A 70852-nucleotide genomic window follows, 5' to 3' on the forward strand; every position below is an offset into this window, starting at 1 on the left:
TTAATTTTTTTTTTTTTATCTTTCAAACTGGATTTTCTTTTTTCAAATGCACTTCAAAGTATAACACTTTTCACGATTTTGTTTAAAAATGCTCGCTTAAGCTACAAAAATTGCAAGGTTAAACGTACTCTCAATTGAACACAATAATTTTTTATTTTTTTCTGAAAGTATCAAATTATCATATTTTGCATGAAATTTTTAATGATTTAATCATGGGTAGATGCAGAGACGGACCAAGAGGGGGACTCCTAACAAAAAAAATCACTTTTTATGCACTAAATATTATGAGAAACCACGCAACATATACTTCTAGGAGCTAGGAGGAGAATGTGGGGTGGTGTATATCATTACTCATTCAATTATATATATATATTTTCTCAAGTCTCATTCATTATTTTCAAATTTGATGGATGGGATTTAATGAATGACACTCGTGATCTCTCTTTATAATACCTATTCCCGACCGACTGTTAGTTGTGTCAACCGCAGCATTTAAATTTATCTTTTGCATGCCTACTGCAAGAGCTTTCCATTTGAGTAGAATCTTTTCATACATCCATCACAAATGGGTAGCTCCAAATAATATATAGTAGACTTTGGCCATGGATTCCACAATTAGGACAAGAGGGTTCCTTAATTATTCATCTTCTTCAGTAATTTCTCTTTGGTTGGCAATATATTATGACATGCTCTCCACAAAAACATATTGATTGCATTAGACAGATTCAAGCTCCAGGTGATCGGTCACTTCTTTTTTAGATGAGCTAAGAATTCACTTTGCACAGTACTTATCATCTAGATTTGATTAATTTTAAACTACACAAATGAAAGATAAATATTGATCTAATAAATACTAAGTAATAAAAAAAATACTGATATAATAATACATAGATATGAATAAAATATTTCAAGAATCCTAAAAATTGATAAGCCATTCAACAGGTGAAATGAAAAGAATTAATTTTGTGGACCAAATTAAATTTTACAAAATTAATAGTGTTATATATTATAATATAATAAATATTTTTATCATATTATTTTTAAAAAAAAATTAAATAAGTGCAACATTATATATAATTATATATAGCAAAATAAAATCTTAATCATAAAATTCCATAAAGAATTTGGTAAGCAATGAAAAATATTTGAGTAATATTACACATACTCTCATTTTCTCACACCCTTTTTCACACTCCTTCATGTAAGTTTTAAAGCCACCATTAGATTTTAATATAATAGAGATTTTAAAAGGTGCGTAAAATAGTAGAGAAGTGAAAGTATGTAGCATTCCTTAAATTTAATTGCCCCACTTAAAAAAAAAAAAAAATGTGTCCCTTTACATGTAAAAAATATATTATATATATATATATTAGGGAAATCAATCAAACGAGAGCTTATAATTGCAACAAGTGATGTCTTAAAATGCTTCTATGAGTCCATTTTAAGTTAAATGGTGATTTTAAGTTTGCCGATAAAAAAACACGTTTAAGTTAAACAATGCTTTTGCCAATCAAAAGACACGTTCTTTTTTATAGTTGAACCGGTTTAAGTGAAATAAGCTAAAATATGTGTTTTCAGAGAAAGCGTCAAATTAGCCTCTATGTTGTTATATTAATTCCCTCTAATTTCCACTTCTCTCTCTTTATGTTTAAGAATGAGCGTCGAAACATCATTCTACTTATCTCAAATCTCTCTCTCTCTCTCTTAGGTACGGTTCTTCTTATTCTTCGTCTTCGTCTTCAAATTCCATAGGTTTCGATTCAATTTCAAGTACCATTTTGATTTTCAATCGAAATTTGACTCTGGGTTTTCGCCCTAGATTTTGTTTCTCATTGAACAGTTTTTGTTTCTTATTATTATTATTATTATTAATTGCAAGAATAAAGTTAAAAGAATAAATGCATTTTTAATAAAAAAACTTCAATTTATATAATTGTAATTGAAAAAAAAAAAAACATATATTTCTCGCGAGATGACATATGACATTTTTATACACTAATACTAGGTTGAGAAAAACCGAAAACTTTTAAAAAAGAAAAAAGAAAAAAGAAAAAAGCGCCCACGGACCACGGCAAAACAACCGTCAAATCCCTATACGCTCTTTCTCTCTCTCTCTCTCTCTCGCTCGCATACACAGACCTCCCAGCGGCGAGAGAAGTGAAGTCCTTGTCTCTGTTTCCTTCTATTTGCCCGTGCGTTCAAATCGAGAGCAACAGAAGGTAAATTCTTTTGAATTAATTTCCTCTGCATCTGAGATTTACAAAATTCGTTGGTTTTATGCTATCTATGTATGAGCATTTCAATTGTGTCTCTTGGATTGCTGTTTTTCCGTTTTAGATCTTTTGCTTTTTTGGCAGATCCCCATGCGTTTTGGCGCTGATGTTGATGGGGTTTCTATAATGCGGTTTGTGCTTTGTGGTACTCTTTGGTTTTTGATTCATACCCGGATTAGGTTGAACGTGAAGTGATTAGGGATTGAAGCGTTTGTTATTTTGGGTACGAGACTGATATTTGTGCCGTGAATGTTGTGAATGAATTAGCTTGAGTGTTGGTCCTATCTGTATTGGTTTTGGCTTGTTTCCATTGCTGGTCTTATTGAAAAGTTACAATAACGATGGGATTTTGTGTTTTGTGCATGTTGGGTGTCTTTTTTAGTTGGTATTATATGAATTTGGGCTTCCATAGCTTTCTAGGCTTCATTTGGTGCGAAGATATGAAGAAAATGCTAGTATTTGAAAGTGTCAAAGCTTGTTTTATTCAGTAATTTGACCATAGTTTTAAGAACTTTGTCTACAAATAATATGGCTCAGTTTGGTTTAGTTATTTATTTGCTATGTTTAGAATAATCAAGTAGAGTGTTAGTTGGTGTGAAAATCAATGGATCTGTTTTTTGTGTTTTTAAGAGTATTTTGTGTTTGAGTTGTTTGTTAATGTCTTTGTTTCAAGAAGATAGAACAAAATTTTTGACAAATGGAGCCATGTTTTTGGAATAATATCTATCTTGTTGTGGTTTAGCAATGATATGTTTAGCTGGGTATTTGATTATTTATTGTTTTATTTGATTAGACTTAATTTGGGAAGTTGATGGCATCGAAGTTGCGGCAGTTGCAATCTAAGGCTTGTCAAGCGTCTCAGCTTGTCTCCAAGCATGGAGGTGCTTACTACAAGCAGTTGTTGGAGCAGAACAAGCAATACATTCAGGAGCCACCTACAGTGGAGAAATGCAACCTCTTGTCTAAGCAATTGTTTTACACTCGCCTTGCTAGGTTGTACTTCCTGTACCCCTGTTGTCTTGGCATTTGATATTACTTTTCATCTGGTTGGTTTTGGTGGGTTATTTTCACACTCCTTTGCAAGTTTGCGGGATGTATTGTGTGCCTTGGTATTATATCATAAGAACTATAGAAAGTTCAAGGGCATTTTTTATTTATTTATTATATATAAGTTAAGGGCATTTAAATATTAGGCACCAAGGATATTAGCATTCTAGCTCTAAAATGAATCAACTACTTGCAGATTTGTCAAACACAATGATAAAATACTACCAAAGAATGTTGTTAAAATGTCTTAACTTCAATCAAATTAGATTATGTAAAACTAGTAATTATTAAGCATATTCTAATGGTTTTAGTTGTGTAGAGCATATATGATGATATGCAGTATCAATAAGTGAAATAGGAGTTTGGTATGTTTCTTTGGAGGAGCATATTAATTCAGTCGTAACAAATGTATGGTGTCTATAGATTGCTCATGGTTGGTCCACGATAAGGTGCTTGTTTTTGGCTTTATCAGGCATTTGCTAACTTTAGATGGTAAGATGCTGTTTATGATGGGCACTATAATTGCATAGGATATGGTAAACATCTCAAGATATGCAATGTGTTTTTCTCTTGTTGTACACTTCTTGTGTACTTGGGTTGTGCTCCTTGCGCTTTTAATGAACTTCCTTTACATATATATATATATATATATGAATTGGTGACAAGTTTCAAACTTTATGCAAACTAGCCTGCAATGAGAGTATGGGGCAAAACTTAGTGGTTTTTAGGACCTTAAGTTAGCATCTCATACTCAGGTTGCCTTAGATTGTGCTTGGGAGGTCCAATCAATGACAATTTGTTTGATACAATTTTCCCTTCTTTTGAATGGAGTTGCAATTGCCCAGAAAAAAAATAGAGTTGCAATTTTGGTGAAAAATATGACTAACTTGTCCTCTCTTTTGGTGAAAAATGAACATTGTAAATGCATGTCATCTATAATCGTTAGTGAAATATCGTGTGGCTTTCCATAGGATTTATACATAGTCTGCAACTTTTTTGGACTTATTTTTTTTCTGTTCTGCACAGTATCCCTGGTCGATACGAGTCATTTGGGAAGGAACTTGATTACGTCAAGCATTTGTGGAAGAACAGGCAGGAGCTGAAGGTCGAAGATGCTGGCATTGCTGCTTTGTTTGGGCTGGAATGCTTCGCATGGTTTTGTGCTGGTGAGATTGTGGGAAGGGGTTTTACTTTCACTGGTTACCATGTCTGAGAATAACCACGGTTTAAGGGGTTTGTTTTTGTAAGCTTCTCTTGTTATTTTCGGGATCTGAATTGCAAGAACCCTGCGTCAAAATTTTTGTTCTGCTACAAAATTTTTGAAGCTGAGAAGTCAGTAGGAATCTGTGGTAGCATTAATAATCCATGCGTTTGAAGTTAATTCATATGCACCTTGCTGTTGTTTTGTTATCTTTGTTGGAAGCTATTGCTGCTGATGAATGAATGATAATACCGCACTTGTATTGATCTGCTGTTTTACTTCAACCTCAATACATTTCTCTGTTCAAGCATTTACTAGAACTTCTTTACTGTTTCTCCTAGGTGAATTTCCATCTCGGTAGGAGCATTTACTACAACTTATTTACAATTTCCCATCATGTTTTCCCCAAATCCCTATACCTGATATTTTTGCAGTGGTTTGTGGGGGATCTAAGGATTCTTCCAATCCCAACCGACCATTAGTTGTGTTAACCGCAACATCTCTCAGTTTACCTTTTGCATGCCTACTGCAGGAGCTTTCCATTTGAGTAAAGGCTTTTCATACATCCATCGCAGATCTGCAGTTCCAAATAATATATATTTGACTTTTGCCATCTATTCCACAAATAGGGGAAGAGGTTTCCTTAACTACGCATCTTTTCAGCAAGTTCTCTTTGGTTGGCAATATGTTATGACATGCTCTTCACAAAAACATCTTGGCTGCATTAGACAGATTCAAGCTCCATTAACTTCCATAATCCACTACACTCCTTGCTCGATGAGTCGATGATCCTTCTTTCTGCATGTGATCGGTCACTTTTTTCCAGATGAACTACAACTGGAGAATTCACTGTATGCAATGCTTATCATCTTGATTTGATCACTTTTAAACTACGCAAATGAAAGATAAATATTGAACTATTAAATACCAAGTAATAAAAACAAAAATAATACTGATATAATAATCCAACGATATGAATAAAATATTTCAAGAACCCTAAAATTCTTAACCATAAAATTCCACCAAGAATTTGGTAAGTTAGGATAAATATTTGAATAACATTACATACACACTCATTTTCTCAAACCCATTTTCACACTCCTTGTGAGTTTTAAATCCACCAGTAGACTTGTAATATATATTTATTGAATTTTAATCTAAAATTGATTTTAAAAGCTGCGTAAAAGAGTGCGGAGAAGTGAGAGTATTTAGCATTCCTTAAATTATTTTTCAGTAATTTTGAATTATTTTTCTGTAATTGCATTCCAAATTGCCCCACTGAAAAAAAAAAAAAGAAAAAAAAAGAAAAGAAAGAAAAAGAGAGATTCGTCCCTTTGTACATAAGAAGCACAATTTTTTTTTTTTTAATTGCAAGAACAAAGTTAAAAGAACAAATACATTTTTAATAATAAAAAATAAAAAAAAAAAAACAAAAACCAACTGCATCATTACAATTAAAAATGCATATATTTTTCACATCCAAAATGTGACATGATATTTTTAGACACTAATATTAGGTTGAAAAAAGAGGAACTCAGTAAAAAAAAAAAAAAAAAGAAATCGTACGTGTAGTTAAATTTTTATAAATGAAATTTTACAACATCAACACAATAAGAGCACAATACTCTCTCATATGAGGATGAGGTCCAATGTGTAGGGCTCATCCTCATGTGAGGGGGTGTTGTGCACTTGTTGTGATAGTGTAGTGCAGGAATCAAAATCCCTAAAAAAAAAATGAGAAATGATTCATACACTCATTTCTCACAACAGCCCCACAACAAGCTGGCGTGGCTGGTAATATTTTATTATTTTTTTTGTTTTGTTTTCTTTTCCTTTTGTAAAAAATATTAAAATATTACCAGTCACGTCAGCTTGTTGTGGGGCTGTTGTGAGAAATGAGTGTAAGGATCATTTCTAAAAAAAAAAAAAAAAAAAAAAAAAAAAAAAAAAAAAAAGCGTCCACGGTAAGATTTCCGTCGAATCCCTATACGTTCTCGCTCGCTCGCTCTCTCTCTCTCTCTCTCTCTCTATCTATCTCTCTCGCGCATACCCAGACCTCCCAGCGGCGAGAGGTGGAAGTCCTTGTCTCTGTTTCCTTGTATTTGCCCGTGCGTTCTAATCGAGAGCAACAGAAGGTAAATCCTTTTGAATTAATTCCCTCTGCACTTGAGATTTACAAACTTCGTTAATTTTATACTATCTATGTATGAGCATTTCAATTGTGTCTCTTGGATTGTTGTTTTTCCGTTTTAGATCTTTTGCTTTTTATCAGATCCCCATGTGTTTTGGCGCTTATGTTGATGGGGTTTCTATAATGCGGTTTGTGCTTTGTGGTACTCTGTGGTTTTTGATTCATACCCGGATTAGGTTGAACGTGAAGTAATTAGGGATTGAAGCGTTTGTTCTTATGGGTACGAGACTGATATTTGTGCCGTGAAAGGTTGTGACTGAATTAACTTGAGTGTTGGTCCTATCTGTATTGGTTTTGGCTTGTTTCCCTTGCTGGTCTTATTGAAAAGTTACAATAACGATGGGATTTTGTGTTTTGTGCATGTTGGGTGTCTTTTTTAGTTGGTATTATATGAATTTGGGCTTCCATAACTTTCTAGGCTTCAGTTGGTGCGAAGATATGAAGAAAATGCTAGTAATTGGAAGTGTCAAAGCTTGTTTTATTCCATAATTTGACCTTAGTTTTAAGAACTCTGTCTCCAAGTATATGGCTCAGTTTGGTGTAGTTATTTATTTGCTATGTTTAGAATAATCAAGTAGAGTGTTTAGTGGTGTGAAAATCAATGGCTGTTGATGCTTTTTGGTTTTTTGTTTTTTTGGAGTATTTTGTGTTTGAGTTGTTTGTTAATGTTTTTGTTTTGAGAAGAGAAAACAAAAATTTTAACAAATGGAGCCATGTTTTTGGAATAATATCTCTTTTTGTGGTTTAGTAATGATATGTTTGGCTGGGTATTTAATTATATATTGGTTTATTTGATTAGACTTAATTTGGGAAGTTGATGGCTTCGAAGTTGCGGCAGTTGCAATCTAAGGCTTGTCAAGCATCTCAGCTTGTCTCCAAGCATGGAGGTGCTTACTACAAGCAGTTGTTGGAGCAGAACAAGCAATACATTCAGGAGCCACCTACAGTGGAGAAATGCAACCTCTTGTCTAAGCAATTGTTTTACACTCGCCTTGCTAGGTTGTACTTCCTGTACCCCTGTTGTCTTGGCATTTGATATTATTTTTCATCTGGTTGGTTTTAGTGGGTTATTTTCACACTCCTTTGCGTGATGTAATGTGTGCCTTGGTATTATACCATAAGAACTATAGAAAGTTCAAGGGCATTTTTTATTTATTTATTATATATAAGTTAACGGCATTTAAATATTAGGCACCAAGGATATTAGCATTCTAGCTCTAAAATGAAACAACTACTTGCAGATTTGTCAAACACAATGATAAAATACTACCAAAGAATGTTGTTAGAAAGTCTAACTTCAATCCAATTAGATTATTTAAAACTAGTAATTATTAAGCATATTCTAATGGTTTTAGTTGTGTAGAGCATATATGATGATGTTATGCATGTATCAATAAGTGAAGTAGGAGTTTGGTATGTTTCTTTGGAGGATCATATTAATTCAGTCGTAACAAATGTATGGTGTCTATAGATTGCTCATGGTTGGTCTAAGATAAGGTGCTTGTTTTTGGCTTTATCAGGCATTTGCTAACTTTAGATTGTAAGATATTGTTTATGATGGGCACTATAGTTACATAGGACATGTTAAACATCTCAAGATATGCATTGTGTTTTGCTCTTGTATACTTCTCGTGTATTTGGGTTGTGCCCCTTGCACTTTTAATGAACTTCCTTTACTCATGGTGTCTATGGATTGCTCATGGTTGGTCTAAGATAAGGTGCTTGTTAATTGGCTTTATCAGGCATTTGCTAACTTTAGATGGTAAGATGCTGTTTATGATGGGCACTACTATAGTTACATAGGATATGGTAAACATCTCAAGATATGCAGTGTGTTTTTTCTCTTATATATTTCCCGTGTACTTGGGGTGTGCCCCTTGTGCTTTTAATGAACTTCCTTTACTTATATGTAAAAAAAAAAGATATACTCTTGACTTGTCCTCAAGAATTGGTGACAATTTTCAAACTTTATGCAAACTAGCCTGTAAGGAGAGTATGGGCTTTCACTTGGTGGTTTTTAGGACTTTAAGTTAGCATCTCATACTCAGGTTGCTTTAGATTGTGCTTGGGAGGACCAATCAATGACAATTTGTTTGCTACAATCTTCTTTTAAATGGAGTTGCAATTGCCCAGAAAAAAATAGAGTTGCAATTTTTCTTGCTATATTTTAATCCTGCCCCATGCAAAAAATATGACTAACTTATCCACTCTTTTGGCGAAAAATGAACATCGTAAATGCATGTCATCTATACTCGTTAGTGAAATATCATGTGTGGCTTTCCTTAGGATTTATACATGGTCTTCAACTTTATTTGACTTATTTTTTCAGTTCTGTACAGTATCCCTGGTCGTTACGAATCATTTTGGAAGGAACTTGATTACGTCAAGCATTTATGGAAGAACAGGCAGGAGCTGAAGGTCGAAGATGCTGGCATTGCTGCTCTGTTTGGGCTGGAATGCTTCGCATGGTTTTGTGCTGGTGAGATTGTGGGAAGGGGTTTTACTTTCACTGGTTACCACGTCTGAGAATCACCACCGTTTAAGGGGTTTGTATTTGTAAGCTTCTCTTGTTATTTTCGTGATCTAAATCACGGGAACCCTGCGTCAAAATTTTTGAAGCTGAGAAGTCAGTTGGAATCTGTGGTAGCATTAATAATCCATATGCTTTTGAAGTTAATTCATATGCACCTTGCTGTTTTATTGTTATCTTTGTTGGAAACTACTGCTGCTTCTGATGAAAGAACGATAATACTGCACTTGTATTGATCTGCTGTTTTACTTCAACCTTAATACAGTTCTCTGTTCTAGCATTTACAAAACCAAATTTCTATACCTGATGTTTTGCAGTGGTTTGTGGGGGATCTAAGGATTCTTTAGTTTACCTTCGGATAGCTTTCTTGAAGGCATGACAGTTGACTGTGTTCTTTGCGGAATACGATCTGTCCGTTTTACTAAAATGGAGAGAATTCATTTCATGGATTAGATTTTGTTTTGTTGCAGCTAATGATAATTAAAGGGATCTATAATTTTTTAGTCTGGCTCCGTATTACATCCTTTTGGAAGACAATACTTACCCTCTCATTGGAAGAACTTACAAAATCTCCCAATGAGTACGAAAGCAAAACAGAGCTACACAAAAAGAATAATCAAAAACGAATTCTTAAAACCATCTAAGCAACACTCTTTTAGAAAAGAGAAAAGCTACGTAAAAAAATTAAAACAAACATCCAAAACCCAACTATTAAAGTTTGACAAACATGTTTATATACCTTGAAAGCGTGAGTCACTACCAATGAAGTGTTCAAGCCAAGAAAATGTCTTTATTTTCTTCTTTTTTTAAGTAATTGATAATTATTATTAAAAGCATAAAAGCTTTCTTTAAGTACATTAATAGTATACAAGAGGAAAAACTCTTTAAAGTACGTTGAAATTATACTTTGGAAGCACCTAACTAAAATTAAAAATAATAAGGAAATCACTATAATTAATAAATAAAAGAGAAACACAAACAGTTGTCTAAAGATATAAAATTTGAAAAAAAAATGATTTAATCTCCTTTAATGTTTTCTCATGGTTCTCAAAACTCCAGTAATTTGTTTTCCTCCATAAAAACACCATAAAAGACACGTAGATATCATCTTCCACACAACTACACTCCACATACTTCTGGTAGTCTACCAATACATGTCAAGACATAACTGAAGACAAATCAATACAACTGAAAAAGGGCAATCCAAGATAATGTCTTTATATCTTATGTTTTAATAAAGGATATCTTTCGGCTTTTAATAACATTTGGGGCCAAAATTAATGTGGGTTATAGAAGTATGTCGCGCTTAAAATTTTGAGAAGGAAAAGGAAAAAAAAATATCAAATTCATGTGTGCGACATTCAATCCTTGTGCGCATGAGGAGAATTGCATTATAAAATGGACGGATTTCTTTAAATGGGGTTGGAATTTTTTTTTTTTTTTTTTTTAAATTCATTTTATTAAACTGGCATTTGGATCAGGCTTACATGCTGTTATTTTTTTAACAACATATATGCTCTTGGAATGTGTCCAACAGGGAGCGAAGAGTAAGTAAAAAGCATTCAGGATCATTAATGATTTTTCTTCTACATGAGGTGCTCCTTCTATTAATGCTTTTCACTTACTTTCCGCTCCCTGTTGAACACGTCACAACAGGATAGCCAGATCCTATTTTTAATAGATATCCTCCCACCTATTCCCAGGTGCATTTTAAAACTGAAATTTGATCATCCTATTAAAAGTGCACATGCTCATTGTCTTTATTGTTTGTTCATGTGTTAGGAATTTTTTTTTTGTTCTTTATTTGAAAACTAAGCTGATGTGATATAAAGATTTTTTTTTTTTTTTTTTTTTTTTTTTTTTTTTTTTGTGTTTTAAAGAATATTTTGTATTTTAAGTTATTTGTTAATATATTTATTTTGAAAACAAATAAATTTTTTTATTTTTTTTAACAATCACAATGACAAATAGCCAAATGCAGGCACACTAGGGTTTTTTTTTTTATATAACTCATGAACACCAGGCAAAATTAATGAATTAGGATTTGATGTAATAAGATTTGGGTCAAATTAAACCGAATCAACCTGATTAAACATTATTAATAAAAATGTTAATTTCGAATCAATTTGCTTAACCCACATGTTAATAAAAATGTTGACATAAATCCTAATTGCCATCCCTCTGGCACACAGAATAGGAAGCAATTGAAGAGGAGCCGATTTTGGTGAAATTATAATAATTCTGCCCTTTATACATCAGGACCGACAACCGGAGAAGATCTGGTACCCGATCCGGGCCATTCTCTTGAATTAAATACTAGACCTTTCAAGGGTGGTTTAGTAATCTGGACATCCTTTCTTCGCTAAGAAAAGAATTTGGAATAGAATAAAGGCCGCAGAAGCTAACGACGACGACGACGACGTTAGAGAGACGAACCAGGAGGAGACCGGCAGACGACACTTGTATAGTGACCGGAAAATGCCGCGTGGTGCCAACGCCCCCTCTCGGACGCGTATCTCCGCAGCATTCGCCTTCGTTTTCACCTTCCTCACCGTCGTTGCCGAGTGCTCCAGCAATAACTCCAAGGTCACGTCTCTCTCTTTCTGTTTGTTTCCCTAGAAAATGGCAGAAAAAAAGTTCTGGATCTGAAATTAATTTAGTCCTGAAAGCCTCAATTTCTTTATTTTATTGAACGACAGGTGACATGCAGCAGAACCTGTGTTGTCATGAATTGTGATAGTAAGTCCGATCCAAATCCTTCCATTGCATTGCCTGCATTCTCGAAAACTTCTCCATAACATTTTTATTTCTTTATTTAATCAATAAATTCGTTCTTTGTTTCTTTAATTGTTAAAATCTTAGACGTTGGAATCCGATACGGGAAGTACTGCGGAGTAGGGTGGACCGGTTGTCCCGGAGAAAAACCGTGCGACGATCTCGATGCTTGTTGCAAACTTCACGATGAATGTGTCGATAAACATGGTATTCCTATATATCAATTGGATTTGCACGCATAAATGTAACATGTGTATCGATATTGTAGTGTGAAATGTGAGTAGTTTTGCTGAAAGAGGAAATTAGAGTGTGTTTGGGACTACGATACCAAAAAGAGCGATTTTAAATCAAATTGTAGAAAATGTGTTGTTTGGAAGTTTGTTTTTAAAAAATTGCGATTTGAAAACGACGAAAAATTTGTGTTTTCAAATCGCAAGCAAGGGGTGCGTTTTTAAAAACGCACAATTTTAAAGGTCAAACTGTGATTTTACCAAACTCTTTACTACGATTTTAAAAATTGCACTTTCAAATTGCACGTTTTAAATTAGCTATTTTAAAATTGCACGTTTGAAATCGCAAACCTAAATGGATCATAAGCATGTGTTGGCTACTTGTTATATTGTCTTTGGCATCGTAGAAATACATCATATCTAGCATAATTGATTGTTGCCACTTATAAGAATTGCAAAACTTTACTATCTTCTACCAGCTTAGATATTTGAGATAAGTAGTAATTTATCGTAGTATTGGAAAAGATCGTCCTGAATTTGAATTATGACTCTATCATACTTTCTATCTAAAGTTAAACTTTTAAGGGTGAGGCATAAACTCTTAGCCCAGTCGTGAGAGGGATTTTGTAATAATGGTTAAGTGATTAAAATTACAATTTCCTATCGCTTGAGGTGTTTGATACAAGTAGTAATTTAATAAAATGGATTTGGTTGTGTTATATATAGATCTGAATAGTTAACATTGTTGGAGAAAAAAATTGAAGTGTTCCATATTAAGAAGAGGAAGTAATAAGATAGGTTCACAAGCTAAACGTTCATATGCCTGACTTTGGTTAACTCATTGAACAGAATGTTAGCTTTTGGAAAGTATTGGGTACCTGTCATATCATTTATGGTTTATTGTGCTTTGCATCTGGTTTCAATTGAAAAATGAATAAAACAAATTTGAACTTTAGAGTTGGGGCTTCATGGTGGATTGGTATGTTGATTGCTTTATCCTGTTGGATTTTGAAAGTTGGAGGTTGCCATGTTACTTGAAGAACCATGCCATTTGATTTTCTTTCCCTAATATTTTTGTCTCTTAAATATCAATCAAGGAAGGATAAAAGGGAAGCATTAGTCGCAGGCAAAACTTGATTGGATATTCTATTGTTTGAAACAAAAAAAGATTTGAAATGTGAAAATACGTTGACATTATATCATGAATCATATTATTAGGGATATCAAACATTTTCTGTGCCCACAAGAGTTTGTTCCATCTTCTGTCCATTAGTTTTAATGGAATATTATTCTGATTCTGGTTATTTTAGATTTTTTCCCTTAGGGGCTAGGCCTGGTAAATATGTTTTTCCTTGTTTTAGTGATTAATGAAATTTGGGGTTTTGCAGGTTTGGCCAATGTGAAATGTCATGAGAGGTTTAAGAGCTGCATAAAGAAAGTACAGAAGTCTGGGAAGGTTGGATTTTCTTGGGAGTGTCCTTACGAGACAGCTGTGGCTACCATGGTCCAAGGTATGGATTTCGCCATCTTAATGAGCCAGTTTGCTAACACGAAGCTTGAGCTCTGACTTGAGAGCTTCTCGAATTTTGAAATAACTAGTTCTCACATATATACCAAAGCTTGTCTGATTCTTGACATGAATACAACTAGCGGCCAAAGGAAATCTATCTATTCTTGATGTGAGGCTTTTTCTTCGAGATCTATGCATGGGACGCTGGTGTCATTGTTTGGATGTTCATATAATGATAGGATGAACAAGTATTTCTGATACAAGCAAGAGAGGGTGATGTTTTGTATTGTTTTCTGTCCATGCGATAAGCAAGATGTTAGTATTTTCACTATACATTAGAGCCGGCTCGATACATTTCGGGGCCTTAGGTGAGGCCTTTTATTTAAAATTCATTTTTTCACTTTTTGTGATGCAAAATTACTTATTAAATTTTTATATTCAAGTTTTTTTTAACATTTCATTTTCAATTGATAATATGGCTAATCCTTTTAATCTTTCTTATTGTTGATCTTAGGTAGGATTTTATCAATTTTAATTTTGAAAAACTTCTTTCTGCAGAAGCAATTGTAACAGGTATTGTAAATAAAATTCTATAAGGGATACTTGCATTAGGAAAAGAATCAAGTCTTTTTATATAATTTAATGTGTCAATCGGAATACTTTCTTCTATTTGTAAAATTTCTGTTAAAACTTTTAGTTTTGAAAATAAATCTGCATCAATATCATAATAGATATCATGTTTTAGAAAACCTTCAAGATTAAGACATTTAAAAAAAAAAAAACTATAATCATCTAGTGATTTTAATTTCTTAAAATTAAATAAAAAACCAAAAATATTTTTGTATATCTTAAATTGTTCAAACCTACTCTGAATTGAAGAAAAAGCTTGATCTACTATATATAGGAAGTAATCAATTCTAAAAGATTGTTCATCGGATTGTGTTGTCTCGTCATTGGCAATCTTATCAAATTGTTTCTTTCTACGAATTATACGTTTTTCATGAAATACATGTTCTATTTCCATATTAGTTGCAATCTCTTTAGATGAAATCATAGCATATGTAAATCAATTTTCTCTATAGTTTTTAAAATAAGAAATAAGACTTTTTAATTGATCTATAGTAACATCAATATGCATGTCTTTTGATTTTTACTAACAGTGTTAGCGGCAAATAATATATCATACCCAATAGTCATGCTTAATAAGAATTCAAAACTTTCAATCTCATAGGTTGCTAAACAATTAGCTTCACTTTTTGTTTTAGGATCTTCACTTGTTTTTGCTAATTACAACAAAGCATCTCTAATCTGTGGGGTTTGAAATTTTATGGCTTTAACACTTCAATCCGACTTTCCCAACGTGTTTGTATAGTAAGAGAGGCTTAAGAGTTAAACCCGACACATTATCTTGTAAAATTTTCCATCATTTTGTAGATGAAGAAAACAAAGAATAAATACGTTTACAACTCCACAAAAAAAAATTAAAATTAAAAAAAAAAAAAATTAAAAAAAAAATTAAAAAAAAAAATTAAAAAATTTATGGCTTTAGGACAAGAATTGGCTATATTACTTATTACAAGGTTAAGACTATGACAATCACATGATGTGTAAAACACTTTAGGATTAATATCACGAAGTATTTTTTGCACCCCTCATTCTTTTCCTTTCATATTAGACCCATTATCGTATCCTTGTCCTCATATATCATTAATATCCAGTTCAAGATTTTTAATTACGTTTATAATTTCATTAAAAATACATTTTCCAGCAGTATCATCTACTTTTATAAAGTCTATAAAATGTTCATCTATTTTGATTATATTTGTTGAAATAGCAACACATAATGACTTGCATCAGGGGTACAACAAAGCATAATTGAAAAATATTTTGCATCTTTAATTTTTTTATAATATTATTTTTAATTTCAATTGCTAACAAATGTATCAATTTATTTTGTATATTATGTCCAAGATAATGATTATGAATTTCGTCATCTTTAATATGCCAAATATGTTCTTGCATTACTAGATCAAATATTGCTATCATTTTAATTAGACTTAAAAAATTTCCATTATTTTCTTTGTGATTCTTTTCATTTTTTTCCTTGAAATGCCAAATTATTTTTACCAAGATTCTTTACTACAACAATAATTCTCAATAATACTCTTTTCCAATGATCTTTCTCTTTGTTAATTTGTTCTTGGACATTTTTATCAATTGTTTTATTTTTTGACAATCTCATTTCTAACTCAACCCAAGCATTCATGTTAGTAACATGTTCATTGGTTGTTTCATGACTTTTAAGCTTAGCACTAATATTTTTCCAGTCATTAGTTCTTTCATTAGCTAATTGACTTATACTAGGTTTTGAATTAAACAACTTACAATAAAAACAAAATATTCTCTCTAAATCTTTTGAATAAAATAGCCATTTTCTATCATGCTTCTCCCCATTTGATAATCTTTGTATATAAAATGCATTACTAGAAAAATGTCTAGAGTTGTCATTTTTAGGAAAATTTATATTGTTGTCTCTTATTGGACCATTTTCTACTAATAAATCTCTTAATTTTGCATCAATATTTTTGCATTGACCTGGGTCATAAATATTTGTAACAATAGAATTAGATACATCAATAATATTTTTATTTTCTTCTAAATTTTTTTGAACTTCTTCATCAAGAATTGTTGTATTATATAATTGAAAAATATCATTATTTTCGGTGTCATCTTTTTGTTTTATTATTTCATTATTCTAACTCTTTTTCATGAATCTCTTGTTCATTATAAGGTTTTTAACTAAATTATCATCTATATTTTGTATTTTTGCTAATAAGAAATTTATTTAAAGATCATTTTTGAGATTCAATTAGTTTTTCTACTCTTGCTTTCTTTTTCTTTTTTTTTTAGTCTTTCATATCCAGAAGCATATTTTTTAGTAGACATCTATAAAATCAAGTGCATTTTATTGTTCTATTTTTGGAATATATATATATATATATCGTGTTTATTTAATTTGTAAATACTTTTAGTTATAGATGTCTACTAAAAATATGAAAGTAGAAAAATTAATTGAATCTCAGAAAGGATTTTTAAATAAATTTGTTATTAGCAATAAACAAAATATGAATGATAATTTAGTTGAAAAACCATAAATAAACAAGAGATTCATGAAAAAGAGTTAGAAGATAATGCAATAATACAACAAAAATATGACATTGAAAATAATGATTTTGGCGTTCAATTATGTAATATAACAATTCTTGATGAAGAAGTTCAGGAAAATTTAAAAGAAAATAAAAATATCAATGATGTATCTAATTCTATTGTTACAAATATTTATGACCCCGGTCAATGCAAAATCAAGAGATTTATTAGTAGAAAATGGTCCAATAAGAGATAACAATATAAATTTTCCTAAAGATAACAACTCTAGACATTTTTCTAGTATATTTTATATACGAAAATTATCGAATGAGGAGAAGTATGATAGAAAATGACTAGTCTATTCAAAAGATTTAGATAGAATTTTTATTGCAAGTTGTTTAATTCAAAACCTAGTAAGGCTAGTATACATCAACTAGCTAATGAAAAAACTAATGACTGCAAAAATCTTAATGCTAATCTTAAAAGTCATGAAACAACCAATTAACATAGTACTAACATGAATGCTTGGATTGATTTAGAAATGAGACTGTCAAAAAACAAAAAAATTAATAAAAATGTCTAAGAACAAATTAACAAAGAAAGATCATTGGAAAAGTGTATTATTGAGAATTATTGTAGTAAAAAATCTTGGTAAAAATATTTTGGCATTTCAAGGAAAAAATGAAAAGATTTACCAAGAAAATAATGAAATTTTTTTAAGTCTAATTGAAATGATAGCAAAATTTAATTCAGTAATGCAAGAACATATTTAACGTATTAAAGATGGTGAAATTCATTATCTTGGACATAATATACAAAATGAATTGATACATTTGTTAGCAACTGAAATTAAAAATAATATTATTAAAAATATTAAAGATGCAAAATATTTTTCAATTATGCTTGATTGTACTCTTTATGCAAGTTATCAAGAACATATGTCTCTCATATAAGATGTGTTGATATTTCAACAAATACATCAAAATAGATGAACATTTTATAGAATTTATAAAAGTAGATGATACTGCTGGAAAATGTATTTTTAATGAAATTATAAACGTAATTAAAAATCTTGAACTGGATATTAATGATATACAAAGACAAGGATACAATAATGGGTCTAATATGAAAGGAAAAGAACGAGGGGTACAAAAAATACTTCTTGATATTAATCCTAAAGCGTTTTACACACCATGTGGTTGTCATAGTCTTTAACCCTGTAATAAGCGATATGGTCAATTCTTGTCCTAAAGCTATAACTTTTTTTTGGAGTTGTACAATGTATATATTCTTTGTTTTCTTCATCTACAAAACAATGAAAAATCTTATAAGATAATGTGTCGGGTTTAACTTTTAAGCCTCTCTCACAAACACGTTGGGAAAGTCGGATTGAAAGTGTTAAAGCCATAAAATTTTAAACCCCGCAAATTAAAGATGCTTTGTTGCGATTAGAAAAAACAAGTGAAGATCCTAAAACAAAAAAGTGAAGCTAATTGTTTAGCAACCTATGAGATTAAAAGTTTCGAATTCTTATTAAGTATGACTATTTGGTATGATATATTATTTGCCATTAATACTGTTAGTAAAAAATTACAATAAAAAAACATGCATATTGATGTTGTTATAGACCAATTAAAATGTCTTATTTCTTCTTTTTAAAAACTATAGAGAAAATGAATTTACATCTACTATGAATTCGTCTACAGAGATTGCAACTAAAATAGAAATAGAACATGTATTTCATGAGAAATGTATAATTCGTAGAAAGAAAAAAAGAAAGAAAAAAAACAGTTTAATGAGGTTGTCAATGACAAGACACAATCTGCTAAAGAATCTTTTAGAATTGATTACTTCTTATATATAGTAGATCAAGCTATTTCTTCAATTTAGAGTATGTTTGAACAATTTAAGATATACGAAAATATTTTGGATTTTTATTTAATTTTAAGAAATTAAAATCACTAGACGATGATAGTTTGCCAAAAAAATCCTAATGCAAGTATTGCTTATAGAATTTTATTGACAATATATGTTACAGTTGCTTCTGCAGAAATAAGTTTTTTAAAATTAAAATTGATAAAATCCTGCCTAGGACCAACAATAAGAAAGATTAAATGAACTAGCCATATTATCAATTGAAAAGGAAATGTTAAAAAAACTTTAATATAAAAACTCAATAAGTAATTTTGCATTCCAAAAAGTGAGAAGAATGAATTTTAAATAAAATAATATTTAATTTTAAATAAAATGCCTCCCTTAAACTTATCGCCTAAAGCTCTAAACTGTATCGAACCGGCCCTGCCTTAGGTGACTGGCTAATTCGCCTAAAGCTCCAGCCGCCCCTGTTACATAAGATAAACTGGGTTGGAAACAATTCTTTCAATTCAATTTATTAAACTAATATGTCCTTAAAACATTTTTAAAAACGCATGTAAGAATAACATGTTTTAAGGACATACGCTAGTTTAATAGATTTATGCCAACTAAATTAGGAAGAAAACTTTGTTCATCGGGAGGTCCTTATATGCCTTGTTATTTGTAGACACTATCAAAAGCATTTTCCTTGAATGTATTATTGAAAACGATTTCCCAAACGGAGGCAATTGTCATTGTGAAGTAGGCAACAGGGCCGGTTTTAGATATTGTGAGGCCTAAGGCAATAATTTTATATGAGACCTTTTTATATATGTAAATATTATATAATTTTAAATTTTAAATTTTTTATATTATATTTTATTTAAAAATTATTTTTTTTGGCTTTGAAGACTCAATGTTATATTGCTAGTACTAAATTTGTCTAGATTCAATTAAATGCTTTTATTCTTCTATTTTTCATATCCAATGCATATGTGTAGCATACATTCTTAATTAAAAATATTTGTAAATAAAAAAAAAAAATCATGTAAGAATAATTGAACCTGATTTATCAAATAATAAGATCATTTAAGACTTTTGACCTGCATAATAAAAAACAAGTTTCCGTAATAATTAACCATTAGTAACTAATTATACAACGTATAATATCCTTTTATATGTCTAATATTAATTTATTAATTTAAGTTTGTATTGGAAAAAAAAAAAAAAAAAACATAATACTATTTGGTAAAAAACACAAAACAGTAGAAGGGTTAGACACATTTCAAACATAACTGTGCTGTTTCAAGTCACATGAAACACCGAAAAACAAAACAAAAGACCCAATTTAAAATAAAATAAAATAAAAATAAAAAAGAAGAAGAAGAAAAAGAAGAAAAAGCCAAACAAAGAAAAAGTGTGGCTGTATTTTCGTTTTTATCTCTGACAAGTAGGAAGTTTGAAATGACCATCCATTATGACTGAAAAAAAAAAAAAAAGAGAAGAAAGAAGAAGAAGAGGAGGATGCGTACTCGTGTCAGACAAATGAAAGTGAGAACTGGTTGGTGCGACTCTGCAAGCTTCCTGAAGGGAGAGGCCGGAGGTGAGAAAATTGCAATGCATTTTAAGGAGCGATTTTGGTAATTTATTGGAGAGATTTTTTTTTTGAACGTAAAAAACCTTCTTCATTGCCGGAACAACGCCCGGAACAACCACTCCAAAGGGTTACAAAGTTCAGATCCAAATACACAAATCAGAGAAAAGAAGACAATTACAGACACCCGTAGGTGAAACTAAACAGAGCCCGAAGGCCAAAAGTAGTGATTAGAGGTAAAGAACCTCTACCACTAAGCCAGGGAAACCCTAGCTTAAAGCAGCTACCGAAAAACGGTAGACTATGAAACAAGGAAGAATATACATCAAAACAAGCAGAAGCCCAGGAATACAAGCACAGGAAATAAACAGCCGGAAAAAACCAGCGCGTGCAGAACACGCGTCGTCTCCGGGAACACCCCCCATCAACGGATGACCTTTAGAAGTCCAAATCGGCACCTTGCGAAGCCGAAAAAGCAAGCCGTAACCCGCACACGCGAGGGCAGGAAGGAAGACCCCCGACGTGTGCTGATCACGCGCCGAACAGGAGAGAGCTACACGGTCCCACTAGGTGACCATCGAGACCGGAGAGGGCTACACGGTCCCACAAGCACAGGAAATAAACAGCCGGAAAAAACCAGCGCGTGCAGAACACGCGTCGTCTCCGGGAACCCCCCATCAACGGATGACCTTCAGAAGTCCAAATCGGCACCTTGCGAAGCCGAAAAAGCAAGCCGTAACCCGCACACGCGAGGGCAGGAAGGAAGACCCCCGACGTGTGCTGATCACGCGCCGAACAGGAGAGAGCTACACGGTCCCACTAGGTGACCATCGAGACCGGAGAGGGCCGAAGACCGCAACAGGAAGGTTCTTATCAAAGGAGAGCCAGCCGAGATTAATAGATCTAGCTTTGAACAACATCTCTACCGGCCATCCTCCAACACCCGTCTTTCTCCACGAGCCAGAAACCAAAAAGCCTCTGCTTGCACCAACAAAGACAAAGCAAAAACAAAAAAAAAAGAAAAAACAAACAGCCTCCACCAGTGCTACACTGGGAGGAAGAAACTCCAACAGCTCTAAAGGCTTGGAGAAAACAACCACCACTGGAAAAGGAACCAGGGGGAACAAAACCCTGGCCCTAACGGCCAAGGGGAACAAAAATTGAAAACAAAGCCGGGAGGAGGAGGCGTGAGGCCTCCCCCCCCGGTAGACGAGATTCACCCTTACCTCTCTCTTTCTAGAAAACTCTCGGACGTTCTCTCTTCTTTTGACGTGAGTTATTTAAAGAGAAAGATTTGTATATATATATATATATATATATATATTTAAATATGATTTGTGCTTTTGGTTCCTGTCGGTTGGTTTTTCTAGGCGGAGTTCTATAGTCTCCTACAAGAAAGAGATAATGCAATTTTTTTTATTTTACAAAATCTTTGTATTGGTAGGCAATATCTAACTGTTAGTTTTCCTATGGGGGAGTTGTAGAGTCTATCAAATTAAATGAGAGATAAACCATATTTTTTTAAAATGAAAAATAAAAATCATTGTGTTTCTGATACTTAGGTTGATTTTTTCAAATGAGAGACTAGAGATGCACATTTTATTTTATTTTTTTATTTTTTACATATTCATAGTGTAATTAAGACATTATTATTATTATTATTACTATTGTTATTTTATCTACTATTACGGGTATTTTTATTGGGGGCTTCTTCACCTAGGAGGCCTTAGGCGTCGCGACTACTTAAGCCCCCTAGGAGAAGAGCCGGCCTGGTAGGCAATACAATTGTGAATGATACATGTGCATGTACGATAAAGTAATAAGTAATGCTACAAACCGTATTTTTATTTTCACTATTATTTTACTATGTTGATGTGACAGTGTTAATTAATTATTAATTTTTTTTTTTAGAATAATGTTATATTTTACATTTTTATTTTATAACTATCTCATATTTTTATGAGTAATGATTTATCTAATAATTGTTGAGATTATCACGTTATTATTATTATTAGATAATTTTGAGATAAAAATAACCAATATAGACAGGAAATAGGATGCTATGGACTCATATAGAGTCCAAAAAAGAAAACGGGTAGAGTAATCCTTGATGTGAAAGATTCCTAAAAGCCACTGCACCCCGACATAACAATAACTTCGTTTTTTATGATAGAAAAAAGCTAACTCCTAACGCTTTGGATGTTATCAAATAAGCAATCTAGCAAGAAAATAACCTTTACCAGATATGAATGGCGCATTTAAGGCACGTATATTGTAACACTTCAGCCCCATTTAAAGATGTATATCTTACTTAAAGATGATAGGTTTTAAAAGCCTTCATTAAAATTTCACATTAATTTTTTTATCAGATGAAAATAAATTTTATAATTGATTTTAAGAAGTTTTAATTGTTCTTTGGCACAATTTTTGTCTATTTCCATACAAAATATATAAATTCATCATTAAATTTATGGGACCGCATGTTAATTTGCGAAAAAAACTTGTAAGAAATAACATTAAACACGTCTCCATTTAAATGACATCAGACCAATCTAATAATGTCATAATATACTGTCCCGAAACACTATATAACAAATCAAAAATTTACACGTGTGAAGATAAATCATGAAATATTATCACTATAAATAAGAACGACCCCTAAGCAAATTGAGAGTTTTATGTGTAGATTTTTAGCACGTAAATTGATGGGTCAACATCTTTTTTTAAAAAAAAAAATTAAAAAAAAATAAAAAAATTGATGGGTAAACAATGATTATTCTAACAAGACTTGCAGGTTGACTAACTTTTTGGAAATCTTAGTGCACTGTTAGAGTCTTTTTTTTAGAGAGAGAAGGTCTCGAGAGTTTTTTAGAGAGAGTTTTTTCGAGGAGCTTGTTGGGGGGGCGCTTCGCACCTTCTCCCTCCTGGTGGTGGTTCTCAGTTTAGTTTTTTTCTTTTTTGTGTTGTTTGTTTTCGTAGGTTAGGAGTCCTCAAGCCATTAGGGCTGTGGGTGTTTTGTCCTCTCGGTTTTCCGGGGGTGGTTGCTAGTCCCTTGACAGAAGATTGCACGGGAGTTTGGTGTTGGGGAGTGGTTTCTCGGTGTGTCGCCGTCGAAGTGTTTGACCGCTTGTTCCTTGGTGTTTTATTTGGAGTCAGATCTGCTTACTTCGGGCGGGTTTCTCATGACACGCACCTCCCCACGGCGGTCGCCGGCCTCTTCCGGTTCAGTAGCTCCCAGCTTCGGCCGTGTTGCGCGTTCCTGCTCGGCGCGTGGCCAGCACGCGCCTGGGAGGTTTTCTTCCTGTTCCGGCGCGTGAGGGCTACTGTATGATTTCTAGGGTGTGGCTGGTGGTGTTCGGTGTTTTCGGGTGTCTTCGGCGGTCGTCTGGCGTAGAGAAGGTCCCTGGTGTTTGGCGCGTGTGATCCACGCGCCGGCGACAGTGACGGCGCCTCCGATGCCGACTTCTGTGTTGATGTTCTGTTGTTGGGTTGTGTTTTTATTTCAACAGTTTGCTCTGTTCTTATTTTAAACCTAGTCACTTATTTTGTCAGAATGGCGGACCTACTCCCAGATCAAGTATTTAGACCTGATGTCAACGCAGTAGGCTTCATTCTGGTTGATTAGGTTTTTGGTTAGCAGCTGTTTGTTGGAATCTGAGGCTAGTTTGGCTCAGTTTGGGTATACACCTTATTGTGGTGATGTTTGTAAACCTTTATGGTTGTGTGTTATGTACCCTTTTCCTGATTAATGAAAGATTCCTCTTTCCTACAAAAAAAAAAACTTTTTGGAAATCTTTTGTCGCCATCGTACCTGACATGGCAATCACTACGACGTTTCGTATGGTTTGGGGGTAAGAAATTATCAGTTGATAATTGTTTAAATAATGTTTGCTGTTACGACCAATCACTTCACAATGACAGTTTTTTTAATTTTTTTTTTTTTTTTTTTCCGAACAGGATAGCATTTGCTATCATATATTACTGAAGGCCCCAAGGGCGAGTACAAGGATAGAGGTACAAAACTCCCCTAAACCTTAAGTCAGAAACAAGTCTGACTTGAAACAGTTGCCTAAATACAATTCACAAATATTACAAGGACTCCAAATAAATCACCTCTTTACAAATAAAGCCCCAACAATCAACATAAGAGGATTGACCTAGTCTAGCAGACACCAAATAAGCCCATGAACATTTGTGCATTACATATAGACAAACTGTGATCAATAGTAGACACATGGGAATATACACAAAAAACAGAAAAACCCAAAGCAGCTACCGGCCGAAGACAGTGGCAGAATCCGCCGGAGACGGCGGCGCGTGGAGGACACGCGCCGTCCCCGGTACCACCCAGCAGAGGATCGACCACCGTAGACCCCATCCAACGCCGTGCACAGCCAGAAAAGGTGGACCGTGGCCAACACGCGCGCCGAAAAGCGACAGGCTTTCAATCGCGTGCCGTCCATGCGCCGGGAACCGAGAACCGCCGTGGCCTGAGCTTCCGGCAGCTGGAGCGGACGACGACGGTGAACTCCGCTGGGGGGCGCGTGTCTTGGAAAAAACACCGGAGGAGTGTAGATCTGGCACCAAAGATGAAGAACTAATTTTGAACACAGCCGGCCAAAACCTCCGAAAAAGACACAAAACCCGCCACAATCCCAAGCTAGAACGCCAACATTTGAGCCTTCCTGCTAAGAGTAAGAGAAAGAGAAGAAAAAAAAAAAAAAAACACAAACAAACCACCATAGCCTTGAAAGGCTAGGGGAACAAACTCCACAGCCTTAATGGCTGGGAGAAAGCAAGCCTCCACTGAGAAAACTCAGGAGGAACCAAAACCTTAGTCCAAGAGGACTAAGGAACAAAACCAAAGCCGGGGGGAAGGAGGCTGGCCTCCCTCCCCCAGCACCGACGAGTTTTCTCTTGTATGCAAGATAAGAGGGAGAGGAAGGAGTCTAAAAGAAAAAGTTTTTTTATTTGGGGTCCTCCGACAGTTTTTTTAATATTGTAAATTACATGTTGTAATATATTCTTACTTTCGAGGGCATCTGTTTTTAAAGCATCTAATTTTTAGAATAGATGTCGCATATTCTCTTTTCAGGTAAAAATTATATATTTTAAGAATAAATATTAATTTAATAATTTAGATTAAAAGAATTTATTCAAACAAAATTTGGAGAAAAATCTCCAAATTTGTCCATGGTACTAACCCCTAACTGTACAAACTTCAATCCTCTCTAAATTATTTCAAAAGTTTCATCAAAATTTTATTCTCGTATTTAAGAATATTTTCCTATTAGTAAAGTTTTTTTTTTTTTAAGTGAATTTGGTTATAACAGAATAGGGAAAAAAAAAATTAAAAAATCCAACCAATGATCTCTACTTCATCAGATATGGTCCTCAATCGATTGTATTAATAAACTTAATTTTATTTTTTTTTTCAATTTGGGCGATGCTAATAAACTTTTCTTATACCGTCGGTTCCTATCACCTCTCCTTGTCCTGTAATTTCTTGGAATTGTATGATCTAATGAAAGGATTGAATCTTACTGTGCATATATATAAAAGCTTGAAAATAATAAAGTAGAATAATTAAAAGGGTGGTAGAATAATTTCCTGAATTGGTTAACCACCCCCTAGAAGAGTGGCCAACTACCACTCTAATCGATGAGGGGTGGCTGACCACCATCGTAAAAGTGGATTAGGGTGGGCCAATCATCACAATTACTTATTTATGATGGTTGATCATCGTCTCAAAATGTAAAATAAATATGTAACTGACCACCTCAAAGAATGATTGGATAATTTGTATTTTATTTTTTCTTTTATTTTTAATTTTTTAATTTTTTTTTTCTAAGGTTTTTACTTTAGTGCATGAAATTTCCAAGGTACGCTGCATCATAAAGTTTAGCATTGAAAATTGAAATGCTAAACATGAAGGCTACTTGCCTTCAACTTTCATTAAAGTCTTCCTCAAAAATAACAACTTTCACTAAAGTCTGCCCCTTTAACGCCTTTTTGACAAGCTTGCATATATCATTAACAATATCTTATATATATTGTTATCTTATTAGGGCCGGAGGTTTCATGCTTTCCGCTTCTCGGTGCTTTGGTCTTCCAAGCTCCTACGGGTTAAGGAGTGTTTTTTGTCCCTTCCTGACTTGTTTCAGTGGAGATTGTGTGCCTCCCCGACCAGATGCAGTGGAAGTTGTCTCCTAACCTCATGGGTTGTGGAGTTTTGTGTTTGTTTTTTACTTTTCTTTGTGTTCTCTAACAAAAAGGCTTTCACGCAACGTTTGGATTTGGGGTTTGGCCATTTCCCCGTGTCGCCGGTGCTTCTCTGGCTGAGCCTCAAAAGTTTGTCTTCTTCACGGACCAGATCTATGTTATTTCACCAGTTTTCTTTTTCAACACGCGTCTCCCAGTTGTCTTCGCCGCCGTGTTCTGGTTCGTCCATTTCTTTCGCCGCTTGTTCTTGTCCGGCACGTGGTTGGTATGTGTTGGGGATCTCTCCCCGGTTTTTGGCGCGTGTGAGCCACGCTTTGCTTTTCAGGCCTTGGGTGGTGGTGGTTGGTGGATTATGACAATTGTTGGGCTACTGAGGTTTCAGGGGACGGCGCGTGTGATGCATGCGCCGCCTCCAGTGGTGGTTGCTCCTCTTCTGACATTGGCAGTGATTGTTTGGTGCTTTTTGTTGTTGTGCTTGTTTGTGTGTATTCTCTAATTTCTATGTGATTCACAGTGTGTCTTTATAATACACAAATATATACTAGACTTATATGTTGGCTTGGTAGAAAAATCAGCTCTCTTATCTTATTAGGGTGGGCGTAATTGTAAAGAGAGACTCTATAATATGTTCATGTATTATTTGTGTATTGTTTAGACAGCTACTTTGTCGGTTCTTGTTTCTGATTTGGATATAGGGGTGTTTTGTACCCCTTATCTCTTTCTATTACCTCTGAGTTTAGAAATGGATGGAGCACATGCTTCTAGATTAAAAAAAAAAAAAAAAACACAATATTATTACATATATATAAAGCTTAAAGTATTGTACTTCACATGAAATTTACCTCGGGCGAGACCAAATTTAGAGAACAAAGTGGAAAATAAACAAAAATATAAATTAACCAGTGCCACCAAAAAAGGCCTTGAGCTTCTTAATCTGAGGAACGTCAAGGAAAGATGTTGCTGCCACCAATTCAGTGGGCAAATCGTTTCCAAACAAAGCCGAGTTCAGAGACTGGAAACCTGGGTTTGCACTACTGAAGCTAACAAATGCTTCGACTGGAAATTGCCCGGCATTCACTGCGAAGTGTAGTAATCCTTGTGGAATAACCATGATGTCACCCTTCTTAAGAGTTTTAAGGTAAACTTTATTAGCGGTACTGGAAACAAACCCAGCGGTGATTCTCCCTTTTACAACATATATGGCTTCTGAACCCCGAGGATGTGAGTGGATCGGCACAACTCCACCAGGCTCCATGTCCAGATGAGCGAAAGAAAATCCAAGCCCGTTCAAACCAGGAAACTGCGACACATATGCCGAGGTGACTCCAGCTTTATTAAAATTTGAGGTGTTACCGGCAACGCCTAGGCCGGAGAAAACAAAATCAGCCACCGTGACACTTTCAGCCTTCTTGCAAGCGTAGCCTGCGGGGCTTTCAGGAGCTGTGAGGTCAGCGACACAGAAGTCCTGCACAGCAGCATGGCCGGAGGAAAGCAGGAGAGAAAAGATGAAGATAATGGGAGATATCATCCTCACGCACAAGTATTTTAGCTTTTAGGATACAGTGTGCTTGAATATGGTGGTCTGATGCCCCACTTATATATATAACTTGGATAATATTGCACATGGAAGTTTTGGCCGTGGCAATTGGTCGCTTTGAATGTATGCGCCCGTGAAAGAAGAAATTAACGATGGACATATGAGCTGTAACGATGTGATGCATTTAATATCTCCAACCATTGTCGCCTTCCACGTCCAGCCATCATTGTTGTTAAGGATAAGTTTCACTCCACCCGATCCAAGGAGGAGATAGACATTTAGCAACAACTCTAGGAAAATCAGTCCTATTCCTGGTGGAATTGGGATAGGACTAATGGTTCAATCAAATAAGAAGAATGATCAGATCAGAAGTCTAAAAAAAGATATCAGATTAGAATTCTAATAAGGGGTCAGAGTCCAATTAGAACTCTGACGGCAGTTCTAGATCAACAAGGAGTAGGAATCCTAATCCAGGTTTGACTCTACATTTATGTCTATAAATAGGCTCATACTCAGATTCAATTTTTTTTATGCACAGAGTATTATTTTATCACATAAACTAATTTAGGCATCGGAGCGGGGATCCCCAGAAGAATCCCTAATTTTTGTTGTTTTGCAGAATTATTGAAAAGAGTAAAAAACATCAGAAGAACGCTCAGATTCACACCATACCGGAAACTGTACCAACAGTTTGGCTTGCATGGCCTCATAGATAAAGTAGAAGAATTCATCAATCAGGAAGAGACGCTGAAGTCTATGGTCAGTTCTAGGCTACCTCGAGAGACAGCCCCAAAAAAGAAAATGAAAGAATTCAGAAAAGCTGATGGGAAGAGCAGAGGCAGGTAAAGAAGTTCAAAGATTATAACTTTACACCTCTCAATACCGAGGAAGCAGAAGCCCACGGCATAGAGAGTCGAGGCAACAACAGAATCTGCCCGTGATCCCATAGAAAGGACTCTCGGGAATTTCAGGCTAGACTTTTATTTTTAGCATTTATGTTTGCAAAGAACTAGACTTTTATTTTTAACTCAGACTAGTTATAATAAAAGACAGAAAATTCCCCAAATTTTGGGAATAAGTATTTTTTAGAATAAAAGAATAGAGCTGACTTAAGCATCGGAGTATTCCCGGTCTAGGGACCGGGAACCCGTTGATGTCGCTTATTTTGCAGGCAAAAACTCTCAAATCAGTCCTAGCCGAAAGCATGAAGAAAGTCTATCGGATCAGTCCTAGTCGAAAGCAAGAAGAAAACTTTCGGATCAGTCCTAGCCGAGAACAAAAAGAAAGCTCCCGGATAAGTCCTAGCCGAGAGCAAGAAGAAATCTCTCGGATCGGTCCTAGCCGAGAGTAAGAAGAAAACTTTCGGATCAGTCCTAGCCGAGAGAAGAAAAAAAAAAAACCTCTTGGATTAGTCCTAGCCGAAAGTAAGAAGAAATCTCTCGAATCAGTCCTAGCCGATAGCAACAAAAAAAGCATTCTCAGATAAATCCTTACCGAGAGAAAGAAATAAAGTGAGTCAGGGGGTCAAATTTAACCCTCGGGTTTTCCAGGTTTTTCAGGAGCTAGCCATTCCAAGAGACATGGATAAAACACTAAGGAAAAACAAGAAGGTAATGGAGGGTAAGATTTAACCCTCAGGTTTTACAGGTTAGCAGGTTTTCAGAAGGAGACAAAGCTCGGGTTTCCTTATACATGGAATTCTCATTATTTAAGCAAGCTTCGGATAAGGGAATTGGGGGGTAACTGTTGGGGATAAGTTTCACTCAACCAGATCCAAGGAGAAGATAGACATTTAGCAACAACTCTAGAGAAATCAGTCTTATTCCAATTCATCCCTGGTGGAATTGAGATAGGACTCATGGTCCAATCAAATAAGAAAAATGATCAGATCAAAAGTCTAAAAAAAGATATTAGATTAGAATTCTAATAAGGGGTCAGAGTCCAATTAGAACTTTGACGGTAGTTCTAGATCAACAAGGAGCAGGAGTCCTAATCCAGGTTTGACTCCACTTCTATGCCTATAAATAAGCTCATACCCCAGGTATAAACGAAAACTCAATTTTTTTATGCACGGAGTATTATTTTATCACATAAACTAATTTAGGCATTGGAGCGGGATCTCCGGAAGGGTCCCTAGTTTTTGTTGTTTTCCAGAATTATTGAAAAGCGTGAAGAACAACAGAAGAACGTTCAGATTCACACCATACCAGAAACTGTACCAACAATTGTCAACCGTGGTCGATCGTTGTGATCATCTCCACCAAAAAAAAAAAAAAAAAAACTTGATGTGAAAGATGCCTAAAAGTCAATGCCACTGGACCAGACATAATAATAGCTTCGTTTTCTATGATAGAAAAAAGCTAACTCCTAAAGCTTTGGATGTCCCTTTCAAATAACCAATCTAGCAAGAAAATAAGTTTTGAAAGTAACCTTTACCAGATCGATAAACACGGTAAGCTCATCCTCCACCCAACTCGGAGCCACCCACCATAGCGTATGTAGTCTATGGAGATATTTTGTGAGAAGACTTCGGGACATAAACAAAAATGTGAAGAGGAATCCTAAGAATTAAGATGTTGTGGTAGTTTTAGTTTCTTAGAGTACTTTTTGATGGTTGACTCATTCAAAGGTAGATTAGTTTTATCACAAAACACTTTGGACAACAAACACAAAGAATGCACTCTTCCCAAGTTACCACGTGGGCTTGGATACCTCCATAAAAGTCATGAGTTGCATACGGATTGAACGTTTTAGGCTCAATCCATATGCAACTCACCAAAATATGTGGGAAATTGACGCGGGGAAAAAGGCTCTGTTTTAGAACATAGAAACAGAGATGAACAGAGGGAAAAATGGACTTGGATGCGTGAGCCCAAGCGGTGGGTGACGTGGTCAAAACAGTGGCCTTGGAAACCCACTAAAATTGCAAGCCTCAGATGATGGTGGACACGGCAATGGATGTAACTGCGATGCATTATCTTGATGATGCCTTGGTTCTTCTTCCATTGGAATCGCCGTGACCTGATACCCATATCGGAATTATATATGGTCATGATAAACTTGTTTCTCTTTTTTTCTTTTCAGTTTGGTTGTTGAGAAAACGTAGGAAAATGCAAAGAAAATCACAACTTTACAAAAACCCCATCAACTCAAAAAAAGAATCTTTATTATTTTTTATTTTTTGTATGCCACTGAATCTTGCAAGAAGACGATAGTTTTTTGCTTCGTGTTTTGATTGGTTGGAAAACGTACGTTAGTTTAAAATTAGACGTTAGAGTTAGACATTATATGGTATTTAAATGACGACATCGTCCTTTTAAAATTTGTGCCACTAAATCTAGACCGTCTATTTTTTAACAGTATATCTGCTGTTATTTTATTTACAGTACTGAAGTTGGATTTGTTTTAATATTGTAAATTACATGTTCTAATCTATTCTTACTTTTAAGGGCGTCTTTAAAGCATGTAATTCTCATGACAGATGTCACATATTCTATTTTCAGGTAAAAGTTACATATTTTAAGAATAAATATTAATTTAATAAATTAGATTAAATGGATTCATTCCAACAAAATTTGGAGAAACTTTGTCCATAGTACTAAGTTACTAACCCCTAACTTTACAAACTTCAATCATCTCTAAATCATTTCAAAAGGTTCATCAAAATTTTATTCTCGTATATAAGAATATTTTCCTTTTAGTAAAGATGATTTTTTTTTTTTTTCCAGTGAATTTGGTTATAACAAAATAGGGAAAAAAAAAATTAAAAAAATCCAACTAATAATCTCTACTTCATCAGATATGGTCCTCAATCAATTATATTAATAAACTTATTATTATTAAACAGTGGCCGTCGGGGGTGGCGTGTGGCCACCCTCACCCCCTTCTGGGGGTGGCCGCGGCCTCCCCAGAGGCTAGGGGTGGCCCAGCCGCCCCTTTGCCCTTCTTTTTTTTAAAAAAAAAGTTTATTTATTTATTTATTAATAAATTTAAAAAATTTTATTCAGATGGACACGTGTTATCATTTTATTGGTTTGACATGGCATTTAACATAATCGATTAAATTTTTTAACGGAATTTGACTCTAGGAATCGATTTGTAATTATTGCTTATCACAAGGACTTCCTATAAATTTTTTGAACCATAAGGAGTGAAAATAATTATGGCATACCACATGGACCAATGGTACAACTATCCATTTTTATCATATGACAATGAATTTTATAATTGATTTTAAGGAGCTTTAATTGTTCTCTTGCACATTTTTTTGTCTATTTTATGTAAATTTACCATTAAATTTATAGGACCTTAGTTTACAAAAAAAAAATATGAAAAGAAATGACATCAAACATATCTCCGTTTAAATGACATCAGACCAATCTAATAACGTCCTGGTACACTGTCTTTTGAAACACTATATGTCGAATCAAAAATGTACACGTATGAAGTTGAATCATGAAATATTATCACAATAAAAAAGAACAACCCCTCAGCAAATTGAGAGTTTTATGTGTAGATGTTTAGCACATAAATTCATTAAATTGATGGGTCAACAGTGATTATGTGTAATAAGACTTGCAGGTTGCCTAACCCCAAAGAACGACTGAGTTTTTTAATAATCAACAATTGCGTTTAAAACAATGAAAAACTTTTTGTGAATCTTTTGTCGCCATCGTACGTGACAATCACTACGTCGTTTCGTATGGTTTGGGGGTAAGAAATTATCAGCTGATAATTGTTTAAATAATGTTCGGTGTTACGACCAATCGCTTTACAATAACAGTTTTAATATTGTAAATTACATGTTTTAATTTATTCTTACTTTTAAGGGTGTCTTTAAAGTATGTAATTCTCAGGAGGATAGATATCACATATTCTATTTTCAGGTAAAAATTACATATTTTAAGAATAAATATTAATTTAATAAATTAGATTAAAAAAATTTATTCCAACAAAATTTGGAGAAAATCTCCAAATTTGTCCATAGTATTAACCCCTAACTGTACAAAATTCAATCATCTCTAAATCATTTCAAAAGTTTCGTCAAAATTTTATTCTCGTATTTAAGAATATTTTCCTATTAGTAATGATGGGTTTTTTTTTTTTTTTTAAGTGAATTTGGTTATAACAAAATAGGAAGAAAAAAAAATCAAACCAATTATTTCTACTTCATCAGATATCGTCCTCAATGGATTGTATTAATAAACTTATTTTTTTTCAATTTGGGCAATGCTAATAAACTTTTCTTATACATTTCCCATCACCTCTCCTTGTCCTGTAATTTCTTGGAATTGTATGAGCTAATGAAAGGCTTGAATCTTGCTGCATATATATATATATAAACTTTGAAATAATAAAGTAGAATAATTAAAAGGGTGGTAGAACAATTCCTTGAAATGGTTGACACTACAAAAATGCATGCATTTTGACGCGTGTCTACAGTACCCGTTACTGTAGACACGCGTCCAATTTGACACGTGTCTTTGGAGACACGTGTCTAATTGTACAGCCGTCACAAATTGACATGTGTATTTAATACGCGTGTCCAATTGGACACGTGTATTAAATACACGTGTCAAACTATTTTTTTTCAAATATAATTTTTTTTTAATTAAATAGAATTTCAACAATTAGACAAAAATACACGCGTCCAATTTGACACGTGTATTTAATACACGTGTCCAATTGGACACGTGTATTAAATACACGTGTCAAACTGTTATTTTTTTCCAAATATAATTTTTTTTTAATTAAATAGAATTTCAACAATTAGACACGCGTATTAAATACACGCGTCCAATTTGACACGTGTATTTAATACACGTGTCCAATTGGACACGTGTATTAAATACACGTGTCAAACTGTTATTTTTTTTTCCAAATATAATTTTTTTTTTATTAAATATAATTTCAACAATTAGACACGCGTATTAAATACACGTGTCAAACTGTTATTTTTTTCAAATTTAATTTTTTTTATTAAATAGAATTTTAACAATTGGGAACGCGTATTTAAATACACGTCCCGAATTGGGCACGTGTACTCAGTACACGTGCCCAATTGTTTGGTTTCTCCCGGTTAAAAGTTTATTTTTCCCGCTTATATATGTGTATATATATATATATATATATATATATAATTTTTAAAATTCAAATAATATAATAATATAATAATAGATTAAATATATATATATATATGTACATACAGATCGGAACCCATTTGGGTTCCGATCTGAATTCTCTCTCTCTCTCTCCCTCTCTCTCTCTCTCTCTCTCTCTCCGTCACAGTTTCGCCGGCCAACGTCCGGCCACCGCGCATCAGCCCTTCCCGCCGGTGAGACGCCCTCTCTCCACCTCTCTCTGCTCGGTACAGTGTTCTCGGTCTCTCTCTCTCTACCTCTCTCTCTCTCCCTCTCTCTCTCTCTCTCTCCCTCTCCGTCACAGCCGCAGCGGCCAGCTTCCGGCCACCGCGCATCCGCCCTTCCCGCCGGTGAGCCGCCCTCTCTCCAGCTCTCTCTGCTCGGTCTCTCTCTCTATCGCTCTCTTCCTCTCTATCTCTTTCTCTCTCTCTTCCTCTCTATCTCTTTCTCTCTCTCTCTCTACCTCTCTCTCTCTCTCTCTCTCTCTCTCTCTCTGTGTATCTCTCCCTATCTCTCTCTGCCTCTCTCTCAGTATCTCTATGTCTCTCTCTCTACTCTCTCTCCCTATATCTCTCTGCCTCCCTCTCTCTCTCTACTCTCTCTCCCTATCTCTCTCTGCCTCCCTCTCTCTCTGGATCTCTACGTCTCTCTCTCTCGAAAATAATAAAATTTGGAAAAAAAAAAAACAAAAATTTATTAACCCAAATAAATTTAAATAAACAATAACAAAATTAAATTGAAAAAAAATTCCAAATTTGGAATTTAAATAAACAATAACAAAATCAATTTGGATTTTTTTTTTTTTTAAAAAAAAAAACGTTTTGACACGTGTATTTAAATACACATGTCAAACCGTTTTGACACGAATATTACAAATACACGTGTCAAACCGTTTGACACGTGTATTTCTGTACACGTGTCAAAATGTGCAATTAGAGTCTTGCACATCTGACACGCGTAAGACGCGTGTCAAAATACTCGTGGCAAACATTTTGACACGTGTACAGTGCCGTACACGTGTCAAAATGCACGTGGCAATTTGACAATATTTTTGTAGTGTGACCACCCCCTAGAAGAGTGGCCAACTATCACTCTAATTGATGAGGGGTGGCCGATCACCCCTATGAGAGTGGGCAAAAATGAGCCGACAACCACAATTACTTATTTAAAATGGTTGATCATCCTCTTAAAATGTAAAATAAACATATAACTGACCATCTTAAAGAATGATCTCGATCGTCATTTACATATTTATTTTTACTTTTTACTTTTTCTATTTGTTTATTTTTTAATTTTTTAATTTTTAATTTTTTTTGGTCGAAGGTTTTTACTTTAGTGCATGAAATTTTCAAGGTACGCTGCATCATAAAGTTTAGCATTGAAAATTGAAATGCTAAACGTGAAGGCTACTTGCCTTCCACTTTCATTAAAGTCTGCCCCTTTAACGCCTTTTACAAGATATTCTTAAAATTTATAACAAAAATATAAATTAAGAGATCAATATTTCTTAAAATTTATAAGATATTCTATCAAGTAGGTTTTTCAAATTTCAATAATTTGTTTCTAATTCAATGATCAATTTTTATTTTTTATTTATTTTTCCCATATCAATAGTTATCACTTTGAGTGTGGTTAGGAATATTTCAATTTTTATTATAAATCTATTATAAATTGATGTGATAATTCACATGACATTTACCATATAAACTATTAAACTAACTTAATAGTCAATGTAACACTCCAAAAACTTATAAGACCAAGCAAGCGGGTGTGATCGATTATGGAATGGTTTGACTAGCTTTTCTAACTACTTATAAGAGTGGTTCAAACTTTAAGAGTAGTTCAGTCACCCCATAAATGACGATGGCCATAGGGCCTAATGGCCTTGGATAGTAAGGGGTTTGGGTTATAGTTAAAAAAAGCCAACTTATTAATTTAACTAATTAGTAACTTACGTGTTAAGTAATACTTAAACTCCCATATCATAACAATGCTAATTCTAGCATGGGATGCATCACAGTTTATAGGTACTGGGTCATGTGTCTGATAACTAAACTAAGAATGAAAGTACGCTGAGATAATGCTTCCGAAGATGCGGGCCTAAAGATTCGTTATACAGATGTCAATAATCGAGGCCACTAGTTAAGGTGGTTTGGTGTTGGTACAGAGCCCAGAGGCTCCAAACACAGTAACAACAGAGAAAAATAAGGGGAAAGAACAAATAAACTCAGAAATAAACAAGAAATTACAAAAACAGTAACATAAGCAGCAGATGTTTGGTTGATGGAGAAGGAGTGGGAGCCTTCCGTGACGGTGCGTGAGGTCCACGCGCCGCCAAGGGTAGGCCTCTCAGCATCAAGAAACGCCGGTTTCGCCCGAAACCACCAATGGCCTAAGCGTTGGGAGGCTATGGGAGCGGACGTGGTCGCCACGCGCCAGCGAGAGCGAAGAACTCTCTGGCGCGTGTAGGCCACGCGCTGGTGTGTAGGCGGCGGTAGAAAGAACGGAGATCGTTGGTGGAAGCCAAGGATGCCGAAGAACCTATTGGTGAGGAGCATGTCTTGAAAAAAATTGAAAAAGGAGAGTAGATCTAGATCCAAAAATTTCAATCATAAAACCTTTCAAAAAATTACAGAGAACACGGTGAGGGATGTAGGGAATCACCAGAAACAAACTCTGTGTGGAGACAATAAACCAGAAAACAAGTAAAGTATTAAAAGGATAGATGGGTAGATGGAGCTTTTGCCTTATCTCCAATGACTTAAAAACTGTAAATATGTAGGATGGATGACGGAAGGTGAGAATCATGGGTGGTTGGGAGGTGTGGTGTGGTGTGGTGGATAGGTGAGGTATGGAACGGAGATGACTCTCTTCTCAGTCTGGGTAGGACAAAAGCTCCATGTCCTGATGGATTTACAACCCTGTTCTATGTAAAGTATTGGGAGCATATTAAATCCACTGTTTTAAGTGCAGTTGGGGATTTCTTTAGCTATAACCAGTTGCTTCGGGAGCAGAACCATACTTTCATTGCACTTATACCAAAGAAACTTGGAGCTTCATCGGTTCAACAATTCAGACCTATTAGTCTCTACAATATAATTTACGAGATCATCTCCAAGCTTCTGGCAAACAGGTTGAAGCCACTTCTTCCTAATTTTATTTCTCCGTTCCAAATAGCCTTTGTCCTTGGTCATCTTATATAGGATAATTCAATTTTTGACTCATGAGATGCTTCAAACCCTTAAACATAAGCGCGGAAGAGGAGGTCTCATGGCTATAAATATTGACATGGAGAAGGCCTTTGATAAAATGGAGTGGCCATTTCTCCTTGCTATCCTCAAATAGCTAGGATTCCATGACAAATGGATCAATTAGATTAGAATCTGTATATCCACAATTTCTTTCTCAATGTTGTTAAATGGTAGCTCTTTTGGCCATTTTCGGCCATCTCGGGGATTAAGACAAGGTGACTCTCTCTCACCTTTCTTATTTATTATTGGAACTGAGGCTCTATCTCGTCTGCTTCATAATAGTTTACGTGGTTTCAAGATTTCTCGTTCCAATGCTTCTTTAAACCATTTACTGTTTGCGGATGATCTGATTATTTTTACTTCTTCTACTTCTTCTGAAGCCTCTCTTATAAAGACTTGTCTTGATAAATACAGCTCCTGGTCTGGTCAGTCTGTCAATTTTTCAAAATCAAGTATTATTTTCAGTAAGAATACAGATGCAGCTACTCGGATTAGCATTGGATCCTTTCTTCCCTTTGCATCAACACCTACTTCTGCAAAAAATTTGGGTCTCCCTATTTTGTTTGGCAGGTCGAAACATGATTCATTTGTTGATATTCTTAATAAGGTCAATGGGAAAATAGAAGGATGGAGATCTAAAACTCTTTCACAGGCAGGCAGGCAACTCAGTTCTGATCAAGGTTGTAGCTTCTACTATTCTGTCTTATGTTATGAGCTCTTTCTTACTTTCGAATAAATTCTATCATAAGTTGGATATCGCTTTTAAAAATTTATGGTGGGGTTTTCTGAAGGATAAAGCTAAGAATTTAACTCTTAAGTCTTGGGTTTCTCTCTGCTAGCCGAAGGATAAAGGTGGATTGGGGTTTCGTTTAATGAAAGATATCAACTTGTCTCTTATAGCTAAATTGGGTTGGAAGCTTCTAGTTGATCATGATAGCTTGTGGGTTTCTATTTTTAAAGCAAAATATATAAAGTATGGGAACCTTTTGACTTGTCCATTGAGAAGCGGCTCCTTTATTTGGAATGGTATTAAAGCTATTGTTCCATTACTAGCTTCTGGTGCTTGCTATCTGCCATCTATGTTAAGTCAGTTATTGGTTTGGACTTCTCCATGGATTCCTACAGTTTTAGGCTTTAAACCGGAGATCCGTATTCCTTCTCTCAGTTCATTATATCCGCTTTCCATCGCTAAGTTGTTTAATCCATCTACCAGTTCTAGGAATTTGGAAATTTTAACATTTTTGTTCTAGCCGCACTCGGTGTCAGAAATTCAGAAGATTAGGTTGAGATCCACAAATGATTCTATTCTATGGACTCCTGCATCTTCAGGCAAATTCTCCACTAAATCTATGCATCACGATATTACCACATCTCGAGGGGTTTCTATTTCTCCATTGAGTGCTTCTACGTGGAAAAGCCTTTGGAAGTTGAAGATGCATCATCGATTACGTTTATTCCTTTGGAAAATGATTTGGGATATTATACCAACGAAGATTCACATTTCTTCTTCGATCTATTCCTAATTCTACTATGGATACATCTTGTTCTCTTTGCTCATTTCGTACTGACTCCATTATTCATTTATTTTTCTCATGCCCTATAGCTCGAGTGGTTTGAAGGAACTCTTTTTGGCTTTTGGATATTCTTGCTATAAGAGTTTCTTCTATGGAATCTTGGTTGGACTCAATTCTGTACTCGGAGAAGATTGTATTCCTTTATATGACTACCACCTATTTCAAATTTTTGCAACGGTGGCTTGTGATCAAATCTAGCCGGCAAGGAATAAAGCGCTTCATGACGATATAGTACCAAATGCTCTTGTTATATCCTCTACTATTAACTGTATTGTGAAGCATCATCATTCTGCTTGGACCAATAAGCTTGTGCCAAAGATTGCGGTATGGGAAAGGCTTTTCCCTCCCTTTTACAAAATTAATTATGATACAACGATTCGTCTGGAATTTTCTGCTCAAGCAACTATTTGTAGGAATTCTCTGGGAACCATTATTGGCTGTTCTACGATTATTAGCCCTCCCTGTTCTCCAATTTTTGGCGAAGCCACAACAACTCTTCTAGCTTGTCAGTTGGCTTTATCTTTGAAGCTTCAGCATTTCATCTTAGAAGGTGACTCTCTTGTTGTCACGCTGTTTCTTTAGAATCATAATCTCACACAAGACTGGAGAATTTCTTCTATTATATCCCATATTTTCTCTGATACTTCAACAATAACTAGCTGGTCAGCTAGTCACGTTAACCGAAGTGCAAACTTCTGTGTCCATCATGTGGCAAACTGGGCTACAACTAGGTTTTCATTTAGCTGCATTCCCAATTCTTCTTATCACTTTGGATCCTTTCCTACTTGTTTTGGAAAAGAATCGCTTTCTTCATTTTTAGTGCCTTAGCTTGGTTAGTTCCCCTTTGTATTTAAAACAAAAAAAAAGGGGGGTAAGAAAATTATAGAAGAAACCACCATATTTAGCTTAAGTGTCGTAAAAGAAATTATAACAATATATTATTATTATTATTATTATTTTGGTAGTTTTTTTAATTATCTAATTCTACTCTCTTTCTCCTGTAAAATTTGAAAATAAATCTAGACCGTTAAAAAAACTTCGAAAAAAAAAGGTGCTATAATTATTATGTTTAAAGCAATTAAGCCAAATAAAAAATAATAATACCGTATACATTTTCCGATTTATTATTAACAGCTATCACCTATGTGGTCGGAAACTAAAATAAGGGTAATTTTGTCAAATGGAAAAGTCAACTCCAGGATTGGTTTCCATGCACCTTCCTATACCGTAGTTATTCTTCTGTTTCCAATGGAATTCAATTCCGCGGTAGTCCCATCGATTCCGTTTCCTACCCACTTTCTTCTTATCAAAGAAAGATCTTTCTCTCGCTCTCTCTCGGTTTAAATTCAGTCATTAAATTTATCATTACAAAAAAATCAAAATCCCTTTTCGGTCCCTCTCGCGTCGGATTAGAACCCCATTTTTTTTTAGCCAATTTTGCTTTGCAACTCGAAGGATCTGAATTTCGGTCTCACTTTGGATAATAACTATGCTACATAGGAGTTTCAAGCCCGCCAAATGGTAATTTCCACCCTTCTTTTTCTTTTTCTTTTTCTCTTTTGGCAGATTTTCAGTCTCTGTTTGGTTTCTGAGAAATCGTAGGAAATGAAAAGAAAGTTTGTAGTTAGTGAATCGGGTTGCCAATTAAACATTTAATGGATTCTTTGTTGTGTACTCTCTCTCTCTCTCTCTCTCTCTCTCTTAAATCAAAGCCATGTTTGTCTTTGTTTCTTCTTTTTTGTTTGTTTGTTTGTTTGTTTTTGTTTTTGTTTTTTCCCCCTTGGGATTTCGGATTTTTTACTTTGATTGATGAATCGATGAGAATTTGTTGAATTTGGACTGGTTGGTTTTTGTGCAGCAAAACAGCGTTGAGGCTTGCGGTATCGCGCATAAAGCTGTTGAAGAATAAGAGGGAAGCACAGCTGAAGCAGCTAAAGAGGGAAGTAGCCCAATTGCTCGAGTCTGGGCAGGACCGGACCGCTAGAATTCGAGTATGTTATGCAGATCCTTCTTCGTGTAGAATTGTCTATGGGTTTGAGTTTCGTTGATATCTAATCACTGTTATGATAGTATGAATTCTAGTATGCTTATTATAGTTTATTCACCATATGGAGTCAGTCTGTGCAGGTTGAGTTTTGGTTTGGTTGACCATCATTTTTATGGATATTGTTTTCTCCATTATACGGTATTGTTTGTGTTAAAATAATCAAGCTCTTTAGCGGCGTGCCTGAAGGTACTGGTGATTGTAATAATCTGAGGGGGGCTATGAATGGTGAATGTATTGTCCTAGAATTGCATTTAAAAGGGGAAAAGAAAAAGAAAGAAAAATTAAGCACTCCTAATGGTCTAAAAGAAACTTCTATGGTAAGGGAATGGTACAAATCTGTGAACAAGATGGATTGAAAACTTTGCATTATTTAGTGAAATAAATTTTTGGTCCTTGAAATAAGACCTAGGTTTGATTTTTATTGTTGAGATTAAAAGATTTCTACTTGAGTCCTTAAATTATTTAAATGATGGCAATTTGACATTCCACTCCTCAAATCAAGGGAAATTGCTGATATGACAACCAGAAAGATTAGGTGGCCTATCAGTAGAATGAGTAATGCTATGCACTACACTTTTATCCCACTTTGCTGATGCAGTACTGTCAATCCACCATTAGATATTGTTTTTATTTAAGACTGATTGACAGTGCCACATTAGTAAAGTGGGATAAAAGTATGGTTTCTGGCATTTCTCTAGTAGAATATGTGGCATGGGAAATGACCACATGGAATCTGCCAGGTTAACAATTAATAAAATTATTTAAATTTTATTTTCTACTTTTTATTGATAAAAAACCCTCACTTCTGGTCTACCTCCCCCCTCTTCCACCTCAAACCCATCATAGTATCACCATCATAGAGTTTGGCACCTTAGCCACTTAATTTTTACTTTTGTTTTCCTTCTTCTTCTTCTTCTTCTTCTTCTTCTTTCTCTCTCTCTCTCTCTCTCTCTCTCTCTCTCTCTCTCTCTCCACCTTCGACCCCACTTCTCACACTCCCCCTCACTCCTCCCTGCACCACTACACCTCACCCAATTCAAACAGGGAAACAAAAATCTTTTCTTTCATTTTCCTCTATTTTCTTAGCCACAAAATAGAGTTTAAAGCAATAAAAAAGATAAAAAAATCAAGGCAGGAGTGTAAAAGTGCAACTGAGGCTGAGATTGGCGATCTTGAGGATCCCCTCGTCCTTGGTGGCAGTCACATTATGGGGCTTGAGATTGCAGTAGAGAACATCGTGGGAGTGGTAATGGGACTGGTCCTTGCAGAACTCGTAGACAAAGATCTGGACCAAGGCAAGAGGGAGGGGTCTTGGATTGGGGCACTTGCATGGGAAGTGATGAAATTCCTGGGATCAGTGCTAAGGAACTCGAAGACAGAGAAAGAGGGAGATTATGTTCTTTTAATGAAAAGTGAAAAAAATAAAGAACTAATTTTTTTTTTTACTAATTGCTGACAGGGCATGGCATATACCATATGGTCATTTCACATGCCACATCTACTATTGATGTGCCAGCTCATCTCTCCGTTTGCCACGTCAGTAATTTTTTCCAGTTCGACAATGAGAGGACTAAATTGGAACTTTTAACTTTTAGGGATGAAAATCATACTAGGCCAAATATCAAGGGCCAAAAGTATATTTCAGTATTGCAGTATTCATATGCTCATTTTCAACTGAGAGAAGGATATCTTAATCAAAAGTTGCATTTTGGAAAGAAATATTTCTTGGATATGAAGTATACAATTTCCTGGCTTTGACAGCTGAAGTAGTATCAAATCAATCAGGACCAAGATCTTTCCACTTTTATAAAGTAGTATATTTAATGCCATTAATTTTGCTTTTATAAGGCTAAGTAGCAAAGTAGCCAATATTAACTTCATGCTTTGGCCCTTTGCTTCCAATGTCTTACCTTGAAGGTAAATTAAATCCATGTTTTTGTGATTTGTCCTTTCCTAAGGTTTTTATGGTGATAGAAACTGTATGCTTTTGTTTTTTTTCCTCTACTCTTTTTCATTTGTTTCACCTATCTTCTTTTTCTTCTCTTTTTTGGTGACTTTTCTTTTTATCCTGCACCTCAGGTTGAACATGTTGTCAGGGAGGAGAAGACAATGGCTGCATATGAACTTATTGAGATATACTGCGAACTTATTATGGCACGCTTACCAATGATTGAGTCGCAAAAGTATGTAAATGTGTAAAAAAATAATAGTTATTTTGAGTAACCTTAGCATTTTCTTGTTAGCATGCATAATTACATACACAAAAAATTGGTGAATAAGTGTGTGCATGTGGATAAAAGCATTTTCTTCAGAATGTTTTAGAGATCTAAGCTTCTTTGTTCTGCTAGAGACATGTATGTCAATGTGGAAGATCATAATTTTGCGTAACTTGAGGCCAGTAAAGGGGGCTAGACTTTTTATGTTGGGTTACAGTCCTGTCTAATTATGTGGCTCTTAAGTATCTATCTACCTATTGTGTTCTTTTGAGTGAGACATGAATTACAGTCTTGCAGGTGCTCCACAGTCTCCACTATTAGATTTAGTTTAAGATCTTTAAATTAGGTTGATAGCTGACTCACAATTCTATTAGAAGTAAATTTCAACCTTTTGATCTTAACTGTGAGGGGTTGGGTGTATAAAGGTTTCTCTTGCCTGTGGTTAGAAAGATAATATTATCAAAATAATGACGTCTTAGTTGGTCTTACTGCCAAACTTCTTAGTTCTTGAGTTTTGAGAGCTTGCTTTGTGCTGATCTATTTCATATTTTTCCAGAAACTGTCCCATTGATCTGAAGGAAGCAATTTCAAGTATAATATTTGCATCTCCAAGATGTGCAGATATTCCTGAGCTCACGGATATCCGCAAACATTTTACAGCTAAATATGGAAAAGAATTTAGCTCTGCTGCTACTGAGTTACGTCCAGATTGTGGTGTAGGTCGCATGGTAAGTTTCCGGACGGCATGCTTAACTGTTCTTGATTGGAATTACAGAGGGTAACGTACTCTGTCAAAGATCAAGGGTTTAGTGTCACTGCTTATTTTTTAATGTCGTCCTATTCAGTTGGTTGAGAAATTATCTGCCAAATCACCTGATGGTCAGACCAAGATCAAAATTTTGACTGCAATTGCTGAGGAACATAATGTTAAATGGGATCCTAACTCATTAGAAGAGAAAGATACAAGGCCCCCTGAGGATTTGCTGGTAAGATGTGCTCATTTCAAATTGGTCCATACATTGCTTGGTGTGACATTATCATAGAGCATAGCCAATATAAAAGTTACAAAGTAGCCTGACTGCCTTTCATTGTTTTAATCGTTTTGTTGTTTACTAATATCATTTTCAAATATTTGATCAGAATGGACCAAGCACTTTTGAGAAGGCCAGTAAATTATTTGTGGAGCCTCATGTCCAAGCTCCACCTAATCATGATGACAACAGACCTCCTCCAAATGTTCAAGCTCCGGTTAAACATGATGCAAGGCATGATGTATCTGGAAATTTCTATGAGCACAACACAAGATTATCACCTCGCTCCCAAAATTTTGATTCTGCACATGGTGGCGCCAAAAAGGACACAGCATTTGGCACATTTCATCCAGAAGCAGGATCGTCAGGTATGTAAAGTGTCCATTTGAAGATGGTAAATTCTTACTCGTTGAAGGTTTTACATTGGGCCAATTTCTTATTATCTACACTTTCTCAAAGTGGATTTATGGGCTTCTGTCTTGTAGGAACTGGGAGTGAAGAGAGAGAATCTAGGCATACATATTCTGGGGATGGCAATGCTTTTTCTTTGGGTAGGAAGAATTGGAATATGGAATTTAAGGATGCTACTGCTGCTGCACAGGCAGCTGCTGAATCTGCAGAGCTTGCAAGTATGGCTGCCAGAGCAGCTGCAGAACTTGCAAGCTGTTCACAGGTCAATAGCCAATATTCTACGGAATCACACAAGTCTTCTGCTTATGGGCCAAGTGATGAAGGGTCTCAAAAATATGCTGGGTCCAAATTGCAAGGTGAACATCCTGCCAAACATCCAGTTAATAATGCCTTTCTTGAAAGAAACTCTTGGAGGCATGGTGATAAAATTGATCGCACTGAGCAAGATATCCTGCCAGGAACAGCTGAAAGGTTTTACAGGGATGATCATGAGAACACTGACAAGTCTAGCTGGTCATCCATTGATAATAACCCATTGGTTAATAGTTCCCAAAATACAGGTAGGTATTCTCGAAAGAATTCATCTGAACTAGAGAACAGTAATTCTTTAGGTGAATTGAGTATGAAGAAGCAATCCAGCAACAGTGGGTTAGAAATCGTTAATGAACCCAATGATCGTACGGAATCTGAGAACGTTGATTATATTGAAGATGCAAGGCTCAGAAAACAATCTAGCAGAGCTTCCTCTCATTCTCATTCAAGCACTTTTAGTGATGATGCTGATCAGGAACCTTTTGTTATTGATGAAGGAAACATCCCTCGTAACAATGAGAAGACAAATTCTTATGACAATGCTGCTATGGTTTATGATGAATATGGTTCGGATGATGATGTTGGGAACGAGTTTAAGGGACAAGAATTTAGTTTGTATTTTTCATCTCCAGGTAGAAAATCACAGGCAAATCTGTTAGAGAATACAAATGCTTGGAGCCCCAGGAAAAACATTGATGAGCTATTTGGAAAGTCCATTTCCCAATCACATTCTTCCAGCGAGCTTGTATTTTCTGAAAGTTTGAGAAGTTCTACGGTTCCTTCACAACCAAACGATTTCTTGCATTCTTCCTACGAGCGTCATTCTTCTCCTGTATTTTCTGGAAGTTCGAAAAGTTCTACGGTTCCTTCACAACCACATGATTTTGTGCATGCGACTTATGATGATTCAGATGGCCAGAGTTCAGATGGTGAAGAGGAGCTGGAGAAATCAAAGCTTGTTGGGAATACGGATCCTAATATGTATCCTCGCGAACAGATTGTTTACTCCAGAAATTCTGAGCTGAGCAAGAGTGCAAGTCATGAGTTAATAGCATCTTCATCTGCAGAGAAGGAACATGTGGCATTTAACAGAAAGCCATGGTCGCCACCCTCTTCAGTTGATTTGGAACCCATGGAAGAACGCCTCGAGACAAACCAAGCAAAGGAATTTTGTGGTGTATCTGATAAAAAGTTTGGTTATGGTGACCAGCCATCTCCAAAACTTAAAAAATGGGGATCAGATTTGAGCATTGAGGACAAGGAGCAGGCACCACCATTACCTGATACTTGGAAAGATAATGAACTACTTAAGGAATCTAGTTTAGAAAGTGGTAGCGAGTTGAACTTTGGAAAATTGACAGGAGGCCTTCGAAATAAGGGTTTGAGGCGTCCACCTTATACTAGAAGTCCATCAGGTAATGCTTCATCATTCAAACAAGCCTCAGGCGATACTTCTTCGAAGATTGAGCAATCCTCTTCTCCTGCAACGGTCAGGGCTACAATTGGTCCTGATGCTCGCAATCAAGAGCCATACAATCAGAAAGTGATTTTAAAACAAAGTAAAGAGCTAAGCACTAGAACTCGATCCCGAGCCCCAGCCCCGGTTTCATCTTCTGATTCTGATAATGATGATTCAGAGGAACCCACACAGCAGACTATTAGCAGTAGTCGACAGACGTACAATCAGAAAACAGGCACTAAAGTAAATCAAAATTCAAGCCCAAGGGTCCCAATTACATATTTTGATGCAGATCCTAGCGATTCGGAGAAAGATCTTCCTAAACAAGCTTCCATCAACAATGCTCGTCCAATTTCTGGATTTTCTCGACGGACAAAAGCCTCTTCTCCAAATACCAGTAGGAGTTCTTATTTGAAGGCTAAGGGTATATCTGAGGCATCGTCAACTCCGGAATACAGAGCAGAAAGGAAACCCTCTTCAACGAGCTTCTATGCTACTGAAGCCTCACAAAAACCCTTGCCTCAGACCAAGAGCTCAGATCAGTTTGGAAGTTCTGAGCAGCGTCGATCAGTAGAGCAGGCATCTAAGCCAATACCAGAATCCAAGAAGTCCTCGAATGGGGGAAGTTTAAAGTCATCCACTATGAAACATCCATCTGGTTCTCTTCCAAAGATATCAACATCACGTAGCGCTGATATTTCCAAGTCTTCCAGTTCGGAGTTTCCATCTACTGAAAAGGCTAGTCATGTTCATCCAAAACTTCCTGACTATGATGCCTTAACTGCGCACTTCGAGTCTCTCCGACAGAATCGCTAATATATTTAGTTGCACATATGATGTAGGTATTTATACGTGCTTTGTAATTATTGTTTTGATCTGAGAATCCAGTGAACTTGGTTGGTTATAGGATGTGTTAGATGAAAGTTTCCTGTCCAAAAACGCGCTAGTCAAAACAGTCATATAATTTTTGTGTCTATTTTTTATTTTTTTTGAAGGGATATAGGGGTTCATTTGTTTGAAAATTGATGTAACGTAATAAAATGTCTTGTTTTGGTTGAGCTTGGATATCAAAACTATAAGAATGCCGGCCTGTTTATTTTAGGCGATTCTAACTTGTGACGGTCTCTCATTTGTCCAGAATAATGGCTATTCAATTTTTAGTTGCTCTTTTTAGACGTTTCTTTTTCTTTTTCTTTTTTCTTTTTATAAAAAAAAAGAAAAGAAAAGAGAGGATGGCTTGATGTTAAAAAGTATTGGAGATGATGAGGCTCACAATGAAAAAAATTATTTTTAACTTTTAATCTTTTACTACTTTTGCAATTAAGTACTCAAACTTTAAAAAGTGTTAATTTATGGTATTTATCTTTTAATTTTTTTCAATTTCAACCTTCAATTTGAATTTTTCATTAAATCATGTCAAAATTTTCAAAATATTTATTTTTTTTTAAAAAAAAATAAAAATTGTAAGGATTCAGGTTTTGATCAAAATATAACGAAATTTACAAAAATATTAATACCTGAATATATATATATATAAAGCACTGGTATTTTAGAAATTTTAACATGATTTAACGGAAAATTTTAATGAAAGTTGAAATTAAATGAAAAATGAAAAATGAATGATTTAAATTAACACATAATTACAAAAGTGATAAAAGATTAAAAGTTACAAACAAAGTTTTCCTAACCCACAATTAAATTAGGATCAGAATCACCTACTACAATCGAGCAGAAAATCGTAAGAGATTCATGCTCGCTGGTGCAATCCAGGCAAGAGGATTGTAGGAAATCCCGATCCACTGAATTCGCATGTTTACAACCTGGATGGTTCACACACACAAATGCATTGGACTCACTGGAGCATGTTGAGGATGTTGAGGGCATCGTGCGAGGATTCACTTGCATTAAAATAAAAAAAAAACACAAACACTCGTTCTCGAGGCATCAGAGTGTCGGCCAAAACAAGAAAGGCAGGACTAGGGAAGGCTTAACGCTAGGAAGGAAAATGATTTAAATCTGAGACCAGATTAGTCCAAAACTGTTATCCACTTTCTTTTTAGAGACACAGGGTGGGACAATTGTTGTACAGTCTTTTTCCTTTAAATCATCTCCCACCTGTTCCTTTTTATTAAAAAATTTTAAAAAGGGACCCATGAGGACGGTTTTCCCTCCCCCAGTGAATCACTCCTCAGCTTAGAAATACTCTTTATATTTTACATGAAGTCAACAGTTTTTGAGGCCCGCACCTTTTTTTAACTTTCTAGATTCCTCGTTTCTCGGTGCGCCACCCACTTGTTGTGCTGAAACCAGATTCAGGGGACTCAGCCGGCCAGTTCAGTTCCTCAGGTAACTTGTTACTCCATCTCAATCTCTAGTTGGAAGCTTTTCTATAAATCTTGGCAAAGCACTGTCACAACGTTTGGATCATTTATGCCTTTATTCATATCAGCACCGCCTTCTATAACTGGCCGTCTTTGTGTTCATCCCAGATTCCCAGCTGGTATCATAGTATTTCCCTTTTAGCTGCTTTTCTGTGTTTCTCTTGGACATTTTCTTTTCCTTTTGTGGGGTTTTGTATGATCGAAGTGATCTGAGTGAGAAAGGTTAATATATATATATATATATATATATATATATATATATATATATATATATATATATATATATATATATATATATATTATGATCTGAGTGAGAAAGAATATTTCCCTATAAGCGCTGCCACCTATTTTTTGCATTGCAGAGCAATGGAAAACACCAAACAGCAACAATTCTTGCCAAACCCAGTTGTATTGCAGAGTCAGGAGTTATATGAGGTATTTTCCAATCTTACCTTCTTTAGATTTTCTTCCATTAATTATATGGTGCTTTTTTTCTTTTAGTTTTTGACATGAATCTACAATATCACTGTTCTGGTAGTATATACTGGCCACCAGCGTGTACCCACGAGAAGCAGAGCCTCTAAAGGAGCTAAGGGAAGCTACTGCAAACAATCCGCGGTAACTTTTCTTTGCTGAGTGATTGAATATCAGATAATGTGTCTTTCCTGTAATGTAAAAGAACCTAATCCTGTGCTAACATGTAAATCAATGTCTCACCAAGAAATTTCCTCAAGGGGAGCGATGACAAAACCATCATATCAGATAGTAATTAATGACAACAGTGAGTTTAAAATGGTGCTGATTTGAAAACGTGAATTTTTTTCACGTTTTAAATCGTCATTTTTTTTCAAACACGGGGCATTTTCTTTTCCAGAGCATTCTTCGGTACGTCACCAGATGCAGGTCAGCTAATGGCCATGCTCTTGAAGTTAGTGAATGCCAAGAAGACAATTGAAGTTGGGGTCTTTACAGGATACTCTCTTCTCCTCACAGCTCTTACCATTCCTGATGATGGCAAGGTTTGCAAAACTGTATATTGAGTAATCAATACCGTCTGTCAAAATATCTTTGTTCCTGCCTGATGATATATGGCAAGGTTTGCAGATCACAGCCATAGATGTCGATCGGAAAACATATGAGACGATCGGCTTGCCAATTGTAAAGAAAGCTGGCGTTGAACACAAAATTAACTTTATTGAGTCACAAGCTTTACCAGTTCTTGATGAACTTTTGGAAGACGTAAGTAAGCTTTACCACGCAGTTCTTCCTACTTCTGAGCTTCACCTGATGAAAGCCCTGTTTTTGTTCTTATTTTCACTTTACAAGAATTTGATTGCAGCCAAAGAATGAAGGGAGTTTTGACTTTGGCTTTGTGGATGCGGACAAGGACAATTATTGGAATTACCATGAGAGGATGATGAAGCTGGTTAAGGTTGGTGGGATGGTTATCTATGATAACACACTGTGGGGAGGATATGTTGCGTTGCCTGAAGAGGCTGTTCCAGAAAAGAAAAGGGCCTGGAGGCAGACTTCCATTGAGTTCAACATCTCCATCTCTGCTGACCCTCGCGTTGAAATATCTCATGCTTCAGTGGGTGACGGTATGCTTATCTGCAAGCGAATTTGCTGAGTATCAAAAATAAACCTGTAGTGATATATTGCAAGGCTTTCTGTTAACATGTTGAAATTACTAATAAGAATTGTAAGCATGTGATGCAGAACCCGTTAATGTTCACTTCTACAACCAACAGCGAGCAGGCATCACGTTTTTTATAGCAAGATAAATACTGTTGAAGTATGAAGATTAAGAATACGTTTGATACGCAGAATAAATGTTACATTCTAAAAAAGAAAAAAAAAAAAAAAAGAAAAAGGAAAAAAGAATAGCCTTAATAAGAATAGAAGAAGTTAGAATAAATAGTCTCGGTGCTAAAGTATACATATATACTCTAATACTTGGAATAGTAATTTCCTCTTAGACCATAGGAATAGCTATTTTATTTCACTTTCTTCCATCTCCGATAGAAGCTATTTATTTTTTCTAATAGAATAGTTATTCTATATACCAAACGTAACCTAAGGTTGTTTGGAGTATATTGCATGTACATGCTATCAAGTGTCTTTATTTTCCTTATCCGTCAAGTGTTTTATTTGTTGTTGTGTTCCCGTTCAAGTCCAACTATATATGTTTCAAAGTTCAAGTCCAAATGTTCTTTATAAATCCAATGATTAGAAAATCATAATAATATTTAGGGTTAACTACATTTAAGCCCATCATGAACTAATTGCTATGTTTCAAAAATGTTTCCGAAACTGACAGCTATGTGACACTTTGAAAACGTCAAATTACTATTTTGTTACAATTAAGCTTTTATGTTAGCATTGACTTTTAGATTGGATGGAAAAGTTGACACATGCAAGGCAGGTGACAACTTCAACAAACAAAAAAAAAAAGAAGAAGAAGAAGAAGAAGAAAGGGAAAAAGGGAAAAATTACCAAAATGCCCCTCAGCTTATATATATATATATTCATTTTACTTTTTTTTTATTTCTTAAATTAAAGAGAATTGATAAGATATCCCCCGTAGCCAATCCTAGCATGCCATGTGGCATGGATAAGGATACATTATCATTTAAAGCCTCCCACTTCTCTAATTTATGATAATACCCCCACCATGTCAAATCTCATTTATAAATTGTTATTTAGCCCATCATATTTAATTCCATTAAAACTTACTCTTATAATTAATTATTTACTACCTTGGGACTCATTTTTTAATACTTATTTCCTAAAGACCCATTATTAGTATTTTTATTACTCTAATTCTATTACTTATCTTAAACTCATTTTATTTTGGATAATATAAATATTATCAATTAATATCTAATTATTAATCCTATCTTATTAAACAAATATAATTTATTAACACTAAATTCTCTATTTATTTTCTTGATCTTTACGACACGTCAATAATTATTAAGAGGATCTAAATCCACTATTTTTAATAATTCCAATTGTTTATTGAATAAAAAATTTGCACAAAGCGGTAGGAGTTGAGTAGGAAAGGCTCAAAAAGGAATTTGGATCATCTCTATTTAGTATAAAAGTGAGGGTGTAGTTATCTTTTCACATTCCATGAAAATGTAAAAACAACTAGGGTTTGCAGAACCCACCCATGACCGCGAACCCATCCTGCCCCGCACCAACCTGCCCCATCAATAATGGACATAAGACATTTCTAGAAAAGTACAAACCCTAAATATGCCAACTCGTGATTTTATGGGATGGGTTGCGGTATTAAATTTTTTCCCACCCGCACACCCACCTCGCCCCGCAATCCCTTTATACTCATACCATCAAATTTTTTCCAAAAAAATTATAAGAGTCACGACTCCTCACAACAAAACTTTATCGTGAAACCCTCAAACTAGACGGCGAGGGCGCAGCGTGATTCATTGATTCTTTCCTATTCTAGCCCATTAAATGTGGACGTCATTGGTCTCCCTCTCGGAATATCGATCGCAGCTGTCATTGCTCTGGTTCGAAAGCTTTGCTTTCTTGTGTATTTATTTGGTTTTGTTTTGGATTTATTAATGGCTACCCGAGGCGCAGCGGGTTGACTATTCACTATGCGGATTGCGGATCTCAATTTTCAAACCCGTTCACTGCAGGGCGGGTTGTGAGAAACATGCAAATCCGTCCCGCGCCCACCCCTAAAAACAACTATGCCCGCTCTGTTACACTAAATAGAAAAAATCTTTTCCATAATCGCCATATGGCTTAAGATTTTAGATCAATAACAAATTTTTAATTACTGGTTTATATTATTATATCATCATGCGATGCACGTGCATAAATAAAATATGAAGATTACTCGTTGAAATTTAAAAACAATCATTTTTATTACTTTATAGACTTTTCGTTTCTCATTGTGCCAGAAGTCGTGTCCCCAACTTGTTTTTGGAAACTTTTATAAAACTTTGAAAAAGTTTCACTTTTAGTATCTCTATTTTTTTTTTTTTGAAATTACACCTTTAATTTATAAAATAAAAAAATAATAAAAAATTGTTAATTTAGTATATTCATCTTTTAATTTTTTTCAATTTCAACAATCCGTTAAATTTTTTTTGTTAAATCATAACGGAGGGATGCCAAAATTCCAAAAATACTAATTTATATATATATATATATATATATAAATTGTAAGGTTTTAGGTGTTGATCAAGATTTAACGGAATTTGAAAAAATACTCATACCGAATCTTTAAAAAAAGTTAATTTTTTTTTTTCTTAAAAAAAAAAAAAAAACACGGGGTATTTTGCTTTTATTCCTTGATATATTTACAATACATGAGACTCTTATTTGTAAGAGAATTGTGGTCGATAAGTATGATAATCAAATCAATCTCATATATTATCCTACAATATCCCGTCGCAATTATATGAAGAATATATTTTCTAACATAAGATAGGACGATTTAAGTCTGATTGCCAACCCTTTTTTCTTTTTTTCTTTTTTCTATTCAAAATATTAACTAACAACTTTTTTTCAAAACACAAACATAAAACTCCCTCTTTTTACCTTTACATCAATTTTTTTTTTTAAAAAATAAAAATAAAAATTCAACCAAATCACAAAAAGCACTTCCTAATAAATTTTGTTTTGTTTTTTCATTTTTTTTTTTACAATTTCATGTAAAATATTCAATTGGGGCATGATCCTGCAAATCGAGTTCTGACAATCTCCATAGAAAAGATATTCAGCGAATCAGCGATCGAGGTCTTAATATACACGTATTTGTAAAATCATTTTGTAATATGATATTATTATTATCATTATGATGGTAAAATTTCCTTACCTAATGAAATTAGATATAAGTATTTTAATTTTGTTTCTGGATCTTCAATTTGGTTTATTAATTCCAATATTATTCTTTCTTCTCTTGTTAAAGTATTTATATCTTTTCTGCACATATTCTTATTATTATAAAAACATAATCTTATTTCAATATCAGAATATTTAATATTTTGAGATATAGTATTGTTATTATTAATTTGTAATAATTCTTCAGATTCAAATAATATATCTAAGAGTTGGGATTTAGCTTTAAGGTTTTTATTTTTATTTTTTATTTTGCAATTATGACTATTTTGATTATATTTATAATGTATAGGTTGTCTCTTATTATGCTGAAAACTTTTAAAGCTTTTTATCTTATAAGGTTTGTATGATCTTATCTTCTTTTTATGAAACTTATACTTAATGAATGATATTATTAAAGAAATAAAACAATTTAGAAAACCATTTTGATAAAAAGATCCTAATTCTTTTTTATCATATTTCTTATCCTTAAAATGATTTGTTAATCTTAAATCATAAATTATACATAAATTTAATTCTATATGTTTTAATGCATTAATAATTCTTCTATATGTAAGACTCATACAATCATTGTAACAATTATTAAGTTTTTCTTTAACCTTATGGGCAAAATAATTTATAAATCTTTCTTTCCAAAAAGGGATTCTATTATTCATTTTGATTAATAATTCTAGAAGAAATACATCTTTATACCACTTAAAATCTGTTGAAGAAAGATATTTTAAATGTTTCAAATTTTTATAAATATTTTTCTTATATCTTAAAACATCTTTTATAGATTGATTTGAAACAATATTAAATATTTGATAATCTGATTTATTAGGACATTTATAAGTATTTGCTATTATATCATGCAAGATATCTAAAATTTCATAATCTGATAAATCATCTATATTCCAATTATGCAAAGCATTAGCTATGTAAACATTTCTTATTTTAGCTTTTAATCCTAATTCTTCAAATTGTATATCAGGAGGTTTAGGATACCAATTATGAATTATAGAAGTATGTGTTACATAATTTCCTTTATAATTATTCCTAAGTATTATTCCACTATCATTTCTATTTTCTAAAATCATTCTGTTTAGATCTAGATCTTTAGATTGTAACTTTTTAATGTCTAATTCTATTTCAGATTCTTCTTGTGATCTTTCTAAAATTTTATTATGATTAGAAATAGACATATGATTTTTATTCTCTTGATTTTTTATTTTAGAAATTTCTTCTAATAATTCTGTATCATTAATTTTAAAAGAAAATTGTAAATTCGGAGGAGTTTCATATAATAAAAGTCTTTCAGTTTCTTCTTTAATTTTTAATGAATTTATCTGATTTTCAATTCTATTTGTTTTGTCATTAAAAGCTTTTATACACGTATTTGTAAAATCATTTTGTAATATGATATTATTATTATCATTACTAGGACTAGCTTTTTTAAAAGAAGAAGTAATTAATTTAAGAGGTGAAATAACTAATTGTGATTCTTTATGAATAAGGCTTAATGATTCATTAGGAGTATATTCTTCATGAATAATTTTATTAGGTAAAGGACTAATTTCATTAGGTAAGGAAATTTTACCATCATTATCTTGTTGTGTAATATTATTTATATTTTTACTATCATCATTAAGACTTGTTATTTTAAGAGGAGAAACAATTATTTGTGATTCTAGGTATATAGGAGTTATAGATTCAGAAGGAAGATTAGAAGAGTATACTTCTTGAGTATTTTCAGTTTTACTAATATTATCTTCTTCAATGTTAATTTTTTCATAATTATGCTCAAACCAGGGGAAGAAATATATATCTGTTCTTAATTCATTCATATGATTATACCATCTAGTTCTTATGTTATTCTGTTCTATTTGTGAAAATTTATTAAAAAACCATTTTCTCTTATTATCATTTTCAGGAGACATAAAATCTTTTCGTATTTTATCTTTATTTATTTCATAATTTCCATTTAACTCATTTCTAATTTTCATCATAATTTCAAAATCTTTCATAACCCTATTTTCTCCATTATTTATATCGTTCCCATTATTACTATCAACTAAAGAAGGCCTATGAGACCTAGAGGAAGAGTTCCTAAAGATTGAATCCATCATTTGTTTTAATATTCTAAGTTTTCAATAATCAGCTTCAAACTACTAACTGGACCACTGCCTGGACCACCCTCAACGCTCTCCTGGCAAACGGGCTAAACCAACGACCTTACGCTAAACCAACGCTAGCAGTTCGGACTGACCACCTACGACTCGGAATATTATCGCAAACTCTGAACCCTCTCTCTACTCACCCTTGGCTCTGATACCATAAACTCACCCAGGTGACAGTATTAAAGAGAAAGACAGTATAATAATGAAGATAATGAGTATTATGAAGATAATGAAAGGAGATGATGAAAGATAATGATTTAAAATAATTTAACAAAATAATTCAAAAACATAATACAAAGGAGAATCATATAGTGAAGAGAAAGACGAAGTAATAAACATACTTGATTATATTGATTCAAGAAGTGATGATACAAAGCCTTGATGCGAGGCAAGATAAGATACAAGGAAGGGAAGGGAATAGTACACTGATAGTACTGATACAAAAGGATAGAAAGGCTAAAGGCTTAGAAAGGCTGATGGCTTCTTTCTGAAAGCTTCTTTCTGAAAGCTTCTTTCTAAAACTCCTAAAGGCTTCTCCAGGCTTCTCCCTTTAAAACATAACTTACATGCCTTTATATAGGCGAAAAGGAAAAGAAAACTACAAATATAAACAGTAGAAAATATTCGGCATATCTTTTAAACAGTAAAAGTAATAATTCTGAACGGCAATAATTCAATGTTCTACGTGCTTTCCGAATAGTAAAGCACCAATAATTCTTTGGTCTTGTGATCAATAATTCTTGAGTCTTCTGTACTGGCTGATACATGAACTGATTCCATGGACTGATTCCTGAGGAATAATTGATTGTTTTGTCTTTTGTGGCGGCTGATACATGAATTCCGACAATGATCCCAAAAGTCTTGATGCCATAATAAAGTTGCTTGTCTTTTGTGGCGGCTGGTAGCTGATGCTGGTAGCTGATAATTCATAAAGTTTGATTTATAAGTCTTCATTCCACTAATGCGTCTTCAAAAGTCTTCATATAATTAGGTTGCCATAATACATCTGTCATAATGCATCTTCATAAATGATTCTTCTTAAAGTCTTCTGATTCATAAAATCTTCATAATTCTAAGTCTGCATAATCTGCATAAGAATCTTGAGCATATCCTGCTAATACTGGTTCATCTTCATTTTCATCTTCATCATCTGATAATTGAGATAGAGTTTCGAGCAAATGCTTTTTAAACTCATGCTTTGAATTGGAGGAGGCTAATTTGGCCTGATTAATGTTCTTCTTTACAAGAAACTGATTCGAGGCTAGGAATTGTTCCGTGCATAATTTATTAATTCTTGTAATAATATTATCATAAGTATATCTATCCCACCATTTGACTGCAATAGTGCGGACAACGTATCTGATATTATTATTGGGAGACTGAGGACTATTTTCTGGAGAGAAGAAATTATAATCTCAAGACATTATCCAAGGAATGCTAAAGTAAAGGAAGAAATAAAGTTTTGGGGGAAAATTATTGAAAGGAGATGGAGAAGGATGAGTCTTTGAATAATCTAGAAATTTGTTGTGAAGAGGAGGAGGTAAAATACCAGTTTCTGCTCCAAAGAGCTTCCACCAATATTCAAACCATAATGGTAATGATTGGACTGGATGAATTTTGTCAAAGATAAAAAACCAAGAATGTTGATATCGATCATTCTGAAGATAGAAGGTATTATACCAAGCTTTTTGATAATCAAAATAATTATAAGTTTGGGGATAAAAAGTTTGTGAAAATTTTTTGCCTTGCCAAAGGTTATAATTCCACTGGGCTGGTGAAAGCACCTTTTTTATAGTACATTTAGAAAAGGCAATTCTTTTAAGATCTGAGTCAAATTTACAAGGAGTATGAGATAATATGACTGATCCAGAATCTACTAGGATGAATTCATAAAATTTTTGAGATTTATATTTCTCTTCTGGCATAAAATCCCATCCTGGCGGAAACACTTTTGTTACTAATTTTCTGGCATTCTTCTCATGCTGATACTCAAATTCAATAGGGAATAATTTTGGCTGGACTGTTTTGTATTTATGCAGTATTTGAGATGGTTGGGCAAAAGTGGGTATTATTGGTGCAGGACAAGGAGAACTTATACTATCTGATTTTGAAGAGGAATGATCCTTTGAGGAAGATGATGTTGTCTGGGAAAAAGTGGCTAATTTAGAAGATAAAGGAGGAAAGTTTCCTAAGATAGTAAACTTATTCTGAGTTGGGACAACATTCGATGGAGAAGTGAAAGAAGGATTATTCTGAGATGATTGCTTATTAATAGCATAATCACCGGGATTTTGAATTTTTGATCTATCTGGCTTATTCATTTTCCCTGAAAGAAGATCATGGGTTAAGAAATCAGGGATACTATTTGATTCTCTTTTTATATATTCAATTTTAAAATCAAAATAATTTAAAGGGGTTAAAATGACTTTAAATTTTATAAATATTTGCTTAGAAGCTATATTATTATTATCTTTTTGAGGAATTTTTTGTAGAATTTCCGCTGGAAATTCTTCATACTTATTCACCTTAGCTTTTCCTTTCTCCGCTGGAGTTAGGCGCTTAAGATCTTGAGGAATTTCCGCTGGAAATTCTTCATACTCAACACAGATAATAAATTTTTGATTTAAAAGATTATTTTGAAATTCATGAATGCATAATACAATGGCTAAAATCTCTTTTTTGATAATACTATAATTTTATGGAGTATACCGTATATCAAAATGATAACAAACTACATAGACATAATATTTTCTACCATAATATTCTCTACCTATTTTTGGGACATTGGTTTCAATAATTCTAAAAGTATTAGAGGAAGGGAAACCTAGGCATGTAAGGATTTTGACATGTCTAATGATTTCTGTATGTCGATCTGACCAAAAAGGAGAATTCTTTTTTAATTTCTGATAATGAGATTTGCAAATGATTCTAAAATTCTTATCAGAAATATAATTTAAGTTTTCTAGAAATCTTTGTAATTGATTCCTGTTTTTTATTTTATCAAGAATTTATAATGATTTATTTATGAAAATATTCTGAACAATATTATGACCAAGAAAATGAATATTATTCAAAGATAAGTTGATTTTAGTTGGTGAAATTATCAATCCATTATTATTTATGATTTGGACAAAAGCATGTAAATGTTTCCAATTTTGTTTGATTGATTTAGAGAAGATTAAAACATTATTTATGGAAAAGTTGGTAAAAGGTGTGAAAATATTATTCATAACATTTCTAAATTTTCTGAGAGCATTTTTAAATTCAAATAATATATCATTTCGTTCATAATGGTTGAAGGATATTATAAAAGCAATTTTATATCTATCATTTTTACTTATTCGAATTTGCCAAAATCTATTTTTCATTTTAAATTTTGAAAATATAGTAGCATCATTTAATCTTGAAAGTAACTTTCTTTTATTAAGAATTGGATACCTTATCCATTTTAAAGTTTTTAATTCAACATTTTTCTGAACATAAGAAGTTGAATAATTCCAAGATAATTTACTTTTTCGTTTTAGATATTTTTGTAGTAAATTTTGGATTTCTTTATTACAATAATCTAATAATTCTTGATTAATTTGGATAGGCCTAAATATTGTTAGTATTATTTTCTTATCAAAATTTGATTTATAAGGTAATTGAACAACATGATTCTTATTATACTCAAAAGCTTTTGAAATATTAGCACAAATTTCTGATTCTATTTTTCTTTTAAAACTTTTAATTCTTTGTTGTAATAAAGGATCATTTAATTGTCCTTTTATTCTTTTATGTTTTTGTTTTAAGAACATTATTTGTTTGGAAATATCATTAATATCTTTTTTTATTATTAGTAAAATGAATCTGAATAAGATTTTCTTTCTCATAATTCTTTTTTCTATTTTTATAAAAGAATCAAATAATGCTAAAAATAGATTCCTTACTATTATTCTAGAAGTAATATCTTTTACTAAAATAATGGTAATCTTAAAATATATTTTAACACATATTTTATTATTACATATATGGATATTAGGTATTTTATTTTTTATTTTTAATTTTGTTTTATTAGTTTGATGTAATAATTTATTTGTTTTTTTATAATATTTATGGTATCAGAGCCAAGGGTGAGTAGAGAGAGGGTTCAGAGTTTGCGATAATATTCCGAGTCGTAGGTGGTCAGTCCGAACTGCTAGCGTTGGTTTAGCGTAAGGCCGTTGGTTTAGCCTGTTTGCCAGGAGAGCGTTGAGGGTGGTCCAGGCAGTGGTCCAGTTAGTAGTTTGAAGCTGATTATTGAAAACTTAGAATATTAAAACAAATGATGGATTCAATCTTTAGGAACTCTTCCTCTAGGTCTCATAGGCCTTCTTTAGTTGATAGTAATAATGGGAACGATATAAATAATGGAGAAAATAGGGTTATGAAAGATTTTGAAATTATGATGAAAATTAGAAATGAGTTAAATGGAAATTATGAAATAAATAAAGATAAAATACGAAAAGATTTTATGTCTCCTGAAAATGATAATAAGAGAAAATGGTTTTTTAATTAATTTTCACAAATAGAACAGAATAACATAAGAACTAGATGGTATAATCATATGAATGAATTAAGAACAGATATATATTTCTTCCCCTGGTTTGAGCATAATTATGAAAAAATTAACATTGAAGAAGATAATATTAGTAAAACTGAAAATACTCAAGAAGTATACTCTTCTAATCTTCCTTCTGAATCTATAACTCCTATATACCTAGAATCACAAATAATTGTTTCTCCTCTTAAAATAACAAGTCTTAATGATGATAGTAAAAATATAAATAATATTACACAACAAGATAATGATGGTAAAACTTCCTTACCTAATGAAATTAGTCCTTTACCTAATAAAATTATTCATGAAGAATATACTCCTAATGAATCATTAAGCCTTATTCATAAAGAATCACAATTAGTTATTTCACCTCTTAAATTAATTACTTCTTCTTTTAAAAAAGCTAGTCCTAGTAATGATAATAATAATATCATATTACAAAATGATTTTACAAATACGTGTATAAAAGCTTTTAATGACAAAACAAATAGAATTGAAAATCAGATAAATTCATTAAAAATTAAAGAAGAAACTGAAAGACTTTTATTATATGAAACTCCTCCGAATTTACAATTTTCTTTTAAAATTAATGATACAGAATTATTAGAAGAAATTTCTAAAATAAAAAATCAAGAGAATAAAAATCATATGTCTATTTCTAATCATAATAAAATTTTAGAAAGATCACAAGAAGAATATGAAATAGAATTAGACATAGAATTAGACATTAAAAAGTTACAATCTAAAGATCTAGATCTAAACAGAATGATCTTAGAAAATAGAAATGATAGTGGAATAATACTTAGGAATAATTATAAAGGAAATTATGTAACACATACTTCTATAATTCATAATTGGTATCCTAAACCTCCTGATATACAATTTGAAGAATTAGGATTAAAAGCTAAAATAAGAAATGTTTACATAGCTAATGCTTTGCATAATTGGAATATAGATGATTTATCAGATTATGAAATTTTAGATATCTTGCATGATATAATAGCAAATACTTATAAATGTCCTAATAAATCAGATTATCAAATATTTAATATTGTTTCAAATCAATCTATAAAAGATGTTTTAAGATATAAGAAAAATATTTATAAAAATTTGAAACATTTAAAATATCTTTCTTCAACAGATTTTAAGTGGTATAAAGATGTATTTCTTCTAGAATTATTAATCAAAATGAATAATAGAATCCCTTTTTGGAAAGAAAGATTTATAAATTATTTTGCCCATAAGGTTAAAGAAAAACTTAATAATTGTTACAATGATTGTATGAGTCTTACATACAGAAGAATTATTAATGCATTAAAACATATAGAATTAAATTTATGTATGATTTATGATTTAAGATTAACAAATCATTTTAAGGATAAGAAACATGATAAAAAAGAATTAGGATCTTTTTATCAAAATGGTTCTCTAAATTGTTTTATTTCTTTAATAGTATCATCCATCAAGTATAAGTTTCATAAAAAGAAGATAAGATCATACAAACCTTATAAGACAAAAAGTTCTAAAACTTTATATTACAAATTTGGTCAAATTAGTTATTATAATTTCAAAATAAAAAATAAAAAACTTATAGCTAAATCCCAACTCTTAGATGTATTATCTAAACCTGAAGAATTATTACAAATTAATAATAACAATATTATATCTCAAAATGATGAATATTTTAATAGTAAAATAAGATTATGTTTCTACAATAATAAGAATGCGCGTAGAAAAGATATAAATACTATAACAAAAGAAGAAAGAATAATATTGGAATTAATAAATCAAATTGAAGATCCAGAAACAAAAATAAAATACTTATCTGAAATCGTTCAAAAAGAGAAAATTATTGCTAATGACATAAATTATAATCTTATTGATGTCTCTAAAAGATTTAAACAAGAGAAACATCCTACTACAGGTCCAGATTTAAAATTTGAAATTAATAACATAAAACAAGAGATAAAAGAATTAGAAAATAATTTCAAGATCTCTAATGAACAATTAGTACAAGAAATTATAACATTACAATCAGAAGAACAGCATACCAAAAAGATTATACAGGATGATAAAATCAAAAATAATGATAATACTAAACATGATTCAATAGATAAAGAATTATTCATTAATCTTATAGATAGAATAATCTTTCAAAAATGGTATGTTGAAGTTACTTTAATTATTAATGCTGAATTTCAAATTACAACCATAGCATTATTAGATTCAGGTGCAGATATGAATTGTATTCAAGAAGGAATTATACCTACAAAATATTATGAAAAAACAACTGAAAAATTACATCAAGCTAGTGGAACAAGATTAAATATAGAATATAAAATACCTAATGCTCATATATGTAATGATGAAATATGTTTTAAAACTACGTTTATTTTAGTAAAAGATATTACCTCTAGAATAATATTAGGAAATCCTTTTTTAGCTTTGCTTGATCCTTTTATAAAAACAGAAGAAGGAATTAGTACTGAAATTATGGGAAAGAAAATTCTATTTAAATTTATTTTACCACCAATGACTAAAGATATTAATATACTAAAAGATATTTCCATATTTCAAGATATTAATGTTATTTCTAAACAAATAAGAAGCAGAAAAGAAAAACAAATAATGTTCTTAAGACAAGATTTAAAACACAAAAGAATAGAAGAACAATTAAAGGATCCTTTATTGAAACAAAAAATTAAAAATTTTCAAGAAAAAATAGAATCAGATATTTGTGCTAACATTCCAAATGCTTTTTGGCATAGAAAGAATCATGTTGTTCAATTACCTTATGAATCAGACTTTAATGAGAAAACAATACCAACAAAGGCCAGACCTATCCAAATGAATCAAGAATTATTAGAATATTGCAAAAAAGAAATCCAAGACTTATTACAAAAAGGTCTAATAAGGAAAAGTAGATCTCCTTGGAGTTGTTCAGCCTTTTATGTCCAGAAAAATGCCGAATTAGAAAGAGGAGCCCCTAGATTGGTTATAAATTATAAACCTTTAAATGAAGCTCTAAAATGGATAAGATATCCAATTCCCAATAAAAAAGATTTACTTTCAAGATTATATGATGCAATTATATTTTCAAAATTTGATATGAAGAGTGGATTTTGGCAAATTCAAATAGATGAAAATGATAGATATAAAACTGCTTTTACTGTCCCTTTTGGACACTATGAATGGAATGTCATGCCTTTTGGATTAAAAAATGCTCCTAGTGAATTTCAAAATATTATGAATGATATTTTCACTCCTTTTTCCGATTTCTCCATTGTATACATTGATGATGTCTTAATTTTCTCCAAATCAATAGAACAACATTGGAAACATTTACATACTTTTGTCCAAATCATAAAGAATAATGGATTAGTAGTTTCACCTACTAAAATTAGTTTATTTCAGAATAATATTCGTTTTCTTGGTCATAATATTGTCCAGAATACTATTACCCCCATAAATAGGTCATTACAATTTGCAGATAAATTTCCTGATGAAATAAAAGACAAGAATCAGTTACAAAGATTTCTAGGAAGCTTAAATTATATTTCTGATTATTATGAAAATCTTAGAATCATTTGTAAACCACTTTATCAACGATTACAAAAAGATCCTCCTCCTTGGTCTAATCAACACACAGAAGTTGTTAAGCAGGTTAAAAAACATGTCAAAGTCCTTCCTTGTTTAGGTCTTCCTTCTCCTAATACTTTCAAAATTGTTGAAACTGATGCCTCAGAAATAGGATATGGAGGTATCCTTAAGCAAAAAACTTCTAATTCAAAAGAACAATTAGTCCGTTATCATTCTGGCATATGGAATACTGCACAACAAAATTATAGTACTATTAAAAAAGAAATTTTAGCTATTGTATTATGCATTCATAAATTTCAAGATGATCTTTTAAATCAAGAATTTCTTGTTCGTGTTGATTGTAAAAGTGCAAAAGATGTTTTACAAAAAGATGTTAAAAATATTGCTTCTAAACAAATATTTGCTAGATGGCAAGCAATTTTAAGTTCTTTTGATTTCAAAATTGAATATATAAAAGGAGAATCAAATAGTATTCCTGATTTTTTTAACCCGTGAATTTTTACAGGGAAAATGAATAAGCCAGATAGATCAAAAATACAAAATCCAGCAGATTATGCCATGAATAAGGAATCTTCGACCAATCCTTCCTTTACCTCTCCTTCTATGAATCATATCCCTTCTCAGAATAGGTTTACTATTCTAGGAAATTTTCCTCCCTTGCCTACTAAATTAACCACCTTTGCTCAAGCTGCATCATCCTCCTCAAAGAATCAGCCAGAACATTCTTCAGAAAGCATGAATTCTAGTCCAATTTCCCAACCTTCACAAATTTTGCATAAGTATAAATCATACCAGCCAAAATTATTTCCTGTTGAACCTGAATACCAACATATGAAAAATGCTAGAGAATTAGTCACAAAAGTCTTCCCACCAGGATGGGATTTTCTGCCAGAAGACCAAAATAAGAACAAAAAATTTTATGAATTCATACTTGTTGACTCTGGATCAGTCCTTCTATCACACACCCCTTGCAAATATGATCCTGATCATAAAAGGATTGCTTTCTCCAAATGCACTATTAAAAATGTTCTTTCTCCTACTCAGTGGAGTCATAACCCTTGGCAGGGAAAAAGATTTACTCAACCATTTGTTCCTCAAACTTATAATTATTTTGATTATCAAAAAGCTTGGTATAATACCTTTTTCTTTCAGAATAATCGTTATCAACATTCTTGGTTTTTTACCTTTGATAAAATTCATGAAATCAAAAATTTGCCTCTATGGTTTGATAAATGGTGGAAGCTTTTTGGAGCCGAAACTAGTATCCTACCTTCTCCCCTTTGTAACAAATTATTAGAATATTCAAAGAATTTTCCTTCACCTGCTCCATTTAATCTCTTCCCTCCAGAATTATATTGCTTTCTTCATTTTAATATCCCTTGGATCTTGTCCTGGGATTACAACTTTGTCTCTCCTGATAATAACATTAAATATATTGTTCGTACCATCTCTATCAAGTGGTGGGACAAGTATGATTATGATGATATTATAACAAAAATCATAGGATTATCCAAGAATCAATCTACAGATCAGAATCAGTTTCTCCTAAAGAAAAGTATCAATCAGGCAAAATTAGCATCCTCCACTTCCAAGCAAGAATTCAGAAAACATTTGTTAGAAACCTTATCTCAATTATCAGATGATGAAGATGATGAAGATGAACCAGTATTAGCAGGATATTCTCAAGATCCTTATGCAGACTATGCAGATTTAGAATTATGAAGACTTTATGAATCAGATCAGGAATAATGACACCTAGAAGAATTCATAATCCTAAGCGCCTATCTCCAGCGGAGAAAGGAAAGGCTAAGGTGAATGAGTATGGAAAATTTCCAGCGGAAATTCCACAAAATCCTAAGCGCCTAACTCCAGCGGAGGAAGGAAAAGCTAAGGTGAATGAGTATGAAGAATTTCCAGCGGAAATTCTACAGAAAATTCCTCAACGGATTCAATCCGGATCATAATAATAGTATGAAGACTTTTTGAAGAATCATTTATGAAGATGCATTATGAGCCGTATTATTTTGAGATGCCCTTGAAAAGATGCAAAACATTGAACGAAGACTTTTGGTATCAAGACTTTTGAATCATTGTATCAAGCCGACGCAAAAGACAAATGATGCTCAGAAGACTCAGAATTATTGCTGCATTACTGTTCAGAAGTCATGCAGAGCATTGAATTATTACCTTCTCAAGAATTATTGGTGTTTTACTGTTCAAAAGACACGTGGTACATTGAATTATTGCTGCTGTCCAGAATCATTTCGAATTATTGTTGCCCAATACATTGAATTATTGCTGCTGTCCAGAATCGCGTTGAATTATTGCTGCCGACAACCCAGAATTATTGTTACGGAATATTACCTACCCTACTGTTCAAAAGATATGTAAAATATTTTCTACTGTTTATATTTGTAATCTTCCTTTCCTTTTCGCCTATATAAAGGCATGTAAGATATGTTTAGAAGGCAGAAGCCTGGAGAACCCTTTAGGAGTTTTAGAAAGAAGCTTTCAGAAAGAAGCCATCAGCCTTTCTAAGCCTTTAGCCTTTCTATCCTTTTGTATCAGTACTATCAGTGTACTATTCCCTTCCCTTCCTTGTATCTTATCTTGCCTCGCATCAAGGCTTTGTATCATCTTCTTCGAATCAATATAATCAAGTATGTTTATTACTTCGTCTCTCTTTTCACTATATGATTCTCCTTTATATTATGTTTTCGAATTATTTCTTTAAATCAGTCTTTCTGAATTCTTGCTTGGAAGTGGACAGCAGCAATAATTCAATGTATCACGTGAAATGTTTACATAGCTAATGCTTTGCATAATTGGAATATAGATGATTTATCAGATTATGAAATTTTAGATATCTTGCATGATATAATAGCAAATACTTATAAATGTCCTAATAAATCAGATTATCAAATATTTAATATTGTTTCAAATCAATCTATAAAAGATGTTTTAAGATATAAGAAAAATATTTATAAAAATTTGAAACATTTAAAATATCTTTCTTCAACAGATTTTAAGTGGTATAAAGATGTATTTCTTCTAGAATTATTAATCAAAATGAATAATAGAATCCCTTTTTGGAAAGAAAGATTTATAAATTATTTTGCCCATAAGGTTAAAGAAAAACTTAATAATTGTTACAATGATTGTATGAGTCTTACATATAGAAGAATTATTAATGCATTAAAACATATAGAATTAAATTTATGTATAATTTATGATTTAAGATTAACAAATCATTTTAAGGATAAGAAATATGATAAAAAAGAATTAGGATCTTTTTATCAAAATGGTTTTCTAAATTGTTTTATTTCTTTAATAATATCATTCATTAAGTATAAGTTTCATAAAAAGAAGATAAGATCATACAAACCTTATAAGATAAAAAGCTTTAAAAGTTTTCAGCATAATAAGAGACAACATATACATTATAAATATAATCAAAATAGTCATAATTGCAAAATAAAATATAAAAATAAAAACCTTAAAGCTAAATCCCAACTCTTAGATATATTATTTGAATCTGAAGAATTATTACAAATTAATAATAACAATACTATATCTCAAAATATTAAATATTCTGATATTGAAATAAGATTATGTTTTTATAATAATAAGAATATGTGCAGAAAAGATATAAATACTTTAACAAGAGAAGAAAAAATAATATTGGAATTAATAAACCAAATTGAAGATCCAGAAACAAAATTAAAATACTTATATCAAATTATTCAAAGAAAGAAAATTATTGCTAATGATATAAATTATAATCTTATTAATGTTTCTAATAATTCTAAACAAGAAAAATATCCTACTACAAGTCAAGATTTAAAATTTGAAATAAATAATATAATACAAGATAGGGTTCAGAGTTTGTGATAATATTCCGAGTCGTAGGTGGTCAGTCCGAACTGCTAGCGTTGGTTTAGCGTAAGGCCGTTGGTTTAGCGTAAGGCCGTTGGTTTAGCCCGTTTGCCAGGAGAGCGTTGAGGGTGGTCCAGGCAGTGGTCCAGTTAGTAGTTTGAAGCTGATTATTGAAAACTTAGAATATTAAAACAAATGATGGATTCAATCTTTAGGAACTCTTCCTCTAGGTCTCATAGGCCTTCTTTAGTTGATAGTAATAATGGGAACGATATAAATAATGGAGAAAATAGGGTTATGAAAGATTTTGAAATTATGATGAAAATTAGAAATGAGTTAAATGGAAATTATGAAATAAATAAAGATAAAATACGAAAAGATTTTATGTCTCCTGAAAATGATAATAAGAGAAAATGGTTTTTTAATTAATTTTCACAAATAGAACAGAATAACATAAGAACTAGATGGTATAATCATATGAATGAATTAAGAACAGATATATATTTCTTCCCCTGGTTTGAGCATAATTATGAAAAAATTAACATTGAAGAAGATAATATTAGTAAAACTGAAAATACTCAAGAAGTATACTCTTCTAATCTTCCTTCTGAATCTATAACTCCTATATACCTAGAATCACAAATAATTGTTTTTCCTCTTAAAATAACAAGTCTTAATGATGATAGTAAAAATATAAATAATATTACACAACAAGATAATGATGGTAAAATTTCCTTACCTAATGAAATTAGTCATTTACCTAATAAAATTATTCATGAAGAATATACTCCTAATGAATCATTAAGCCTTATTCATAAAGAATCACAATTAGTTATTTCACCTCTTAAATTAATTACTTCTTCTTTTAAAAAAGCTAGTCCTAGTAATGATAATAATAATATCATATTACAAAATGATTTTACAAATACGTATCTACAGTAAAAGCAGTTTTATATATATATATAAAATGTAAAATGAATAATGATTCTTACAGAATTCTTATATAATTCTAATAACTTTTTTTTTAAGATCAATCATTAAATATTTAGGGCCTACTTGTAGAAAAAAAAAAAATTCAATAATTAATTAAAAAATAATAATAAAAGTAGTACAAAAATTATGTAAATATTGTGCAAGAATGATTAATCCTTTAAAATAGAACTTATAAATTAAGAGGATCGATCTTGACTCCTCGTTTCTCAGTGCGCAGTGCGCAGTGCGCCACCGACTTCTTGTGCTGAAACCAGATCCGGCCAGGGGACTCAACCAGATCAGTTCCTTAGGTAACTTGCTACTCCATCTCAGTCTACATTTGGAAACTTTTCTATAAATCTTGTCAAAGCACTGTCACAACGTTTGGATCATTTATGCCTTAATTCATATTAGCATGCACCGCCTTCTATAACTGGCCGTCTTTGTGTTCATCCCAGCCGGTATCATAATTCATAGTTTTTCCCTTTTATCTGCTTTTCTGTGTTTCTCTTGGACATTTTCTTTTCCTTCTGTGGGGTTTTATTTGAAGTGATCTGAGTGAGAAAGGTTAATATATATATATTACGATCTGAGTGAGAAAGAATATTTCCCTTTATATTACTTTTTTCATTTCAGAGCAATGGAAAACACCAAACAGAAAGAATTCTTGCCAAACCCTGTTGTACTCCAAAGTCAGGAGTTATACGAGGTATTTTCCAATCTTACCTTCTTTAGATTTTCTTCCATTAATTATATGCTAATTTTTTTCTTTTGGCTTTTGACATGAATATACAATATATATCACTGTTTTGGTAGTATATACTGGCCACCAGTGTGTACCCACGAGAAGCAGAGCCTCTAAAAGAGCTAAGGGAAGCTACTGCAAACAATCCGCGGTAACTTTTCTTTAATTTGCTGAACGATTGAATATCACATAATGTGTCTTTGCTGTAATGTAAAAGAGCCTAATCCTGTGCTAATTAACATGTAAATCAATGTCTCACCAAGAACTTTCCTCAAGGGGATGACAAAACCATCACATTAGATAATAATTAATGACAACAGTGAGTTTAAAATAATGGTGCTTCCTTGCCCGTAATTTGAAAACGTTAATTTTTTCACGTTTTAAATCGTCATTTTTTTTTTTTAAACGCATTCTCAAACGGGGCATTTTCTTTTCCGGCCAGAGCAATCTTCGGTACGTCACCAGATGCAGGTCAACTAATGGCCATGCTCTTGAAGTTAGTAAATGCAAAGAAGACAATTGAAGTTGGGGTCTTTACAGGATACTCTCTTCTCCTCACAGCTCTTACAATTCCTGATGATGGCAAGGTTTGCAAAACTATATATTGAGTAATCAATACGTACGTCTCTCAAAATATCTTTGTTCCTGCATGCCTGATGATGGCGAAGGTTTGCAGTGTTAGAAATAATGAACATATTACTTAAACTAACATGCGCAGCGGAAAACGAATAAAACAGGATTCAAGCTTACCTCTAGCCATATTTGCTCAAGCGTCTCCACGATCCATCTGAAGAACAAGAAAAGGTTATTTGAGGGATCTTCTAACCTATGCCTATGACTGTATTGCCGTACTGATGGTGTACACAGGCTGTTTATTTATAGGCTAGATCAGGGACCCTCAAATATGGTAAGTACCGTATTGTTCCTCCCATCAAGGAAACAATATTATTAATTGATTTTGAATCAATTAATCGATTCCATTACGGTAATTTAATTAATTAAATTACCTAACCGTAATACCGTATATACTATTCATTTATTAAATGATTAATAAATGCTTCCTTATGTGGCATATAGGCCATATATGGAGATAAAATCTTACATTCT

The 70852-nt window shown here is 33.2% G+C and overlaps 8 protein-coding genes across 12 annotated transcripts in view; 6 read left to right on the forward strand and 2 right to left on the reverse strand.

The window, feature by feature from the left end:
- The first annotated feature begins 2058 nt into the window (after positions 1-2058).
- Positions 2059-4787, forward strand: LOC133858129 (uncharacterized). The gene is made up of 3 exons (XM_062293572.1): positions 2059-2219; positions 3067-3266; positions 4347-4787. The coding sequence occupies exons 2-3, from the start codon at positions 3085-3087 to the stop codon at positions 4531-4533; spliced, it is 369 nt and encodes a 122-aa protein (XP_062149556.1). The 5' UTR covers positions 2059-2219; positions 3067-3084; the 3' UTR covers positions 4534-4787.
- A 1705-nt stretch (positions 4788-6492) lies between these two features.
- Positions 6493-9536, forward strand: LOC133858173 (uncharacterized). 2 transcript variants are annotated; one of them, XM_062293650.1, is made up of 3 exons: positions 6493-6656; positions 7512-7711; positions 9052-9536. In XM_062293650.1, the coding sequence occupies exons 2-3, from the start codon at positions 7530-7532 to the stop codon at positions 9236-9238; spliced, it is 369 nt and encodes a 122-aa protein (XP_062149634.1). In that variant the 5' UTR covers positions 6493-6656; positions 7512-7529; the 3' UTR covers positions 9239-9536. The 2 variants fall into 2 exon arrangements, with proteins under 2 accessions (XP_062149634.1, XP_062149635.1); XM_062293651.1 differs by lacking the exon at positions 6493-6656 and having other exon boundaries at positions 7577-7711; positions 9042-9536.
- Positions 9537-11541: 2005 nt separating this feature from the next.
- Positions 11542-27249, forward strand: LOC133857678 (probable phospholipase A2 homolog 1). 3 transcript variants are annotated; one of them, XM_062292974.1, is made up of 5 exons: positions 11542-11828; positions 11942-11981; positions 12105-12224; positions 13636-13758; positions 23509-24089. In XM_062292974.1, exons 1-5 carry the CDS (start codon positions 11721-11723, stop codon positions 23667-23669), a joined length of 552 nt encoding a protein of 183 aa, XP_062148958.1. In that variant the 5' UTR covers positions 11542-11720; the 3' UTR covers positions 23670-24089. The 3 variants fall into 3 exon arrangements, with proteins under 3 accessions (XP_062148958.1, XP_062148959.1, XP_062148960.1); XM_062292975.1 differs by lacking the exon at positions 23509-24089 and adding an exon at positions 26421-27249 and having other exon boundaries at positions 11549-11828; XM_062292976.1 differs by lacking the exon at positions 23509-24089 and having other exon boundaries at positions 11564-11828; positions 13636-14174.
- On the reverse strand, positions 14246-14781 carry LOC133857008 (uncharacterized). Its single transcript, XM_062292098.1, has 2 exons — positions 14604-14781; positions 14246-14328 (listed from the first exon to the last, which is right to left on the reverse strand). Exons 1-2 carry the CDS (start codon positions 14779-14781, stop codon positions 14246-14248), a joined length of 261 nt encoding a protein of 86 aa, XP_062148082.1.
- A 99-nt stretch (positions 27250-27348) lies between the features above and the next one.
- LOC133857677 (auxin-binding protein ABP19a-like) lies at positions 27349-28179 on the reverse strand. The gene has a single exon (XM_062292973.1). The coding sequence runs from the start codon at positions 28100-28102 to the stop codon at positions 27470-27472; it is 633 nt and encodes a 210-aa protein (XP_062148957.1). The 5' UTR covers positions 28103-28179; the 3' UTR covers positions 27349-27469.
- A 12176-nt stretch (positions 28180-40355) lies between these two features.
- Positions 40356-47610, forward strand: LOC133857001 (uncharacterized). The gene is made up of 7 exons (XM_062292089.1): positions 40356-40597; positions 40935-41067; positions 43203-43306; positions 43896-44067; positions 44185-44325; positions 44480-44738; positions 44856-47610. Exons 1-7 carry the CDS (start codon positions 40566-40568, stop codon positions 47366-47368), a joined length of 3354 nt encoding a protein of 1117 aa, XP_062148073.1. The 5' UTR covers positions 40356-40565; the 3' UTR covers positions 47369-47610.
- A 1131-nt stretch (positions 47611-48741) lies between these two features.
- Positions 48742-50677, forward strand: LOC133857379 (probable caffeoyl-CoA O-methyltransferase At4g26220). Its single transcript, XM_062292632.1, has 6 exons — positions 48742-48898; positions 49296-49368; positions 49472-49551; positions 49808-49952; positions 50038-50172; positions 50273-50677. The coding sequence occupies exons 2-6, from the start codon at positions 49300-49302 to the stop codon at positions 50561-50563; spliced, it is 720 nt and encodes a 239-aa protein (XP_062148616.1). The 5' UTR covers positions 48742-48898; positions 49296-49299; the 3' UTR covers positions 50564-50677.
- An 18514-nt stretch (positions 50678-69191) lies between these two features.
- LOC133857380 (probable caffeoyl-CoA O-methyltransferase At4g26220) overlaps positions 69192-70852 on the forward strand; it is an 8762-nt gene continuing 7101 nt past the window's right edge. The window contains exons 1-4 of one of the 2 annotated variants that reach the window (XM_062292633.1): positions 69192-69311; positions 69637-69709; positions 69817-69896; positions 70188-70332. In XM_062292633.1, coding sequence (XP_062148617.1) covers positions 69641-69709; positions 69817-69896; positions 70188-70332 — 294 coding nt within the window. In that variant the 5' untranslated portion in view covers positions 69192-69311; positions 69637-69640. Of the gene's footprint in view, positions 69312-69393; positions 69462-69636; positions 69710-69816; positions 69897-70187; positions 70333-70852 lie in introns of those variants that run through there. The other variant, XM_062292634.1, reaches the window with a different exon arrangement.

This window comes from Alnus glutinosa, chromosome 14 (assembly GCF_958979055.1).
Source record: "Alnus glutinosa chromosome 14, dhAlnGlut1.1, whole genome shotgun sequence".
Lineage (NCBI taxonomy): Eukaryota > Viridiplantae > Streptophyta > Magnoliopsida > Fagales > Betulaceae > Alnus > Alnus glutinosa.

Coding starts and splice junctions, on each gene's coding strand:
- LOC133858173 (XM_062293650.1), top strand. CDS start 7,530: ATGGCTTCGAAGTTGCGGCAGTTGCAATCTAAGGCTTGTCAAGCATCT. Junction 7,712..9,051: donor TTTTACACTCGCCTTGCTAG/GTTGTACTTCCT, acceptor AGTTCTGTACAG/TATCCCTGGTCGTTACGAAT.
- LOC133857008 (XM_062292098.1), bottom strand. CDS start 14,781: ATGGAAATAGAACATGTATTTCATGAAAAACGTATAATTCGTAGAAAG. Junction 14,329..14,603: donor TAGGTTTGAACAATTTAAGA/TATACAAAAATA, acceptor TTTACAATACCT/GTTACAATTGCTTCTGCAGA.
- LOC133857678 (XM_062292974.1), top strand. CDS start 11,721: ATGCCGCGTGGTGCCAACGCCCCCTCTCGGACGCGTATCTCCGCAGCA. Junction 11,829..11,941: donor GCTCCAGCAATAACTCCAAG/GTCACGTCTCTC, acceptor ATTGAACGACAG/GTGACATGCAGCAGAACCTG. Junction 12,225..13,635: donor TGAATGTGTCGATAAACATG/GTATTCCTATAT, acceptor GGGGTTTTGCAG/GTTTGGCCAATGTGAAATGT.
- LOC133857001 (XM_062292089.1), top strand. CDS start 40,566: ATGCTACATAGGAGTTTCAAGCCCGCCAAATG. Junction 40,598..40,934: donor AGTTTCAAGCCCGCCAAATG/GTAATTTCCACC, acceptor GTTTTTGTGCAG/CAAAACAGCGTTGAGGCTTG. Junction 44,068..44,184: donor ATTGTGGTGTAGGTCGCATG/GTAAGTTTCCGG, acceptor CGTCCTATTCAG/TTGGTTGAGAAATTATCTGC.
- LOC133857677 (XM_062292973.1), bottom strand. CDS start 28,102: ATGATATCTCCCATTATCTTCATCTTTTCTCTCCTGCTTTCCTCCGGC.
- LOC133858129 (XM_062293572.1), top strand. CDS start 3,085: ATGGCATCGAAGTTGCGGCAGTTGCAATCTAAGGCTTGTCAAGCGTCT. Junction 3,267..4,346: donor TTTTACACTCGCCTTGCTAG/GTTGTACTTCCT, acceptor TGTTCTGCACAG/TATCCCTGGTCGATACGAGT.
- LOC133857379 (XM_062292632.1), top strand. CDS start 49,300: ATGGAAAACACCAAACAGCAACAATTCTTGCCAAACCCAGTTGTATTG. Junction 49,369..49,471: donor AGAGTCAGGAGTTATATGAG/GTATTTTCCAAT, acceptor CTGTTCTGGTAG/TATATACTGGCCACCAGCGT. Junction 50,173..50,272: donor TTGATGAACTTTTGGAAGAC/GTAAGTAAGCTT, acceptor ATTTGATTGCAG/CCAAAGAATGAAGGGAGTTT.